Below are 72,089 nucleotides of genomic sequence, written 5' to 3' on the forward strand. Positions count from 1 at the left end.
AACTAGCAGATCTAAGTGAAAATTTGAAGAGCCGACTTTGGCAACACTCAGAAACTTACAAACAGTCCTGGCTACAGCAAATCTGTATCTTGGCTAGACTAGTTACAGGAAAGGTGGGAAATAAGCGCAAATGCAGGCTTTTAAACCAGAAAGTTGAATGAGATGGAAAAACAGCCCAAATGGCCAATAAACTACAAAGTATGGGCCAGAAACCACCCTTCTTGTGGTAGATAGGCTACGTAGTGCTTACCACTCTCACTAATAGCTAGAAGGCTTCCCTCCAACACAGAAAGGACTGGGGGCTCAGAAGCTTACCAACAGTCCTGGCTACAGAAAATCTGTATCTAGACTAGACTAGTTACTGGAAAGGCAGGAAACAAGCTTAACAATTTTTTTCAGAAAGCAGCTAAAACAGCATTAAAAACAATTCAAGTGCAGTGCAAGCTTGAGTGTGTAGCAGTATTAAAGCAAATACAGTTTAAATAAATGCAATTTATTCAAAATGTATTCTGAACTGAATTCAATTGTTGTTTACCACAGCACAAGGACAAAATGATTGACTTCAGCAATTGGCTAAGATTCTGGTGTCATTCTAAGGGGATCCAGTATCTGTCTGCCTGAGACAACATGGTTGACAGATCACGATGCTTTGCCAGAGATGGCCTGCACATGTCGCCCCTGGGATTCCGGATACTGGCTAAGGCTTTTGCCACCCATATAGTGCCTTTTTTAGGAAAGGTTCAAATGCTAAATTCACCACCGTAACAGGTAAAAGCAAGCAAACTCTGATGGTAATGCTACTCAATGCTAAAAGTCTAAACCTCAAAATGCACTCACTCGAGGCACTCCTTAAAATGGAGAACATCGATATCTGTGCAGTGACAGAGACCTGGTTCAAACCTCCAGAGAGCACCCCTGCATTACCAGGCTATAATTCATACTTCCCCTTTCGGCCACCTAACTTGGACCGAAACACTAAAGGCGGAGGCATGTCCATATTCATTAAGGATATCCACACCTCCAGGCTAGTTGCTCAACATAATGCGTCCGAGTGCAGCTAACACTGGGCAAGACTGCAATCCAGGTTGTAGCTTGTTACAGATCCCCCACCATGCCCCAGGATTCCCACTCTTCATTTCTTAAAATACTGGAAAATATTAAGGTACAACCCAATACCTTAATTATGGGCAATTTCAAATACCCGACCATCAGTTGGGAAAACTACTCATGTACCAACTCATTCACTCAACGTTTTCTGAAATTCATAAATTCCAATGCCTTGGATCAGCTTGCCCACACTCCCACCAGGGGCAGCAATATCCTGGACCTGGTCATTACCAATATGGGTAACTGGTGTTTCACACCAGAGGTCAACTCCTCGCTGGTCAGATCCGACCACAAGCTATTCACCTTAGACATCCATATCCCACCCCCACCCCCCATTAAGGAAACCACCATCAAAAACTACTCCAAAGCCAACTTCATGCTTCTTAAGGCGGAAGTGACAAACTTCATGACACCCATGCAGATGGAAAATAGAGGTACAACTGCTGAATCTTACACAAATGCACTGTATAAGCACATACACAAGTGCATGGCCGTGCCATCCCCAACAGAACCAAGACACTTTCTTCCAAAAAACGAAGCTATTCTGGTGGTCACCTGCCATAAGCAAACTGTATAACAGAAGGAAGAAGCTGTTGCAAAAAAGAGTAAAATCTCAAGATTGGAGGAACTCTCTGGTCAGCCTCAGCAAGAAGCTGAGATCCCTCATAAAATCCTCCAAAGCAAGTTATGAAAATAAAATTGCCACTGATTCCAAAGACAACCACAAAGCATTCTACAGCTATGTCAAGAATTTCAATGACAACACTCAGAACTGTTTTGAGCTACAGCACAATGGCACTAAATATACAGAACCAGTCGATATTGCCAACATCCTGGCAGATAGGTTCAGTGCTAACCTTATCCTCCACTCACACTCCAAAGGGCTCATCTTAATACGGGAATAATGCAAAGCCCCTGTAATCACAGATGAACAAGTAAAGACCACACCCTCCAAAGCCAAGAACACAGCATCCATGGGACCAGACAACATCCTAGGTTTCATACTGCATGAACTACAGAACAAACTGGTACCCCACCTAAGTACCATGTTCAATCATAGTCTCACTTCAGGCTATATGCCTACTGAATGGCACACAGCAACGGTTGTCCCACTCCACAAAGGGAATGCCACCACAGACCCCGGAAACTACTGCCCCATTAGCCTGATGAGCCTGGTCTGCAAGGCCATGGAATGTATCATCTTGGAGCTTATAAACAAAGACATAGATAACCTCCAAACCCTGGACCCCACTCAGTTTGGATTTGTAAAAGGTAGATCATGTCTATTAAACCTGACTGACTTCTTTGAAGCAGTTACTAGAGCCGTAGATGAGGGCAAGGTACTGCACACAGCCTATCGTGACCTCGCCAAGGGTTTTGATACCATCTCCCACTCTGGAATTATAGATAAACTCACTAAACTGGGCATACACCCCTATTCACAAGATGGGTGGCCAACTGGCTCACTGACAGAACCCACACAGTAAAAGTAGCTGACTCCAAGTCTGACTTTAGACCATTGACAAGTGGAGTACCACAGGTTTCAGTCCTGGGTCCTCTACTGTTCGGCATCTACGTCTCTGAAGTGCAGGCCAACACAGAAGGTGTTGGCTAACAAAGTTCACAGATGACTGCAAACTGGGAGCCATAATAGAATCACCTAATGATGTAGATGTTCTACAAAAGGCCCTCACAAAGACAGATGTTTAGTGTCAAAGTCATGGCTTCAAGCTCAATGCTAAGAAGTGCACTGTCATCCCCTTTGGGAAAAACTTGGTACCCATGAGCTACCACATAGGCGGTAGCTCACTAAACACTGAAAGTGTGATAAGAGACCTCGGGACATAGGTAGATTGTAGTCTCTCCTTTGATAACCACATCGCCACAGAAGTCAGGAAATTCTTCTACGTGGCACAACTCATCACAAAAGGGTTCTCCTCTAGAAAAAAGGAGGTCATTGTTTCTCTCTACTCATCCCTCATCAGACCCATTATAGAGTACAATGCCCCGTTTGGCATGTGTCTCACAAGACACCTACAACAATTGGAAAGGCCACAGAAATACCTCACTAAGAGGATTACTGGCCTCAAACAGATGCCGTATGCAGATTGTCTCAAAAAATTCCTGCTCTACTCTGTCGCATATCGCCTACTCAGAGGCGCTCTCTGCCTAACATGTTGGACATGCTACACTTAAAGAAATCCCAATCTCTCTGAACCACTCACTCCAGGGACCTAAACCCTGTCACCACACTAAACAGAACATGCTGGAGGGATAGATTCCTGTCCCAGAGGCTTCCCATACTCTGGAACAAACTACCCATTCATGTCAAGTAAAGCTCCTCATTGACCGTCTTTAAGAAAAATCTTGATGACTGTATGGGAAATAGAAAATTCACCCCGAGGATCACTTTTGCAGCACTGCTTGGCATGGGCACAGGAAAATTATTTTATTGGGTGGCAAAAGTCAGGGAACATTTTTGGCTAGGCTTATATAGGCCCCAGGGCCGATAGCCTAGTACCTAACTATGAACCTATTCAACTCTGAACAGTTAAAAAGTGCCAAAAAATATACTTATCAGCTAAGAAACACAGTCAGTACACAAGGAGATTGTTTTTTAGTAAAGTGCAAAGGGAGAAAGGAGGAGCAGAAGATAATTTAAGGTTAAGAACCTAAGTGAGTTGGCCTTCTCAAACGTTCTCTCTCTATTAGGTAGAATGAACACTAGACTGGAAGGAGTATCCCAAATCAAATTTACAGCAGGGGGGTGGGCAACTGCAAAGCCACCAACTATAACAACACTACAGGAATAGGGTGGGCGGGATGGAGAAAACCAGTTTCAGAACAGATCAGAAAACAGAGAACAATGGCAACAAATACAAATAATTCAGTCAAGCAAAAATTAAGACAGTGCAGAACTCTGAAAAGTTAAAGGGCCAAAAAATATACTTAGCAGCACTATATTTCCAGATTGTTTGAGAAGCACTCTTCAGTCAAAACACAAGGAGATTCTATATACATATTATATGTTTACATGATTTACCTTCATTTGGTCAACTAACACAAATGTCAACTTCCTGAAGGTAAACCACTCTACATCAAGACCAGAAATGTTGACTTCCTAGTACACATGCACTGAAGTTGATTCCTGGTGCACGCAAATATAAAGTCAAAAATAAAAAAAATATATATAAATAAAATAAACAACACTCTCACCTCCTGCTAATTATATATACACTAACTCCTAGACAGCACAAACCCTGAAGAAATGGAATATTTGCCTACCCGGAAATTGTCGATCTCGCACACCTGTCAACTATCTGTATAATCAACCAAATGTGGTCAGTTAAAAAGATGTTGAACAAACACCCAGTCGACCAAACAAATAGAACCTACATAGATCCCTCTCAGTTGATCAAGTTTTCAGAAACTCGAAATTCATATCGGCAAGATGATATGATTGAATTTCTGAAAACTCAAAGTTTTTATATGGAGATTGCAGTACAGTGAGGATCCGGACATTTACCATTTTCCTCAATGTAGTGCAATCTTAGAGTTGGTAAATATACTTTGCAGGGTGCGAAAAAAGATAGATTTTTGTGTTTTTTTTTTTTTAATGTTCAATCTCACCGATATGAAATTTGAGTTTCTGTAAACTCAATCAACTGACATAGATACACACACACACACACACACACACACACACACACACATATATATATATATATATATATATATATATATATATATATATATATATATATATATATATATATGGGTCTAGGTTACAACGTCGACAGATGAGAAGACCGACAGCGAAATCACCGACGCGAGAAGATTGACGGATGAAAACACTGACGCGGAGAACACCGAGATGGGGAAAGGATGTGTAAGTATGCGGTAGTGACGGACGTTAGGGTGCGAGTAAGGTAAGTGTGCGATGTTGGCGGTCTGTAGGGGTAGGGGTGGGTTAAGTGAGTTAGGGTTAGGGCGCGAGTTAGGTAAGGGTGCAGTAGTGAATGTTTTGGGTTAGCGGTTAAGTGAGTTAGGGTTAGGCGAGTTAGGTAAGTGCAGTAGTGAATGTTTTGGGTTGGGCGGTTAAGTGAGTTAGGTTAGGCGGGTTAGGTAAGGGTGCAGTAGTGAATTTGTTTGGGTTAGGCGGGTTAAGTGAGTTAGGGTCAGGGAGCGGGTTAGGTTAGTGTGCGATAGTGACGGACCTTAGGGTTAGGGTTTCGGTTAGGGTAGTGGATAGTTGTGTATGTAAGGTTTAGTGTTTGTTTGTTAGGATTTAGGTGTGCTTGTGTTGTGTGTGTGGTTTTTGGTCAGGGAATTTGTTTTGTTTATTGGTTGTTGTGATGATGTGTTGAGTGTGTGTGGTGTCGTGTTTGTGAGCTGTGAATGATGTGGTGTCGGTGATGTCGTTGTCGATGTTGTGTGCTGTCGGTGTTATAACCTAGAACCATATATATGTATGTATATATTGCAAATACAGTAAACCTATGTTGCTTTTATTACAAAGTGATAAGATGAAATTATACAGCATATGCTCTGTGTGTGTCCACTTGTTAGGTTATCCATTTTTGACTTAACCAGTTACCTGTCTGCTTACATTGTTGCCCCCCACTGTCCATAAGAATTTTGTTTCCCCTGAAATTACTTTGGAACAAGTCTTAGAATCCCTGTCAAAGGATAAAAATAATACTACCGTGAAACCAGATGGGTCTATATTATAACATCGAAGTTGCAGAAGTTCCGTAACTTCAAAAATGAAAAAAAAAATCAAAACTGCGCCCTCACACCCCCCGCTACTTAAATATACCAACTCCGAGACCACAATACATTTGCAGTAAACGGAAATCTCCCTGTACGGAGATTTCCATTTACACACTCGGGATTCTGAGCATTCGATATTCTCATGCCGACAATGTCAGATTCGACATTGCTGGCTTTTGAGAATATAATATAGACTCAATCAGACAATATACGAGGCTGCATTCTCATCAGTGCCAAGTATGCTCTATCCAAACCTCTACTTAAGCTATAAACCTCAAAATAACCAAATATTTTGTGATCAATGCTTGGAGAACAGCCAGTGTTTCATCTTTCTATAGACCTGGATAATTATAGACCCATTTGTCTCAACGACCTTATATTCAAAGTCATGGAACATATCATAGCAGAACTCATTTATGCAGACATAGGTGACCTAACTGATCTAGATCCCTATCAGTTTGGGTGTGTGAAGGGTAGGTCCTGTCTCCTGAACCTAGTAAGTTTCTTTGAAAAGGTTACAGGGGCTGTGGACATTTGTCATTCTCTGCACACTGCTTATCTTGACTTGGCCAAGGCTTATGGCACTATCTCCCCATGCTTGTATAATTGAAAAATAGTTCCTAGTTTGCAGTCATCAGCAAACTTAATCAACCACACTTTGGGTACAGAATAATTGTCTGCAGGATTGCAAATTGGTTATCAAATAGATCCCAGGTTGTGAAAGTTGCTATTTCCCTTTCTGAATGTAAAATTGTAACTGGCTGGGTGCCCAGGATTCAGTTCTATGACTTCTCCTGGGTGAATTGTGAGACCAAATTTGACATTAAAGAGAGGTCATTGTATAACACAACCCTATCCTGGTGGAAAATAAGGTAAGGTTGTCCCACTATGAGACCTTGCAGTTCAGAAACTCATTTTACAGATTTCAGAGCAATAAGCAAAACAGTCTTCCACGTTAAGAGCTTCAGATCAGCCTGAGTAGCTGGTTAGAAAGGTGGTAAGATTATTTTTTTCCACAACACAAAAGGATGAATTTGCTTGCATGGGGGTTTCATATGCAACACTCCTTCTATGAACTGTTTTACCCCATGAGAAGAAGAAGTAGTGGGATCGACTGGCAGACAAGCAGAGATGGACGATAAATGTACATTAATGGATGCATATGATAAACCATCCTGAAGTAGCTCATACAAATATTTCAAGGCCAGAAGGATGTTAAGCTCGAGGAATCCTCTGTTCCCACTTTGACACCACTTAGAAAACCTCATCCATTTATAAATGTAACATTTTCTAATAGCAAGTTTTATGGCCTCCTTTAACACCTGTTGCACATTCTCAAGAAACAAGTACCTAAACAGAAATAAGGCTGAATGTTCTGGGATGCCAGATGTCGTTTTTCCAACTGGGTTGTACCAGTCTTCCCTGAGACTGTGTGAGCAAACCCAGACTGTAAGAAAGTATGTGGTAATTGCCATTCGCCAATACCATTAGATGGGAGAACCAAGATTTCCTGGGCCAGTAGGGGATCACCATAAGAGAAAGTGTGGAAATGCATAAAGGAACATTCCTATCCAAGGGAACAAAACTGTGTATGTCTTACAAACATGTCTGCAAGGATGTCTGTAACAGAAGTTATCAGCTGTCTGTTTTGAAAAGAAGTAAAGAGATACTGTACTTTTCAGGCATTTCCCACATCTGGACTAGATACTGGAACAGCAGTACCTTGAGCCACCATTTGTGCAAGTCTGTCCAGGATCTGCTTAAACTGTCTGCCACAACATTTTGTTTTGATGGGATGCATGATGCTTAAAGAGTCAGATAATGCTCTAAAGCCAGCTTCCAGGCCATCACTGCCAATCAGCACAGAAGGTATGTCCTTGCACTTCTTGTTGTTGAGGTACCACATCACTATGGTGTTGTCCATAACCACAAGAACAGGATCCGGAGCCCATATGTGGTGAAGGACTTTCAAAGAGTGGATCGCCACTAACATTTCCTTGATATTGCTGTGCTGCAGTGTCCTGCACTTGCACCCCCATCAACACAGTTCCCCAAGAAAAGTCAGATGAATCTTGCTGGACAGATTGCCCAGAACAGGTGGGAGGAAAGGAAGTCCTGTATTGATACTCACATCTTCTCTGCACCACTGTAACTCTTGTCTGATGAAGGGCAGCACTAGCAAATGGAATTCTAGATAATGTAGGTGTTGAGTCTGATGATTTCATACATGCCACTGAATTTTCCTCATGTGGAGATAGGCCAGTGGTATCATGAGAATCATGGATACCATCAGTCCTGTAATTTTTATAAATTCTTTTGCTGAGTTAATGTTCCTCCTGGAGAATTCCTGGAACACTGTCTGGCAGGACAGGACCTTGTCTTTGGAAAGAAAGACCATTCTTTTGTCAGAGTCAATTAAGTACCCCAGGAATACGAGTCTTTGTGAGGATGTCAGACATATCTTCTGAAGGCTCAACTTGAAACCTAACTGGGAGAATAAGGTCAAGACCTTTTGCAGTGATGCCAAATACTTGGATAAAGACTGCACAAATCAGCAAGTTGTCTAAGTAAGGAAAAAATTAAACACTGACAGTCTGTCAGTGAACCAGTACTGGAGCAAGGCATTTGGCAAACACTCAAGGTGCAGTGGATATCCCAAAGGGTAATGCAGAGAACTGATATTGCAAACCAGAGACAATAAATCTCAGGTATCTCCTGAAATTAAGAGTACTGGGGATATGGTGATTTACTTCCATCAAGTCCAGAAGAGGAAGCACTGTCTGCAAGGTGAGCATCTTGAACATGGGGACTTTGACAAATGTATTCAGAAAGGAAAATGTTCCAACATTGGTTTCCACAACAGTTCTTTTTTAGAAGACCAAGAAAATTCTGAGGTAGAAACCTTTCATTCTCTGTGAAGGAGGGTCCAACTCTATGACTCCCAAGTTCAGCATGTGCCACATATATAAGAGAATAACAAAGTCTGGTCCAGTGGATGAGAGGGAACCCCCCTGAATGGAGGCAGATGTTCCTTCCACTGCCACCTATAACCTTTGCCGTGATGAGCATCCATTGAAGGAAACCATTGATGGCCAGGTCATCTTGTTGACAGCTAACTTTCAAGATGGGGCACACAGAGAGTAACTTTAGAAAGATGGGCGCCGAGCCTCACCATAGTCATCATTTGGAAGGGGGTTATCCTTCTTGGGAAAGAAACTCCTCTTGTTAGGTTTGGTTGAGTTCTCATCCTGACATTTCTTTTTGGTGCCTTGGTTTTTATTTGGCTGGGAATTCTTATAGATACATAGGCATATACTAGGCTAATGTCCACTGGGGCCTTTTTAAGTGAAGGCATGCATCCCAAAGCTCTGACAAGTTCTGGTACCCCTTATAAGTGTAAACAGAGGCTTAGGAGAAGAAACATTTTGAAGCAGGGGCCTGGGAGATGAAATATTTACAGGCTGCCTGTGCTCATTAGAGACATAGGTGCCAAACCAGGGATGACTTTCCTGTTCCTAATCCAGTTGCCTAAGTTACACTTGAATTGGGCTAAGGAGAAACTCTGCTTTACATGGATAGGGAGCCTTTCCCAGAGAAAGGGTAGACTCTGGGAATGATATATGTCTGTCCAGTAGGTCTAATTTATATCACAGGCAAGATTTAGGTGTTTAGAATGGGTAATTCTGGTGCTGTTTATTTTTTGGTTATGCCGGTGGTCCATTCGGGAGGGGTAGGACAATACCTTGTATGCAAGGCACAGATCTTCCTCAACAGCCTGTAGGAAACAGAATAAAGGAGTAAGGCTTTGAGGCAGTCTGCATAAGACATGTTACTTACGCCCTGTATTCTTTTAGAGAGGAATCTCTGCAGATGATCTAGTTGGTGGATGTGCCTTGTTGAGAACATGCTGAAAGGGGCATTGTACTCAGTGATAAGCTGGATGAATGGCAACTACAGTGGAATAATGACATCCTTGGACCTAGATGCCATACCATTGTTTATAAGTTGCACAACATACAATGATTTCCTCACTACTGTAGACACATGATGGTCAAAAGCTAGATTACTGTCAATGTGTGTCCCTAAGTCCCTGACTACTGGTTCAGCTATTAGGAGTGTGTTGTCAGCATGATAGTTACCAGGGTTGGATGACTTCTCAGAAATATTATCATACATTTCTTGGCATTTAGTTTTAGTCCATGGCTGTGACACAAGTTATTTGTCTGTGTCAGCCCTTCCTGGAAAACATAAGTGTTGGTTGGATATTTTACAGCTGCTCCTAACTTGCAGTCATCTGCAGATTTGAACAGCTAGAGGCCCTTGATGTTGCCCTTGACTTCAGAACAGTAGATGTAAAAAAAAAAGTTGTTCTAGGACAGATCCCTGAGGGACTCCACTTGTGCCTGGCTTATTTGTAGAGTTAGATTCCTCAATTCTAAATTCCTGAGTCCTGTTTGTGAGTCAGCTGGCTATCCAATAGGTGACATAAGGGTTTATACCTAACCTGTTGAGTTTGTCAACACAAGTGCATTGGCCAGGTCAGAGCCGACAGTGTGAACTGTTTTGCCCTCATCCTTTGTTTTGGTGACCTTCTGAAAGAAATCCACTAGAGTGAGTGAGCATGACCTGCCCTAGAAGAAAGAAACTGAGCTGGGTCCAGTGTCTGGGAGTTTTCTATGTCATTATAGATCATTTTTGTGATATGCCTTTCCATGGCTTTGCATATGATACTAGTGAGACTTATGGGTCTGTAGCTTCCAGGGTCTTTAGATGGACCTCTTTTGTGCAAAGGGATGATAGTTACTGTTCTCCATTCATGAGGCACAAAACCTGTTTGGAGGCTATGGTTAAATAGTGATCCCAGAGGTCCTGATAGATTATAGTTCATGCTATTTAGAAGGCATCCTGGGATATTGTCTGGGCCCATTGTTGCAGTGTTTTTGGCCTTAGAGGGAGCATTGAGGATCTATTCCCTAGTGATAGCAGGAGGGAGTTATATTTTATGGTATTTCCTGAGGGGAGGCTGATGGGTAGAGAGAGGTAAAGTTAGAGATGACTTCATCAGACAGTAGGTTTGTTATATCTTATGGCTTCTCTGTTTTTTAATTTCTCCAAAACTTTTGGGTTACTAATACCATGATGGGAATGGACCCCATACCCAATCAAAGTATAATTAAATTTCATGAAATTAGTATTGTTTCAGTCTGCGATGTTAGCCAAAAGTGATCATTGCAGAACCCGCAATTTGCCCAGAACTGACTCCTGCTATTCACATGCATCTGTAACATATCTAAATATGACTGTACATTCTTTTTTATGAGATGCATTGCTCCTACTACTGTTTAATGCCTTATACAAGCATTCTTTGGCACATCCAAGCCATGATAGTTGATTTGCTGTCTTGGAACAAGTACTTCTAACCCAAGTGGTGGACCATGGCAAACTTTAATTGAGTATAGGGAGCTAAAACAATAATTAAAATTAAATGCGGGTGAAAAAAAACCAAGTCTAAATGACAACTTTTCTATTAGCAGTGTCCTCAAGTTAAGGGCGGCTAAGTTGTTAATTTTTAAAAAAACTATCATGTAATGATAGCAACACTGCCATTTTTAAAGGATTTTTAAGGCTGATATATTTTTAGATCAGGTGTATTTTACATTACATTTATATTTATAAAGAGAAAACAGAATGTGGTGCAGGCAAATGGTTCCACCAGACAATAAAAGCCAATGTACTGAAAAATATAGTAGAACCAAACCACAGCCAGTATCCAGAAAAAAAAATCTTTTAATGGTGAGTGCTTCCGCGACAAGTTTTGCTGCTTCATCATACAACACAATATCTCTTTACTTTGGTATTTAAAATATATTCCAACCAATAAAAACTCCTATGTAGTTAACAATCAATTAAAATCATTAACAAGACAATTAAAATTTAAAAACATAGATACAAATTGTCATCTTACTAAGTTCTTTGCCTGTAAAACTGGCTTAATGGAAGCCTTATCATTGAGCCCCTTCCCCATTGTAGCTCTCATCCTGATTATCCTTTCTAATTCAGTCACTTCTGTCCTATTGGCAACATCCCCTCTCCTTTCATTATTTCTGACTGTTTCGATAACCATAAATGTAAATGTATGTGTACTATCATACTTAGCTACATGTTTAGCCAATGCATTATTATTATAATAATTGATTATTAGGATGAGAGCTACAATGGGGATGGTGCTCAATGAAAGGCTTCCCTAAAGCCAGTTTTACAAGCAAGGAACTTAGTAAGATGACAATTTGTATAGGTTCATAGGTTCATAGGTAGGTACTAGGCTATCGGCCCAAGGGCCTATGTAAGCCTAGCCAACAAGGTTCCATGGCTTACACCACCCAAGAAAGTTATTTTCCTGTGCCACTGTCGAGCAGAGACCCATCAGTATCTATTGTTTTACATTTTAATTGTCTTGTTAATGCTTTTAATTGATTGTTAATTACATAGGGGGTTTTATTGATTGGAATATATTGTAAATACCAAAGTAAAGAGATGTGTTGTATGATGAAGCAGCAAAATTTGTCGCGAAAGTGCTCACCATAAAAAGTTTCTTTTTTCTGGATACTGGCTGTGGTTTGGTTCTACTATATTTTTCAGTACGTTTATATTTATATTTATATCTTCATTTATATTTATATTAATATTTATATGTACATTTATATTTATATTTATAATTATATTTACATTTATATTTATATTTATATTTACATTTATATTTATATTTATATTTATAATTATATTTATATTAATATTTACATTTACTTTTCTTGATTAAAATCAATACTATGCTGAAGAATATTCATTATTTAAGCCATTAGGTTTTGACATGAACGTAATCTACAATGTCGCTGTTTTTTATCCATGTTTAGGGTATTAATTGCCATTAGGTGGTTCTAAATACACAGTTTAATAGGATTGTTATTTTAATTGCACAGTTCTTTTGACAAGACCAAAGTTACATGTTGTGGATATTTTCATATATTACAATTACTGTGAAATGATTTTATTTGGTTCTGATGAAGTCTGATTATTTTCAAGGATGAAACACTTAACTAGTTCTAGTTAATAAAATACAAGCAGTTTGTTTCACTTTGTGGCTTATTTCTCCATTTTATTTACTGTGTAAACTAGGCAGATTTGCTTTCATAGTTGTTACTCTGCCTTGCTGCTTGTATGGTTCATCCTCAGAGGAAACTGATTGGTCAGACTCTGACACTTCTCAAACCTCAGATTCCAGATCATTTTCAAAATCAGGATCCTTGGGTGGGTGAATGTTGGAATGACTGATGTCACTGATAACCCAGGTTTTCACCCCATAATCAACCATCTGAATAACAGGTCTAGCCATAGCTACCATCTCAGGTGAGGATACATTCAGAAACTGTTGCCCTGCAATGTGGTGGGACTTTTGTCTCTTTTTGTATTTACTACACTAGTGGGAGAATCCCTGGGGGAGACATATCAACACTGGCAACAGATTCTGCACCCCTTGCTTCCCCTGTACCTAAAGAGCTTGGTTCCCATACCTGAACTAGACAATGGTAAAGCCCCGGAAGACATGTCTGACCCATGTGTCTAACACCACACCAGGGGACCTGGACACAAAAGCAAGTGAGTGGTCAAATAGCCTGCTCAAGGCTACTGTGGAGTCACAAGCCATAGGCTGAGGCATATTTCTTAATTTACGTTTATATTTTTTTAGGTACGCAAGGATCCGATGGTTGGGGGGTAGTCACTGTATTTGAGTCCATCAAGTCAGGTCACAAAAAACTAGCCAGAGTAATACCAAATAATGGCTGCAGGGTCAGGCAGTGAAAACAGAACAAATCCTCCTATTGTGCCTCTAAATAGAAATCTGAAGACTACTTCTGAAGGGATACTATTCTGAACACTGACCTGCACTGCACTGAGTAAAATTACAGTAGTTTTTGTAACACAGTTCAAAGCATGCACTTCATGCACAAAAACACCCTTCCCCTAATTTGGAAAAAAAGGCTAGTTTCAGCCAAACTGACTACAAACAGCATAAAACAGACCTACATATAAAATAAAGCATACACTTCTGAGAAAATCTTGTCAGAAAAAAACACAAGGCAAAGAAAGGAACCTCACTAAATAAGCCTTAGTACAGAATTTCAGAAAACATACACAAATGACCATAAAACACATTTGAAGTACTAAACATCTCCAGAAATCAATTAGCATACAATGAACAGTATAAGCTCTGCAGGCAATGTAAAAAAAAAAAAAAAAAAAAAAACAAGAATATATAACATTTCCAGTCAGAAAAAAAGCAGTCAAAGCAGCAGAATACACTATTCAAGCACTGCTAGAAAAGGCAGAGGGAGGAAATAAACCCAAAAGGGTTTCTTATCTGACCTTGGCAGCTGAAGAAATTCAGAGTCTTCCAAGAGATCCTACTCTTACTATGACACTAGAAAACTGTGAGGTTGCTGTCTGTGGGTGTGTAAGACAATCTCTGTACTGTCAGTTGATTGGTCCTTCACACCCACAGATAGGCAGTGGGCAGGGCTATGAGCTTTAGTAGAATACCAGAGAAGGCTAGCAGGGAACTACTACCCAAATGCAAGTAAGGCACTGTGTTTGCTGAGCATCATCTTTGGATCCATGAACTTTGAAGCTATGTCTCCAAGGTAGGCAAGATAATCTCTCCAATTTCACTTCTGCATTTTGTGTCTTTAAGTCAACACATATTTTGACTTTGCCATTTTTTTAAATCACTTCCACACACACCAATCAGTAGGTTCACTGACCTTTTGTAACTCTGCTTTCAGTTTGTAGAGGATATGGAATGGTACTCTATTTGATGTAGGAAATAAATATGGGAGAGCACCTGACTTTAACCTTATTTTAACTGTCTTGCAATCAGTCCAACATTACAAAGAATATCCGCATTTACCTCATCAATCCTGGCAGCCAAAACCTGTACTAATGCCGATTAATAATAAATAATATAAATAATAATAATATAAAAAAGATAAACAATCTGCTGCTGATGTCAGCAGATTATTTATATATGTGCCTAACAGTACTTTCACACAAAATCATATTTACAGCCTTTCTACTTAGTGATGGCAAGGAAATTCTCTTTACATCTGAGTATTTCCCACCAGGGCTATGTATTTCCATTTCTGCTTTAAGACATTTTGTGATGCTTCTACTGGCACCATATGACATCACTGTAATATCTAGTCCAATCATTTCTACAGGTCTCTCACCCTAATACAGACTGACTCCTCCCACCTTCCTCCTCTGCCCTAGTTGTGCTAACAGATCTATTTCTCGCTGTTGTGGCATTAAGTGCAAACTGCCATAAGAATTCCTTATAGTCAATCCTGTTCTCCTATGCTCACCCCTTGAGCACCAAGTAATAACCTCCAAAATTAAAAAGTGAAACTATTTAAATGACGTGCTTTGTAATATGTCTAAAAAAGGCATTTATTATTTGTTATTGCAGTTTAAATTTAATGCCACCACTTATCCTGGACCCAGTGATAATACCTCCATAACAAGTGTTTTAAAACTCCATTCTGCAAAGCTTCAAATTCTGTTGTTGTGATTAAACAAACAACCTTTTTTATACCTTTTATATTTTTTAAGCCTACACTCATTAACTTATTTATTTATATTCATTCACAGAAATGTATTTATTTAGTTAATAGTTTAGTAATTTATTTAGCTAACGTTATAATTATTTTATTAAAATGTATACTTATTTTCTAAAACTCTAAAATATTCATGCATATTGTATTATATGCCATATTGTATGTAAATAGGCTGAGAATGACTAAGGTGTTTTTGAAAGTTTACTTAGTATTGAATGCATTTTAATATGTTAGCTGTTAACTTATCATTTGATTTTTTTCTGTATTTATTAATTTACTATTTTTGAGTAGGGTCCTTGTGAAATGTCCATCCTTTATTGTAGTATTTTTACTATAGGTCTGTCTTAAAATTAGTCCAGTGTTTCAACAACTTATTTTTAATTCATTTTAATGGTGGATTTTTGTACTGGTGGTAACATCTCCTGGTGTCTGAGCTATTTGTGGTGAAATGCTGTAATTAGTACAGTTTAGCCTGTGAACACCTGGCTACTAGCCAAATAGATTTGTGTAGTCTTTTTCCCTTACTCAAAATACAGATTCCTTTTAAAGGTATTAATGCAAAGATCCGTATTCTTGAAATAGATATGAAGGTCTGTAAAAGTGAATTAAAGATGATTGGATATACTGCTAAAAACAGAGAATGACAGGGAAACCACGCGACAATGACAGAAGCCCCAAAAACAGATCCATGGGATACACTTTTTGAATCTATATAATTTCTTCAGTAAAGAGAACTTAATTAGATGAGGTGGTGTTGGGGACTAGCTTGAGCATGTTATGGTGCAGTGCCCACTTCTTGGCCCAGGAAAAAGGGATAAAATGCAAGAGTTTCTAGCAGATCTCTTGTCAAAGATTTCTGGCAGTGCAGAAAGAACAAATCTCCACCCATAATCACTGACTGAGTGAAGACAAGACATATGAAGTAATGGAAAATATTAAAATATTTCTATACCCCAAAAATCTATAACAGATGTTAAGAAGATATTAATAATATGTGAAGGGATCTGGTGATATAATGAGAAGATATTATTAAATATGTGGGATCCACATCACTCTTTTTACCAGCCCCCTGACAAAAAGTGTTAAAGTAGAATTCTGATTTTGGAAGTAGCAGCAAAAGTGATATTTCAAAAGTAGTTGACAGCAGAATTTGGGCAGTTTGATGTGCGGATGGGGGGATGCTGATGGACAGGAAAAGGGGTACTTAGAAAATGATGAAAGATGGTAGGTATTGTCTCTGTTGCAACAATTAACATTGTCCAAGTTCACTGAACCTGACTACTTTCTTGGTCTCTATTTAGCACCCTTTGAAGTGATACAATAACTCTTGTCGTCTGTCTCTCTCTCTCTCGCTCTCTCTCAACAATAAGTTGTTTTGCCACACTTAACTTGATGTTATATTTCTAATGTTGCTGTATATTTGAGGGGAGGTGTAAAGAAGGAAACCTGATGAATACCAACAAGAATTCAAGCTATTGCCACCGACTCTAAGTTTAGGTCCTTTCTTAGACATGGTTAATGGGCACCATTTACTCTCTACATGAAGACAGGAAAAACCTACCTTGATGGCTGATCAGATGACAGGTAAAGTTAATAAGACTTCTTTTGCATTCATGGAGAATATTAGGGTCCAAGTTAACACTCTTTACTGGGCGACTTCAACTACCCCGCCATTAACTATGAAAACTACTCATGTACCAATACACTTGCCCAACATTTCGTGGAATTCATTAATTCCAATTACCTGGACCAGCTCATTCTTACCTCCACTAGAGGTAGCAACATCCTTGACCTGGTCATTACTAACATGGGTGACCGTTGCTCTACACTAATAGTCAACTCCTCTCTGGTTAGATCGGACCACAAACTAATCACCTTGGAAATCCACATCCCTACCACCCACCCACCCCCACAAAGGTAACTACCATGAAAAACTCTCAAAGCTAACTTTGCGCTCCTAAAAACAGAGGTGGCTAACTTCACGGCACCCATGCAAATGGAGAATAGTTGCATGACTGCCGAATCATACACCAATGCACTGTACAAACACATACACAAATTCATGGATCTCGCCATACCCAATAGAACCAGAACACTATCCACCATAAACAAACTCTACAACAGAAGGAGGAAATAAGGTGAAGTCCCAAGACTGGAAAAACTCCCTTATCAGCCTCAACAAAAAGTTGAGATCCCTCATCAAATCCTCTAAAGCTAGCTATGAAAACAGAATTGCAGCAGATAGTAAAGATGACCACAATGCCTTCTATAGTTATTTAAAGAATCTACACAGGAATACCCAGATTCGCTCTGAGCTACTGCACAATGGTACCTCCTGTACTGAGCCAACAGATATTGCCAATATACTAGCCGACAGATTCAGTGCCAACTTTACCCCCCCCCCCCCGAAAGGACCAATCACAATACCAGTAGATTGCCAGGTACCCAGTATTATTGCTGCACAGGTTAAAACAGCACTTTTCAAGGCCAAGAATACAGCTTCTATGGAGTCTGACAATATCCCTGGCTGTGGTCTACATGAACTACAGAGTGAGCTGGCACCTCACCTGTGTGCCCTGTTCAATCACAGCCTCACCTCAGGCTTTGTCTCTACCAGATGGAGCACTGCTACAGTCATCCCTCGCCACAAAGGAGGAGCAACTACAGACCCTGGGAACTATCGCCCCATTAGCCTGGTGAGTCTGATATGCAAAGCTACAGAACACATCATCATGGACTTAATAAACAAAGGTATAGGGAATCTCCAAACTCTGGATCCCACACAGTTTGATTTTATGAAGGGCAGATCATGCCTGCTCAACTTGGTTGACTTCTCTGAGTCAGTTACCAGAGCTGTAGATGAAGGCAAGGTGGTTCATACAGCCTACCTTGATCTGGTCAAGGCCTTTGATACCATTTCCCACTCAGGAATCATAGAAAACTCACTAGGGTAGGCATCAACCCGTATATCACTAGGTGGGTTGCAAACTGGCTCACAGATATAACCCACAGTGTGAAAGTAGCTTTCTCCAAGGCAGACTGCTGACTAGTCACGAGTGGAGTCTCACAGGGTTCGGTCCTGGGTCCTCCCCTGTTTGGTATCTACTTCTCTGAAATCCAGGGCAACACGAAAGGACTCTGGCTGACAAAGATCACAGACATTTGCAAGTTGGGGGCTATTATTAACTCCCCAAGTGATGTTGACATCCTACAGAATGGCCTTACTGAGACCAACGACTGGTGTCAGAACCATGGCCTTAAGCTCAATGCCAAAAAAATGTGTTGTCATCCTCTTTGGGAAAAACCTTGTTCACATGAATTACCACATCTATGGAAGTCCACTGAACACAGAAGGTGTTATAAGAGATCTGGGAGCACAGGTTGACAGCAGCCTCTCTTTTGATTACCACATTGCGACTGTGGTCAGAAAGTCCTTCCTTGTGGCACATCTAATTACTAAGGGTTTTGCATCCAGGAAGAAAGAGGTCATTGTCTCCCTCTACTCTTCCCTCATTAGGCCAATCATCAAGTACAATGCCCCATTTGGCATGTACCTCACTAGACATCTGCAACGACTGCAGAAGCTGCAAAAGTACTTGCAAAGAGGATCCTAGGCCTTAAACACTGGTCCTATATGGACAGACTCAAAAAACTCCAACTATTCTCTGTCTCACATCGCATACTTAGAGGCGATCTCTGCTTGACCTACAAAGCCTTGTCTGACTAAGCTCTGTTAGAAATGCTGCATCTAATGAAATCCCAATCCCTCCACACCACACACTCCAGAAACCTCAACATCATTGCCACAATCAACAGAACGTACTGGAGGGACAGGTTCATAACCCAGAGACTGCCCATGCTATGGAATAGACTTCCCATACATGCCAGAAGAGAGCACCTCACTGACCCTCTTCAAGAGAAATCTTGATGAGTGGATGGGGAATAGAAAACTCACCCCGGGGATAACTGCAGTGGCTCTACTCGACAGAGGCACTGGGAACTAAGGTCGGGTGGCATGACGCCAGGGTAATCCTATGGCTAGGCTTGAAAAGTCCACAGAGCCATTAGCCTAGTACACACCTATGAATCTATGAACCTATGTCACTAAAATTCAACAGTGATCAGCTACATAAAGGTCACACTGAACAATGCCTTTTTTCAGGGAAGTGATGTACCTACCTCATTGAAGAGATATACCCACTTGTGGCAAAGTCAGTTTAACTTTGATTCACTCCAACAAGCAAGTGCAAGAATCTGAGTAATTGTCGCTCATCACTCATGGCATAAGGTGAACTATTTATGAACCACCATTCATTCAGTATGTTAGTAATGTCTGCATTCTATACACAGTGATGCCCATGGTTCATGTTCAGACAAGAGTACCACAGATGAAATTTATCATAATCATCTGTTTAGAGTCCATTCTTTTTGTTAACTAATATTACTAGGCCAGATACGATATTCATATGAAGGTTCATAGGTTGGTAGTAGGCTATCGGCTCTAGGGCCTATACAAGGCTAGCCATAACAATTCCCTGGCAATTTCTTCCCACGCTATTTACTTCCCTGGACCCCTGTCTAGCAGGGCAACTGACGTGATCCCCGGGGTGAATTTCCTTTCTCCCATCCAATTGTCAAGGTTCCTTTTGAAGAGGGCCAAAGAGGCGCTCTGCTTGACATGTATGGGTAGTCTATTCCAGAGTCTGGGGAGTCTCTGGGTCAAGAACCTATGCCTCCAGCATGTTTTGTTTATTGTGATTACAAGGTTTAGATCCCTGGAGCGTTTGGCTCTGAGGGATTGGGATTTCTTTAAGTGTAGCATGTCCAACAGCTTTGGGTTTGACATGGCCTTGTATGTTAAGCAGAGATCACCTCTGAGTAGATGAGATGTGACAGAGTATAGCTGGAGTTTTTTAAGGCAGTCAGCATAGGGCATCTGCTTTAGGCCTGTAATTCCTTTAGTGAGGTATTTTTGTGGCCTTTCCAGTTGTTGCAGATGTCTTCAGAGGTACATACCAAATGGGGCATTGTATTCTATAATGAGTCTAATGAGGGATGAGTACAGTGGGACAATGACCTCCTTTTTTCTGGATGAAAAGCCCTTAGTGATGAGGTGTGCCTCATAGAAGGATTTCCTAACTGTTGTGGCGATGTGGTTATCGAAGGCGAGACCACTGTCCACCTGTGTCCCTAAGTCTCTTATCACACTTTCAGTATTTAGTGTACTGCCACCTATGTGGTAATTTATGAGTACATATTTTTTTCCAAAGGGGATAACTATACATTTCTTGGCACTGAGCTTGAGCCCATGGCTCTGGCATCAAACATCTGTTTCTGTAAGGCCCTTTTGTAGAGTATCCACATCATTTGGGGATTAAATAATGGCTCCCAGTTTGCAGTCATCTGCGAACTTTGTTAGCCAGAGTCCCTTGGTGTTGGCCTGTACTTCGGAGAAGTAGATGCCAAACAAGAGCGGTCCCAGGACTGAACCCTGAGGTAATCCACTTGTCACTTGTCTGGAGCTGGATTTGGAGTCGGCTACTTTACAGTGTGGGTTTTGTCAGTAAGCCAGTTGGCAACCCATCGAGTGACGTAGGGATTAATGCCCAGCTTAGTAAGTCTATCTATGATTCCAGAGTGGGGGGTGTTGTCAAAGACCTTGACGAGGTCCAGATAGGCTGTGTGGACCGCCTTACCCTCGTCCACGGCTCTGGAGACTGATTTAAAGAAGTCAGTCAGGTTCAGGAGACAAGATCGGCCCTTCGCAAACCCAAACTGGGTGGGGTCCAGTGTTTGAAGGTTGCCAATGTCTTTGTTTATAAGTTCCATGATAATACATTGCATGGCCTTGCAGATCAGGCTTTCCAGACTGATGGGGCTGTAGTTCCCAGGATCCAAGGTGGATCCCCCCTTGTGGAGTGGGATAACTGTAGCTGTGCACCACTCAGTGGGCACAAAGCCTGAGGTGAAACTATGATTAAACATGACACTTAGGTGAGGTGCCAGTTCATTTTGTAGTTCATGTAATACACAGCCCGGGATGTCATCTGGTCCCATGGATGCTGAGCATCTTCTGTGTGGAGACCTGTGTGAATGGGCGTACCTTCGTTGAAGGTTGTGCATCAGGGCCGGCAACTCGGCATGTAAAAATCTGCTGCCAATCATTAGCGGACCGGAGTTCCGCTGTGGCGACCTCTAACCGGGAAAAGCCAAAAGACACAACAACTCAGGCTCACTGTTTATATATGGATGCAGTGTTGAACTTTTTCTCCCAAGACATTTGCTGAAAAAGGGTTTTACCCAGTCAGATTTTCCCTGTAAACAAAGACATTTTTTTTTTAAAATAACCAAATAAATAAATAAACAGTACAGTATTTTATATTGGACAGATGTTTCTTTGGGAGAGTGATGGAAAAGAGGGAACATAAGCAACAACATTGCAAAGTTTAGAGTGACCACCCAAAATAATCTAGGAGACCAAGAGCCAATTCCACTGGCAGAGAGAGATAAGGCTTTGACTACAACCCAGCTAGTCCAAGTTTACTTGTTTTAATTTCTCCAAGTTTTTTGGTTTTCTAATGCCATGATGGGTATGGACACCATTTCTAAGTCAAAATATAATTAAAGTTCATGAAATTAGTATTGTTTCAATCTTTGATGTTAGCCAAAAGTGCTCTTCACAGCATCCGAAGTGTGCCAAGTAATTATTCCTTCTGCAATTCATATGGATTTACATGTATCAGTAACATATCTAAGTATGATTGTAAATTATTTTTTGTAAGACTGGTTGCTCCTACTACTACTTGAACTGTCTTCTTCCACATTGCCCTTGTTTCTGCCTGCAAATCCTGGAATTTTATGACTTTGTGTCTCTGTACATAAGACACTGTAATCACTTGGATTAGCAATTTCAATGATCAATGCTACTTTTGTCTTCTTTTAATTGACTGCTATATCTGGTTTTCTCGCATCTGTTTTTGAACTGTTGGTAATGGATGATCCCATGTGATGTAAACTTCAACATTTTCTATGATGCTTTGTGGCTCATGTTTCCAGTGTTTTCAGCTACTTCAATATTATAATGTTCGCACAATCTCCAGTGCAACAGTCTTGCCACATTATTATGCCTTTCAGTATTAAGTCCTGCCATTAGAATATCACAACCAGCAACAAGATGTGCGACTGCTTCCAAGTCTGTTTTACAAAACCTACATTTATCTGTTTCTCCCACATGTTCGACAGACTTTGTAAACCAAGGTGTACATAGTCCAGTGTCCTTAATCGCTAATGTTAACCTTTCTTCTTTTGGATTAAATTTGCTTCTCTTTAACCATTCCTGCATTTGATCCTGATCAACATGAGGTTGTTCCAAGAGTTTTCTATACTTACAGCTATATTTATGCATTTTCCACATTTCTTGCCTTCTTATCTTATCCTTCACCTTAAATGTCTGCTTTTATTTTTTTGGCACATTCAGTTGCTGCCTGATATTTATCTACTTCTAATTTGATTTCCATTCCTGCTTGATGCCAATGTGCTTCTGCTAAACTAAGCAAAGAAGTCATCTTAAACTTACTGTCGTCGTGTTTCAAAACTTTCACTACATTTGGGTCTTGTGAGGTCAGCAGACATGTATGCAGTCCCATGACTGCAGATCTATACATGTAACCAGTTTTGAAGAGGCCCATCCCTCCTTCAGAACAGGGAATATATAATCTTGCTATGCACTGATTTTTTTAAATCATTTGTTGAGCATGAAGCATCCTTCTTGTTTTCCTGTCCAACCTGTCCAATACCTTTTGGGGCCAGTCAATCACTCCAAAAACTGTAAATTAGAATAGGAAGAGTAAATTGGTTTATAGTCTGGACTTTGTTCCTAGATGTCAATACTATGTTTAATATTAATTTAAGTCTTCTAAAATATTCTACTAAGCTTTATTCACATTTGTTCATGTTATATTGCTTCATCAGTTCCCAAATATTTATACACTCCCTTTTGCTCAAGTTCTTTTATATCACATTCCTGTCCCAAACTGATGTTTTCTTGATGCTGCAGCTTTCCTGCTGTAAAGGTTGCTTTTGCACATTTATCAAGACCAAATGACAGCTTTATTTCATCTGAAATGTTTTGACCACTTGCAGTTCTGCTTTTAGTTCCTTATCTGATGAAATACACAGTTTTAAATAATCTACAAAAAGAAAATGAGAAGTCTTTACACCTGGTTGTTTTCTGTGAACCAAATTGTAGCCATGACCTTATCTGTTAAGTAGACAATTGAACAGGCTAAGAGCAAGAAAAAATAGCAGTGGTGACAGCGAGTCAAACTGGAATATCCCCTTTGAATTTTTATCCCAGGAATAATAATTTATTCTTCATCATGGCTTAACTGCAAAGTGGTTTGCCACTGTTTTATAGTTGCTGTAATGTAATCAATCAGTGTAGAGTGTATCTTATGCATTTTTAAGCACTCTTTTATCCATGAATGTGGGATACTGTCAAATGCCTTTTTATAGTCTATCCATGCCATACTTAGATTCTTCCCCTTTTTACAGTTTTCCATTATGACTTTGTTTAACAATGTTCCTTTGTTCCATATGACTTTCATTTATTACTCTTTTGCTTTATTGCCATGATTGAGTTTTCTTCTAAATGGCTATAAACTCTGTCAGCATCAATTCCATTGCATAGTTTATACATCATTGGAAAGCAAGCTATGGGTCTCTAGTTCTTAGGATAGCTTTCAGGTTTGCTCTTAAGTAGGAGTATTGTTTTTCCTATTGTTAACCAGGTTGGTGTCTGGTCAGGATGCACAAATAAATAGTTCTTATTCATGGGTAAATCTTCATGTAAAGATGTTAGTACTTTTAGCAAGAAGTTAGGTACTGCATCTCTGTCTGGTGTTTTCCAATTAGGAGTTTTTCTTAACTTTGTTTCAATTTATTTGGCTGTTACTTCATCCCATTTCATTATCTTTGTTATGTTCCATAGGATCTTCATAGATATGTCTCCAAAATATATCTATTTCTTCTATTTTTGATGGTGTTTCAATTCCTTTTGCCTTGTTTCCCAATTCTCTATAAAATGTTTTTGGCCATCATTAAAATGCTTAATTTGTACTTTTTCTTTATATTTATCTGCATATCTTATAAGGTTTGCATAGTGCACAATAGATCCTGATCTGTTCTGATACTGTGCATTGCTTTTATCATGTCTTTCTGAGTATTTTTGTTGATCTGTTCCTTCTTCTATAGTCTTTTAACAGTGACACTTCTTGTCTTAATTGCTTTATTGCTTTCCCTGTTCAGTACTTCCATGATAGCATTCAATTTCTCCCCTTCTTTTTCCTTACTACTCTGTGTTTTTGTGATAAGACTTTATCTGTTATTAATTTAGCTGCACAGTAAATAAACAAAAAAATGCCATACGGGGAAATCCAAACTGTTTTTAATAACTAATTCAAAAGTTTAAGTGCTTTTGTTCGTATCCATTGAACTTCTTCAGAAACTAATAAACATTAGAAAAATCCCCTTAAATGTCATTTAAAAATGGCGCAAAAAATTCTTAAAGCTGTTGTTGTCTTTTGGCTTTTCCCGGTAAGGGGTTGCCACAGCGGAACTCCGGTCCGCTAATGATTGGCAGTAGATTTTCATGAATGCCGAGGTGCCAGCTCGATGTTCAACCTTCAAGGAAGGCATGCCCATTTACGCATGTCTTTCAAACACCCACCCAACTGCGGGGAGGACATGCAGACTCCACACAGAAGGCACTCCCCACACTCCAGCCGAGAATCGAATGGGAGAACCTCTTGCTGTGAGGCAACAATGCTACCACTGCACCACCACGGAAGTAATATTCACTAAAAAAATACATGCACAGCCAGCACTTTAAAAACCACAAAAGTATTATACAATTTTACAGATGCATCTAAAATAAATTGCTATTAGTATATCACTTTTTAAAAATGTATACATAAAATTTACTCAATATATAAATTATGAAATACAAGCTGCTCTAACTTTTAATATTGGTTTCAAAGAGATCAAATCATTAATACCAGGGGCTTAGTGGCATCTAACAAAATTTGCCAAAAAAAAAATCTCTTTTTTCCAATAAAGTCTCCCATTTGCCACCCCTGGGTAGAAATTTCACCTTTTCAAGCACTGAAAAAGAAAATTTCTTAAAATCTCTATATATTAAACTATGACGAAAGATGGCCTTCCAATTTTGGGACTTTTTGATTGCATAAGTGTGTTGATAGATACGTGCCTTCAAGGCACCAATGGTCTTCCCAACATAAAAGGCCAGACAGGAGGAGCATAATGCAATATATACCATCCCCTTCATGTTGCAATCAAACCTGCCTTTACTAGTAATTAAACTGGGGAAAACATGTACCTGTAAACTGTTGCCCTCAAAAATAAACCTACATTATCTGGAGGAACCACATTTCTTCATTCCCCAGTTCCTCATAATTTTATCATGATTCCCCCCACTGCATTCAAAAATGCTCTTTAAATTCCAATTATTTTTGTAAACAAATCGAGGAGTGGTACCCAGCTTGGCACTAAGCCCTAAGCTGCCAAAAACTGTAATCCAATGGCTTGTTATTATAGTCTTGAGGGAATGAATGCTTCTACTATAAGGTAACACCAAAGCTTGAGAATACTCATTGCAATTGGCTGTTGACACAGAGGGTCCAGGATCGTGGTTAACAATAATATCAAAAGTGGATCTTAAGATAGGCTGACACCTAATGGGTCTGTTTTCACAGACATAACGGGATATATCTTCCACCATGAGTTGTGGATAACCCCCTCCATAAACATACCAGCTGGATTTCTTGCATGAATTGCACATCATCTGACACCAGTCAACTTGTTCTATTAAGCTGACCCTTCACCAAATTACACTTTTGCCAAACAGGATGTTGACTGTCAAAATGTAAATAAGAATTGGAGAAGGAAAATTCCAAAGCTCTTCTTCCAAAGCTGATAAACGTCACATATTGTCCCGAACAATAAGATTCATAAATTCAATTCCCATATGATCAAAGAATTCAAAAAGTTCCAAATGGAACACTGATCCATGGGTAACACAATTTGGGTATTTCTATATCCTTAACCCTTTCGGTACCCATTTGTTAGTTATACAATATCATAAAAAGGAAATATCCATCTGCAGGGATTTGAATTTAAACAAAGATTTTTCAAATAGCTTCATTTTATAGTCCAAAGTCAGTTCTTGATCAGAGAATTGTATTGGTTCCATAGAAATGGACCCAAATGATGTTTCATTGAAAAGAAATTTTGCCTCAAGACACCCCTGTATATCCAAGGAGTGCCTTAAGGATGGACTATGCACCTGTTGTCTGGTAGCATTCACTGATGTATTGTTATCTGTTAAATGAGAATTTCTGGAAACCTCATTGTTAGTAGAATGTCTTTGAGTGTTGATATTTACAGAGCTATTTTGTGTTAAAGCAGCTGTCAAGGACTGTATATTCTATTTATGTCTGTCCATTTCTATTAAATCAAGCAACTCTTCTCTTTGATTATTTTCTTCTAAACTGAAGGCACATTCTTTGTGCTCCATTTTCTGTGGGCATTCTATAGAAAGTTCCAGTGTCACATTCACTTCAGTTTCATCCTTTGTCATCCATTGCTGTTTAATATGTGAGCTCATTGGCCTATCACTCCACAACATTGACTATGTCAGAGTTGCCATAATTTCCTGTTCCTTCTCTTGCTGTGCAACTTCAACTGAACATTTGTACTGGTTTCCTATAAAAGGCTCCAAAATATCTTCATATGGCAACCGATCAGATGTTTCCCACTCCACTGGTTTCTCCTTAATTTGGGGATCAATTGTTCTATCCTGCTGTGATGTTATCTGAGTTAGATTTTCTACAACAATAAATCATTTACTTTGCAGATAATCCATAACCTCAGCTTCTATTTCCTTAACTTCTCCATTACTGATCCTCTTTTCTACTTTTCCTCTGTTTTATTATTTTTTGTATTGTAAAACTTTCCATGTGCAGATGCCTTTGCCTGTATTTCTCTTCAAATATCTTTGGAACTGCTTTTTTGTATTGATTAGTTTTACTTTCTCCTTTACATAAATATTGCACCACATTAAATCTCTTTTTCTTTCTCATGTTCAGATTTCTTCTTTAAATGTCTCCTGCTACTCCAGTTTCTGCTTACTTTGGGGACTTGTTGTTTCACCATGCTGGATGTAACCTGTGTTAGACTTTGTGCACTAAATCCTTCACTTCACAAGTATTCCATAACTTCATCTTCTTTTTTTTAACTTCTGCTTTACTAATCTTCTGTTCTATGCTCCCTCTTTGTGATCTTATTTTTTTATTGTAAATATTTTCATATCTGGATGCCTCTGCCTGTATTTCTCTTCAAATATCTCTGGGGCTGCCTTTTTGCCTTGATTAATTTAGCTTTATCCTTTGCAGAAATATTGCACCATATCAGATCTTTAATTCTTTCCCAAGTCCATATTTCTTTTTTATACCTTTCAAAAGTCTCTAGATTTTGTTCTCTACATTTTTGCACTTTCTCAGTCACATTTTTTTCAAATGGGCCAAGGTTTCTTGGTCTTTATAATGTTTTTCATAAATCTGTTGAATTAATGAACATCATTTTTATTTGAAGCTTCTGACAGCATTTCTTGTGGAGGTATTATTCTTTCCTCTAATTTCTCTCTTAATCTTTTTGTGCATTTTGTGTCTGAAAATGTTGGGCTCCTTGCATAATAGTAACAGTACGTAATTTATTTCTTATCTTCAGTGGTCCACTATATTGTCTTTATGGCTCTTTTTTGGACTACCAGTTTTTGTGATGTTTATGGATCGCTCCTTCCTTCTACAACATGGGGGCATCCTTCCCCTGGGCCTGGCAGTGACCCACTGTAGGAATGTTTTCATGTCTTGAGGATTAACGCTAAACAAGCTAAAACTGAACTCAAAATTAAAACAGAAACGATCCAGCAAAAACAAAATGATGCACGGACTGTTTATTTCACATAAGCGCTTTCGGTCGAGGTGATACCCCAACCTTCTTCAGACATACACAATTTCCACAACAATAATGCTTTCATTAAATATATCTCTCAATTAGATAATATTACTCAATTAAACAATAATTAAATCATTAATTCTGATTGCAATTGCGATTACAAGAAAGCAGCAATATTTCCCCAAGATAAGCCAACCACACAAATAATGCCAATATAAAAATACAAATATAAAAAGTTTATGTATATTGGTTAAATAAATATTACAACTATATGCTTTAACCATAAAAAATGTATGCAATACTCTAATGTTGTTCACCCACATTTTAAAACAAATATAAAACATTATATAAAACGTTTTTAATATAAAAAGATTTTTGTTGGTGTTAATTTCCCACAACCATATATAGTTAAATACTTTACCTGCATACTGGTGCTAAAAATTTATCATAGTCTAGCAACATAAAGCCAGGCCGACAAGCAGAAGAACTGTCACTAAAATTAACAAATCCACTAATTTTTGAAATTGTTTCAAATGAAATATTAAGTTATAAACCATTTTTTTGAAAAATACAAAATATTAAACCATCCTACGAAAAATGTCTGTAGGATTTTCAATTTATTTATTTGTTTATTTACAAGTACACTGTATAAAGATAACCCAAATATGACTATTGTCATCTATTTAATGCTTTAATTTTCAGTATGCTTTTTATTGATGCATATTCATTTAATCCTGGAGGAATATAAGCCGCAGTTCTGATTTGCCATAATAACTCTTGCTCCTCCAACCAAAGATGCCATGGACCCCCTCTGGTACTTATATTAATTTGTTGGATGACAGAAAATAGAAAAAAGTGATCAGGTTCATCACGTAAATGTCTGGTAAGAGCATTGTTTAAATCATTTCTACTAATAGCATAACAATGCTCGTATATTCTTTTCTTCAATGACCTTTCTGTCTTGCCTATGTAGAATGCGCAACATTTCACGCATTGTGCTACATAAATTACTCTCTTACTATCACAATTATACTTGCCATTAATGCTATAGGTTTTCCCTTTTATGCTTATTTTGTTACCTGGCATAATGTGCATGCATTGAGAGCACATACCACATTTAGACATGCCAAAATTAGCTGTTGTTGTTTTGGCACTAGACTTATCTACTAAGTTCTTTAAATTCACTCCTCTCCTATATACAAATTTAGGTTCGATACCTATTGCTTTCACTAACTCTGTATCTTCCAGAAAGATGTTCCATTTTTTGTTTATAATTCCCCTAATGTATTTAAAATCAATACAATAGGTGAAGATAAAGTTGATGTTGAAATCAGAAGATTGCCTAGATAGTGGCCCTGTTACATTTGACATTGTCCCTCCTCCCAAAAGTGGACGAAAATGACCAATGTCTCTTTTAATGACTACCTCCTCTCTGATTTCTTCAATTAAGGAGTTTGGGTAACCTCTCATGGAGAACTTAGTGCTTAAATTGTCACATTCAACAAAATCTTGTTTGTCTGATACCATCCTTGCAGCCCTCACAAATTGTCCCTTTACTACACTTTTCTTCTGATGAAAGGGATGGCAACTTGAAAAGTGTAGAAAGGAATTAGAATGCGTGGGCTTCCTGTATATTTCAGATCTGTACTTGTTATTGACAATGTCTTTTCTCAATTTGACATCCAAAAAGCACATATCGTACTCTCCAACTGAGTAAGTGAATTGTAAAAAACTTGTCATGTTTGAAAGGCTATCAATGAATTGAGGAATTACGTCAACTGGCCCTTTCCAAAAGAAACACATGTCATCTTGGTACCTGTTGTACCAAGTGACATATTGTTGGTAATAATTATTTTGAAATAAATATTGATGTTCCCAGTGTGCTAGGACAGAGTTTGCAAAACTACAACCACAAGGGGACCCCATTGCGATACCAGTCTTTTGGAGGTAGAATTGCCCTTTAAAAGTCAAAAAATTATTAAACAGAACCAATTCCAATAGAACTACTACAAGGTTCATCTCATCATTAGAGGCATTTTTCCTCAACATAAATTCCCTTGTCCACTCAATGCCTAGATTTTGAGGTATAACTGTGTACAAATCTTTGATATCGACTACTAAAAATACACAGTCTCTATCAAAGACCATTTTGTCAATGCCTTGTTAAAAGCTCCAGGAATCTTTGCAGATTTGTGGTTCTGTTTTTAGCAAGGGTTTAAGAATCCCATCCACTAGTTTGGCACACGAGTATGTAATAGACCCCCATCCATCTACAATTGGTCTAAATGGGGGGTTCTTTAAATCCTTGTGGATTTTTGGTGTGCCAAACAATGTCGGAATTTTTGGCGCCGGCATATTTAGATAGTGTAACCTATCACTATCCACGGTCCCTTCAATAAAAAGGTCATCTAAAATGCCTTTAATTTTCTTATAAGCCATGTGTATTTCATTTAGGCTAGATTGTACATAAGTACTAGAGTCTAAGTGTTCAAGCATTTTCCTATCGTACAAGTACTCATCCATAAATACTAAACCCCCTCCTTTGTCTGGAGACATTACCCTTATGTTACATTCATTAAGCAGAGAAATAAAAGCCAATTCATCTCGAGAGATGTTAGTTCTCATATTGTGAGAATTGCCTCTTTTTCCTGCCATTGACCTTAAGTCATTTTCACATATTTTCTCAAATATGTTCAAAGAGGGATGTAATGGGGGGTTAAAAACACTTGAGACTCTATAAGTGTTAAGAAGGGACGGTGTGTTGCCTAATCTAAATGCCAAATTTAGTTTACGAACATATAATTTCAGATCTACAATAGTATTAACTAGATTACATTTACTGTCAGGAACAAAAGTAAGTCCTCTAGAGAAAAAATCAATAAGCTTCTGTTCAACTGTTAATACAGTATAATTGTAGATGTTGAAATCTCCTTGCTGACTATTTAACACAACGGGACCACTGTCTTCTATGTTAATTATCTCCTCCGTTGGTTCCTCTTCGGTCTCCTCTGCGATCTCCCCCTCCGGTTGGATGTAGAATTGTTGTTGTTCCTGCTCGTGCCTGGATTTGGGGCTTCCGCTGGCATGTGAAAACCCTGATTGTTTCCATTTCCATTGTGGGCATATTGAACTTGGTTATGATTTCCCCCATTAGTATTACTATTATGATGGCTTTGATTCCTGATACGTTCACTCCTTCTAATTTGTGGTATCTCGAAATTGTCATCCTCATCTTGTAAGTTAGCCTGAGAACCAGAGTCAACCCCCTGATTCTCATTTAAGTTAGACGCATGTGTTTGTCCCAAAGGGGGAGGGGGGTAAGCCCTATTATTACTATAATCTTTAATGTCTCTGTCAATTTTTCTTTTCTTGTTAGCAACTAATTTATTAATGGTTGCATCAATGCTAGCCAAGATTCTTGCATAGTCATATTTGTATCTTAAAAACTCAGAGTGCCCCTGTAAAAAAGCTTCCAATGGTATTATCTCATCTTGCAATGTATTTAATTCCATATTGTAAAAATTAACAAGAGAGTTCAGGAATTCAATCCCTTGTTTATCAAATAAACTCAATAATTCTTGATAAAATACTGAATTATTGATTAGTCCTGCAGGGTAACGCCACTGGCGTAACCCTTTTGGAATTATTTTCAATTTAATACACTCCTGGAGATACGAGACTTCTAATTGAAGCTTTTTAAAACGAAATAATTTGTTATCAAACATGTTAAGTTTGTCAATAAAAGTAGACGAACTCACCATATTATTGTCCATATTCTCATCCCCATTGACGTTTGCATTATCTAGCGATGAAAAGAAATCCTTCTTGGCTAAAAAATTAGCCATGGACGGTATTGGTGAAGTTGCATTTATCCCCTGAAGTCTCGGATTTGTAATTATCCCGGTAGTGTTATTTGGTATGAAGTTAGCTCCATTAACATTAACTTCTGTTGAATTTGAAGTTTCTTGTACCCTGTTTGGCGTACTCACGCCTGACATCCGTTGGCCAGGCTGAATAGATCCTGTTGACGAGAGGGTCGGCGTGGCTATACTGTTGTTCCCACCAGGAACTATCTGCTGATTGCGATTGTTCCTGGCCACGCATTCTTGCACTTGTTGAGTTAAATTGTCCACTTTAGTTAAAAGAATATTTACCAAAGAGGTAAGATTCATTGGTGAGTCACTGATCGTGTTACCACCATCTTCGTCGTTCCGTATAACGGTTCTGTTTTGTCGTGCACTAGTAGCAGGTTCTTCATCTTGGGAAAACAACGGTTGTGACCCAGTCCTATGGTGCACACTATTCTGCTCACCGGTACCGTTTCCGCTCGACATGACAAACTGGATAAACGCTAAACAAGCTAAAACTGAACCCAAAATTAAAACAGAAATGATCCAGCAAAAACAAAATGATGCACGGACTGTTTATTTCACATAAGCGCTTTCGGTCCAGGTGATACCCCAACCTTCTTCAGACATACACAATTTCCACAACAATAATGCTTTCATTAAATATATCTCTCAATTAGATAATATTACTCAATTAAACAATAATTAAATCATTAATTCTGATTGCAATTGCGATTACAAGAAAGCAGCAATATTTCCCCAAGATAAGCCAACCACACAAATAATGCCAATATAAAAATACAAATATAAAAAGTTTATGTATATTGGTTAAATAAATATTACAACTATATGCTTTAACCATAAAAAATGTATGCAATACTCTAATGTTGTTCACCCACATTTTAAAACAAATATAAAACATTATATAAAACGTTTTTAATATAAAAAGATTTTTGTTGGTGTTAATTTCCCACAACCATATATAGTTAAATACTTTACCTGCATACTGGTGCTAAAAATTTATCATAGTCTAGCAACATAAAGCCAGGCCGACAAGCACAAGAACTGTCACTAAAATTAACAAATCCACTAATTTTTGAAATTGTTTCAAATGAAATATTAAGTTATAAACCCATGTCTTGAGGATTCTACACTGTGATTTTTTCCTGGCTTCATTGAACCTACCAGGATTAGACACTTTTTTATGCTGGGTCTTGTGCACCCAGCTTTCTTGTCAAAGTGAGTTATCTGATAGAGCTGGAAGGAGTGGAGTGAAGGGTCTTTGTATGTTCATCTGTCTCAGGGCACACACATAGCTCAAGTCTGCAAGATTTTCTTGGACTAGGAATGCAATTTGTGGGCTTATGTTACTTGTGAAAGTGAATGACAATCCATTGTTATGTCCATTGCATATTCTGCTATAGAATGCTTACAGATTATGTTTGGGTTGTTAGTGACTTAAGAGGAAAATCCCCACTGGCTACCTTAATGATGTATCCTCTAGTCTAGCTTTTACCCTAGCCACTATGGTGGAGAGCAACAAATTGGCGAAATGGCAAAATGCTTTTGATATGTCGTGGTTTTATGAAGGTATGCCATATTATGTCTAGCAGTTATACTAGAGTATTAAGCCTCTCAGCTGTTAATGGCTAGAATCCGCCACATAACACAAGCACTCGGGTCACTCCACAGCAAGTACAAATATGACACAGTCATTGTCCATGCTGGTGTGAACGACCTGAGACGTACCTCCCTGGACTGCATGAAAAGAGACATAGAGGAGCTCTCTGATTATGTAGCCCAGGCAGGTATGACCCTAACCCTGAGCAGTATCCTTCCTTCACCAAGAATGATGCCACAATATAGAGACAAGATGATCAGCTTTAACAATTGGCTTAATGTCTGGTGTCATTCAAAGGGGATCCAGTGTCTGTCTGCCTGGGATGACATGCTTGACAAGCCATGCTGCTTCGCAAGGGACGGCTTGCACCTGTCACCCTGGGATTCCGGATATTGGCTAAGGCTCTTGCCACCCCATAGTGCCTTGTTTAGGCAAGGCTCAAATTCTAAACCTACCACCCTAGAAAACAAAAATGGGAAGAAATTGAGGGTAATGCTGCTCAATGCCAGAAGTCTAAATCTCAAAATGCACGCACTCGAGGCCCTTCTCAGTATGGAGAACATCGATGTCTGTGCTGTAACTGAAACCTGGTTCAAGGCTCCTGAGAGCACCCCGGCACTATTAGGTTTTACCTCATATCATGCGTTCCGGCCCCAAAATCCGGACCACTCCACAAAAGGAGGGGGTGTATCCATATTCATAAAGGATACTCACACCTCCAGGTTGGTGGCAACGCATGAAGCTTGAAACCATCCAGGTGCAACTAACAATAGGCAAAACTGCTCTACAAATTGTAGCATGCTACAGGCCACCCTCTCAAACTCAGGAACCCCACACAGCCTTCCTGAAGACACTGGAGGGTATAAATGTATCTCCAAACACCATCATATTGGGTGACTTCAACTACCCGAATATAGACTGGGAACATTACTCAAGCCCTAACTTTCTAGCCCAACGGTTCCTGGAGTTCATAAATTCAAATGCCATGGAACAGCTAGTCACTGTTCCCACAAGAGGAGAAAATATACTAGATCTCATTGTCACAAACATGGGGACAAAATGCTCCACACCGAAGTATATCCCTCATTGGTGAGATCTGATCATAAACTAATCTCACTGGAAATCCACATCCCCCCACCCCAAACAAAAGACCATAGTGAAGAACTTCTCTAAAGCAAACTTCACACTACTCAAGACTGGTGTGGTATCCTTCAAGGCCCCTGAGTCAGAGGAAACCACAACCCAAGCTGCGGAAGCCCTTACAAATGCCTTCTATGAACACCTCCAGGACTGCATGGATCAGGCAATCCCAAATAAAACCAAGACTCTTTCCACAAAGGGCAAACGTCCAGTCTGGTGGACCCCAGCCATTAACAAACTTTACAATAAGAGGAGAAAGCTATTACATGATAGAACAAAATCCATAAAAGGGAAGTCACCCCTGATCATTATTAGTAAAAAATACGAGCACTCATAAAATCAACTAAGGCCAATTTTGAGAGAAAAATTGCCATGGATTCAAAGGACAATCATAAGGCCTTTTCAGCTATGTTAGGAACCTGGGTGGAAACTCACAGATATGCTCAGAATTAGTCCAAAATGATACAAAAATCACTGAACCCACAGACATTGCCAACATACTGGCAGACAGGTTCAGTGCAAACTTCACCCCTCTCCCCTAAAGGAGAGATAACTATCCCAGCCGAGTGTAGCCTCCCGGACATCTCAAATGCGCAGGTGAAAGCTGCTCTCTCTAAAGCTAAAAACACAGCATCAATGGGACCGGATGGTGTCCCCGGCTGTGTGCTACACGAGCTAAATGAGGAATTAAACCCGCACATAAGGCAGCTGTTTAATCTCAGCCTTACCACAGGATACGTGCCCAAGGAGTGGCGTCACGGCAACTGTGGTCCCACTCCACAAAGGTGGCCTCTATGGACCCTGGTAATTACCGCCCCGTGAGCTTAACAAGTCTAGTCTGCAAAGCTATGGAGAGGATCATAATGGAGCTCATAAACAAAGATATAGGGACTTGCAGACATTGGACCCGACCCAGTTTGGCTTTGTCAAGGGAAGATCATGCCTTTTGAACTTGGTCGACTTCTTGAAATAGTCACCAAGGCCATTGATGAGGGAAAGGCAGTCCATACAGCCTACCTTGACCTTGCAAAGGCTTTCGACACAATACCCCACTCGGGTATTGTAGAAAAACTTACCAGCTTAAATGTAAACCCATATGTCACAAGATGGGTTGCAAACTGGCTTAAGGACAGAACCCACAGGGTTAGAGTTGCTGGCGCTGTGTCAGACTCCAAGCCGGTCACAAGTGGTGTCCCACAGGGCTCGGTCCTTGGCCCCTATTGTTTGGCATCTACTTCTCAGAAGTACAGGCCAACATGGGAGGACTTTGGCTGACAAAGTTTGCAGATGACTGCAAACTGGGCCATAGTGGAAAGTGCATCGGACACGGATATCCTTCAGAAGGGACTCACGGAAACAGATAGCTGGTGCTAGAGCCATGGCCTGAAGTTAAACGCCAAAAATGTATAGTCATACCCTTCGGGAAAAACAAGGTAACCCCAAGCTACCATATAGTTGGCAATCCACTAAGCACAGAAGAGGTTATCAGGGACCTGGGGACCCAGGTTGACAGTGGCCTTTCTTTTGACACTCACATTGCTAAAGTGGTTAGAAAGACCTTCTACATTGCCCACCTGATCATGAAGGGATTCACATCCAGATCTAATGAGGTCATTGTTCCCCTGTACTCTTCACTTATCAGACCAATGATCGAGTACAATGCCCTATTCGGGATGTATCTCACCCGACATCTGCAGCAATTGGAGAGACCCCAAAAGTTCCTCACCAAAAGGATAAAGGGACTCCAAAATCTGTCATATGCTGCCAGATTGAAGAAACTCCAGCTCTATTCAGTCGCATACCGCCTGCTCAGAGGTGACATGTGCCTGACATACAAGGCCATGTCCAACCCGGAATTAATGGACATGCTCCACCTCAAAAATCCAAATCCACCAAAACCACTAGAGCAAGCGACTTAAACCTTAGCACGGATATAAATAGGACGTGCTGGAGGGATAGATTTATCACTCAGAGACTCCCTATGCTGTGGAATAAAATCCCGGTCCATGTGAGGCAGAGCACCTCGCTGACTCTGTTCAAGAGAAATCTAGACCTGTGGATGGGAGATCGTAGGTTTACCCCGGGAATCATCTCTGGGTCACTGCTGGACAGAGGCACAACAAACTAATGGGCACAGTATTTTTTCATATAAGGGGTGGCGTAAGCCACAATAATTTGGGCTAGGCTTATAAATGCCTTAGGGCAGATAGCCTAGTATAAACCTATGAACCTATGAACCTATGAACTGCTTCCTGCAATAAAGGGTAGAGTGTTTTATTCCTCCTACCTCCATTTGCCTACTAAGTGACTTTAAGCATTTAATCAAACAGCTTTTCTGGGTCATCCCTGAAAAGAGACACTGGTTAACAAATCTATTTACAAAAAAAAAAAAAAAAAATAATATATATATATATATATATATATATATATATATATATATATGGGTATACTTTAGTAGACCAAACTTTTACTTACCCAACATTGATGTTTCCCAGATGAAATCACCGCCAATTTCAGAATGGCGACATCTGGAACACTGACCTCGCATGCAAGGTAAGTAACCACTTGGCCATCTTGTTGAACTTTGCCCCTTAGCCCTCATTGTAGTGTGATCTCGGAGTTAGTATATTTAATTAGAGGGGTGGGAGGGGGGAAGACCACCAGATAGGGGGGTGTGGGCGGCAAAGCCCCCCCCCCACATCGGTGGGTTTAGTTTAGTTTTATTAATTGTTTTTGTTCGGGTTGGCCAAGCAGTGACTTACCTCACGTGCAGAGTCGGTGTTCCAGATGTCGGTCTTCTGTAGTTGTTGGTGCTTTTGTCTAGGGCAAGTGAGTGTCAGGTAAGTAAATGTTCACTCTATTGAAGTAAACCATATACATGTATACTTACAACTCCAAGGAATAACTCATTTTAGAAGACAATATATGCCCAAACTATGTGGGGGGGCTACACCCCCCACACACCCCCACACCCACCCTTACTATATATACTAACTCCAGAATCACACTACAATGGGCAAAAAGGCATATACCTTTCAACAAAATGAGTTTCAGTCAAATGCGTTTTCAGTGAAGTGAACTTTCAGTCAAGTACGCTCAGTCAAATGTCAAATGTCTTGTGAGGTACATCCCAAATGGGGTATTGCACTCTATAATAGGTCTAATGAGGGCTGAGTAGAGGGGGACAATGACCTCTTTCTTTCTGGATGAGAAACCTTCTGTGATGAGGTGTGCCACATAGAAGGACTTCCTGACCATCGTGGTTATGTGGTTATCAAAGGACAGACTACTGTATACCTGTGTCCCTAGGTCTCGTATCACATTTTCAGTATTGAGTGGACTACTGCCTATGTGGTAGTTCGTTGGCACATGTTTTTTCCCAAAGGAGATGACTATGCACTTTTTGACGGTGAGTTGAGGCCATGGCTTCGACACCAGGCATCTGTCTCAGTGAGGCCTTTTTGTAGAATGTCCACATCCTTAGAGGATTCAATAACAGCTCCCAGTTTGCAGTCATCAGCAAACTTTGTTAGCCATAAGCTCTCTGTATTGGCTTGGACTTCCGAGAAGTAGATCCCGAACTGGAGGGGATCCAGGACTGAACCCTGTGGTACTCCACTTGTCACTGGTCTGGAGATGGATTTGGAATTGGCTACTTTCATGGTGTGGTTTAGTCGGTGAGCCAGTTGGCCATCCACCATGTGACATAGTGGTTTATGCCCAGTTTTGTGAGTTTATCAATAATACCAGAGTGGGGGATGGTTTCAAAGGCTTTGGAGAGATCTAGGTAGGCTGTATGAACTGCCTTACCCTCGTCTACAGCTTTGGTGACTGCTTCAAAGAAGTCAATCAGGTTTAGGAGACATGATCTGCCTTTCACAAACCCAAACTGGGTGGGGTCCAGAGTTTGCAGGTTATCTATGTCTTTGTTTATAAGTTCCACAATGATATGTTCCATGGCCTTGCAGATCAGACTCATCAGGCTGATGGGTTGGTAGTTCCCGGGGTCCATGGTGGAGTCTCCTTTGTGTACCAGGATCACCGTTGCTGTGCGCCATTCAGTAGGCATAAAACCTGCAGTGAGGCTATGACTGAACATGGTACTTAGGTGGGGTGCCAGTTCATTTTATAGTTTGTGCAGAGCACAGCCTGGGACACTGTCAGGTCCCATGGATTCTGTATTTTTGGCTTTGGCAAGTGGCTTTTTACCTGTGTGGCCATCATTACAGGGACTTCGCATTCATCCAGTATAAAGATGGGGCCTTTTGGGGGTGAGAAGGGGTGAAATTTGCACTGAACCTATCTGCTAGGATGTTAGCGATATCAGCTGCTTCTATATGTTTAGTGCCATTGTGCTGTAGCTCTGAGCAGATATGAGTGTTGCCTTTTAGATTCTTGACATAGCTGTAGAATGCCTTATGGTTGTCTTTAGCATCAGTGGCAATTTTGTTTTCGTAACTAGCTTTGGAGGAGTTTATGAGGGATCTCAGTTTCTTACTAAGGCTGACAAAGGAGTTTTTCAAATCTTGGGAGTCTACTCTTTTTTGCAACAGTTTCTTCCTTCTGTTGTATAGCTTGTTGATGGCAGGGGACCACCAGATTGGCTTCTTTTTTTTTTGGAAGATAGCGTCTTGGTTCTATTTGGGATGGCATTTTCCATGCACTGGTGTATGTGTTCATAAAGTGCATTGATGTAGGATTCAGCAGTCATAGTACCACTGTCCATCTGCATGGGTGTGGTGAAGTTAGTCACTTCTGTCTTAAGAAGGAAGAAGTTGGGTTTGGAGAAGTTTTTTATGGTGGTTTTCTTAATAGGGGGTGAGGGCGGGATGTAGATATCTAGGGTGATTAGCTTATGGTCAGATCTGACCAACGAGGGGCTGACTTCTGGTGTGGAGCACTGATCACCCGTGTTGGTAATGACCATGTCTAGGATATTGCTGCCCCTGGTGGGGTCTGGATCAGTTGGTCCAAGGCAATGGAGTTTATGAATTCCAAAAAATGTTGTGCCAATGTGTTGGTACATGAGTAGTTTTCCCAGTTAATGGTGGGGTAGTTGAAGTCTCCCAGTATGAGGGTGTTGGGCTGTCCCTTAATATTTTCCAGTATGTTAAAAAAGTGGAGTGAGAGTCTTGGGACATGGTGGGGAATTTATAGCAAGCTACAACTTGGATTACAGTCTTGCCCAGTGTTAGTTGCACCTGGAGAATTTCATATGCCTTATGTTGGGCAATTAGCCTGAAGGTGTGGATATCCTTGGTGAATATGAACATGCCTCCACCTCTAGAGTTTCGGTCCAGGTTAGATGGCCGAAAGGTGTGGTATGAATTGTAGCCTGGTATTGCTGGGGTGCTCTCTGGAGCCTTGAACCAGGTCTCTGTCACTGCACGGATGTTGATGTTCTCCATTTTAAGGAGTGCCTCGAGTGAGTGCATTTTGAGGTTTAGACTTCTAGCACTGAGTAGAATTACCCTCAGAGTTTGTTTGCTTGTATCAGTTACGGTGGTAATTTTGTCATTTGAACCTTGCTTAAAAAAGGCACTAAGGGGATGGCAAGAGCCTTAGCCAGTATCCGATAACCCAGGGAAACGACAGGTGCAGGCCATCTCTGGCAAAGCATCGTGGCCTATCGATCATGTCATCCCAGGCTGACAGATACTGGATCCCCTTAGACTGACACCAGAAGTTAAGCCAATTGCTGAAGTCAATCATTTTGTCCTTGTACTGAGGTATCATTCTGGGTGATGGTAGGATGCTACTCAGAGCTAGGGTCATACCTGCCTTGGCTACAAGGACCAAGAGCTCCTCCATGTCTCTTTTCATGTAGTCCAGGGAGGTATATTTCAGGTCGTTCACCCCAACATGAACAATGACAGAGTCATATTTGTACTTGTCATGGAGTGACCTGAGCATGTGTGTTATGTGGCGGATCCTGGCACCCAATAGGCAGCTAACTGTAATCTTCTTTCTCACTACTTGCTGTCGAATGCTATACCAAAACCACACTCTACAGCCTCCACAACCTCTTACAACTATTTCTCTCACTTCAGACACTCTAAACCAAACTGCACTGTTTGAACCATTCTTTTTCCATGCACCCAAACTCTGGCAATCCCTCTCCATTAGCTAAAAGAAGCCTACTCTTTCTCCATTTTCAAACACAACACAAGACACCTCTATCAAAAATATGACTGCAAGTGCTTTGCCATTGGATGTATCACCTAACTCCCTCCTCACTTGCATCACTTCTACTTCGACCTGTTGTTCTCACCTGCTGTTTCACTTTCACTTTTACTACTAAAATGAATTTGCATTTGTTTTTCTACTCTGTTAATACTATTCAGATTTTGTTTCAAGTCCCAGTGGGATTCTCTATCTTCTGTATTTACTCCTTATCTGCAAATTGATTCTGTTTTATTCTTTTGTGAATTTCTTTACCTGTGCTGTACCTACAAATAGTCTATTGTGATTATTGTACTAACCCGGTAAATAAACTAAATAAACTAAATAAATATCTCAGTACCTAAAAATCACTGCTAATGTAATAGATTACCCTGTGTCTATCTTCATTAATATACCAATATCTAGAAACTGTGCTTACTACATTTGGAAAAAGTCTATATTATGCCACTGTACAAAGGTGGCCCATCCACAGAAATAAACAATTATAGCCGAGCCACAATATTATCATCTAAAATCCTTGAAAAACCCAGCACAGCTTCAGACCTCATTACAATGCCACTACCTCTCTCTTACACTTCACAAACACTGAAAACCCCCACAGAAATAACAGTAAAGTAATATCCACTGTCTTTCTAGTTCTATCTAAGGCATTTGACACAGTATCCCACCGACATCTTCTAAACAAGCTCCCTCCCATAGTTTGTCTCAAACCTGTCTTAAAAGGTTCCTCGGCTACCTATAAGACAGACAACAGGCTGCAAAATGGCAGCAAACACTCTCCTCCTTCTAAGAATTCTTATTCAGTCTACCTCAGGGCTCGGTACAATGCCCATTACTGTTCAATAAATAATAAATAATAAAGAAACTTCATACAGCTACACATCATTTCAAAGTAACACAGTTTGCAGATGATTCTACAGCTCCTTCAATTAGTGAACTCCAGAAAATTACCCAAGAATCTTTCTCTGCAGTAGAGTTTTGGCTAAAAAATCCAACTCACTTCTAAACCCCAATAAAACAAAATGTATGCTGTTTCCCCAAACAATATCTCACACAAAACTACTCAATTAACATAACTTCCTTAAACAACCCCCAAACTGATACAGTAACTCAGGTAAAATTAGTAGATGTCATAATTGACAATAGCCTCAAATATGACCAGCTTATCATGAAAGTAATTAAGAAATAATTGGACTGCATTTGCAGAGTTAAACAAAACCTCATAAACTCTTCTAAAAAAACACTCTGCAGAATCTACCTATTTTTATCACTACTACATGCTTCTCTAATCCTAACCAACATAAATACCACATACTTAGATATATTACCCTCTTATTACAATAAAATAAAAAAATGGAAATAAATCACTCTCATAGAGCACATCATTGTCAGGCCCTAAAAGTATAAATTGTCTGGAACTACCAGTTATCTGCTGTATATGCACCTTCTGGCTGCTCAGCAGATTATTTGCTCATCAGATAAGTGTCCAGCACTAAAAGGTACACTTCACCTACAAGGCCCAAACAGGGACCTCTGCTCTGGAGACAAACTCTTACTATCTATAAATCGATCATACAGATCTCCAGTTGACTCACTGTATTCACACCACATCTGTAAGAACTGGAACGGACTCTCAACAGAATTAAAATCAGGAAAAACTACCTCAGATTTAAAACAATGCTCAAACAACATCAAAATCAGGTATGGACATGCGCATGCCTTGCTCCACACTAAACATATGGTCTTTCTCTCCACACCCACTTTCCTTTGTTCTACTCTTTCTTTTTATGTCCTCCTCAAATTCATCTATTACCACCTTACCTATCTACTAACAACCTTAGACACTTCCTCATCTGCTTACCTTTTTCCTGTATCACCTACATTCTCAAATCCACCTCTTTCCCACCAGTGCCACTCCTCTCCCCCCATCACTATCCAATATTATGAACTGGCCACGTATCATTCTCCTCCTGAATATTTTATGTACCCGTTCTATCACACATCATGTTGCGTTGTGTATCATTATTATCCCACTAGCACTAGCACTTGTTTATCTATTACTAACACTACCAAAGCACTTTCACCAAGTGGACTGCCTACTATTTTAACTATTAAACTTCTAACAAACCTAACTTAAACTTATAACTGTATCAGCTCCTTCTCTTGAACTTCTACATATAATAGCTTAACACTGTATTAATTCATAAAATTGTGAAAACCTATACTAACCTTGAAATTCTATGTAAGGAATTTAGAAGCTTGTAACAACTTTTGTAAACCTGTATCAACATTGGAATTCTATGTAAAGCATTATACTAGAGCTTTTCTCTCAAACTCCATTGAAAAAGGACTCTTGTCCAGTTAGACTTTTCTGGTAAAAAAGACAACTAACCAAACTAACCAGCTAACTAAGTGGCTAACTAACAAACTAAAATGTATATGCAGCTCATTCAATAGAGTGCATGTGTTCAGTACAGCATATTTTTATTTGATGCCAGTAAGGGTAAACTGAAGTTCATTTTATAACTAACCCCCATGCATCAATTATGCAAAGCAAGTGCTCTTGATATTTAACACATAAGTGGCAGGTGGAATGGGAATATAAAAACATATATTTAATCTTCATTGCAGTATGTAACTCTGGAAGGTGTACAGCCTAACTGTTTTTTATTCAGATTTATTTGCTAGGCTTGATTCATAGTCCATAACACTGATGTGGTGTAGAGGTAATGCCACATACACAGACACCAACATGGTGCTAAATAGCCATGATTAAAAAATAGTCATAAAGGCCATGATTAGGCAGATAGCATTTCATGGATTAAGTGAGGTGTGAATGAAGCTATGTAAACAAAGGAGAACGGCGGTCCTAAGAACCCACAAGGAAATAATAACCTGTAATCTCATACCACATTATACTAAACTCATGAGAGCACAAATGAGAAATATAGCATGTAGCATAAACTTTCACCCATAACTGTCATGGCAAGCGAATGAGGTAGACTACCTACCTGGGATTTGGTGGAAGCCTCCAAGATGAAGTATTCATTCCCCACTCGCCAGCCTCAGACACAGCCTCAGCTGGGGGAGAGAGCAAGATACTCCCAGTCTACCTGCACTCAAGTGGACAATAGAGACCTACAGAAATCTAGTATTAGTGCACAGGACTCAGAGGTGAAATGACCGATATAAAGCAGGTAAGAACAACCAATATCACTATTCCTGCTGTGTCTGAAGTCTATGCAGCCTCCTGTGGTAGCTGGAAGCATTGTCTATATGGTGTACCTGGGACTGAAAAACAAAAGGGAAAAGCCAGCCATGACATAATACATATGCATATGGCACAATGCTAGCAATAGTGCAACAGTACAGTCCAACACATGTGCAAGCCAGCAAGCAGAAGCCTGAAATGATTCCCACAGCCTGGCACATTGCTACAACATCATGGCTATGTGCAATGCAGCAAAAAGCAACCAGGTTTCTGTTATGCAGGACGGTAGTCTAAAAGAAGTTTGGCAGCAACATACAAGGTTGTTAGTAGCGGTAAAATAGACACAACTAGACAAAACCATCAAGTGCAATGATACAGACACTTGAAATGGTGCCCATCATTTCCCGGTTTTATGACCCTGTGCCCAGGATGACAATACTATGGGCCGTAACAGAACAACCACCAGCAGTTCAAACAACTGGCATACAGTCACTGTGGCTAATGTGGAATAGCCTGGGATCTTTCAGATTGGATAAACAGAGACACCTCTGATGTAAATAGCAGAAAACTTTATAAAATGCAAAACTTTGGACAGCTGATGGAAATATTTACTTTACCGTTCTCGATGTCCTTGTCGAACCTTTGTCTCCCACTGACAAAGATTTTTAGGGTGACAGCAATGCAGGTTGTCATTAGTGCCTGCTTTACTGACCAGTACAAGGTATGTCAGTAGCTCTGGACAACAGAGCTACCAGGTCATAACAGGCATCAGCTATCCTGAGCAGAACTGCATAGGGCTCCAGTAGCCATTCCCTGAAGTGGTTCCAGTAGCCCTTCCCCTTTGTGGTTCTGCAGAAGACTGAGTATAATTGTACTATGCTTTGCTCATCATGCAGACAATCTCTGTGGGCACTAGCATCTCTGCAGATTTAATGTAAAGCAAAACGGCAGCATGAGTCATGCCTTTTGTGAAGTTCTGAATCATGGGTAGTGCACCTTATGTTGAAAACTGGTGCAGAAACAGCTTGCATGAATGTGTACAGCATGCCAGTGTAATGCAGCCAAAGGGAAATGCATCTTATGCTGCTCATGTTTACATGGAAAACGTCATCATCTTCGACAAGGTGTGAACTGCTAATTAGTAGCAGTGCAGGGAGACACTGCACTATTTTAGATGCTAAAATAATGCCTCAAAGAGACTTAATTCAGCAGCTGGGATTATATTTTGCCACTTGAGAAGCAGCACAGGAATTGGAGATAGCCCTAAGAGGTAGGCAGAAGTGATAAGACAGCATATGTCCAATGACACACACAAAAATGTCTTCCTTTTGAATGCAACCTGCATTTGAAAAGTTGCTTGAATGTTATTAGTTGGTAGGCATATCTATAGTGCAACATGCACTTACAACTGTAACTCATTATTGCATTAATGCATGCACGCATACAGACAGATGTACACACACACACACACACGCACACACATGCACACACATGCACACACACACACACACACACACACACACACACACACACACACACACACACACACACACACACACACACCTAACATTATGATGTCATACCACTAATTGGCCTCACCATCTAGGCACTATCTAGCATTTGGAACACCGACCTATATTTATTTATTTATTTTTTTTCTTTATTTATTTGACATTTGTTTACCGGGGTGGTCTGAGGGACTGGGGAGAAAAGCTCCACATACAGTACAATACAAATACAGTATAATCCAATACAATAAAAATTACATTAGAAATACTATACAAAAAATAAGTTGAAAGAACACACTGCTACAAAACATCTAGACAATTCTATACAGTTAAAACACTACAGACAATAATAGTCACTCTCACCACAGATGATGTAGACATTGCCCAAAAACGTAGTAGATAGGTAGTGCAATGTGTGACATTGACTGTAATAGTACAAGCAAAATAGAATGTTCGTTTGTTAGGAAAATAGCAGCCAGAAAGTTAGTAATGCAGATAGATAGTGAGAGAGAGAGAATTAAGTAGAATGTAAGCAATAAACCCTGAGCAGCAGCTTAAGGATATGGTATAGAAGCAGAGAAGGCATTAGAAGAGCCGTAGGATCTTGCAGTCTGTGAGGGATTGAAATATGACAGAAAGAGGAAGACCTGAGCATTAGACAGGCTTTATGCAGGAGCAGAGCCATGTATTTTTGAGATGATTTTATTTTTTAAAGATGCTTTGGAAATGGGTTAATGCAGGCATAGATCTGGTAGCTAGAGGTAGTGAATTCCAAAGTATAGATACAGAGTATGAATACAGAGAGTGACCAGGTTTTCTTGTGGGTTTTGAGATAGCTAAGAGATTTTTGACTTCTGATCGTAGGCCTTCTGTGTGGAGTTTGCATGTCCTCCTCGCGGTCGAGTGACATTAAAGACATGCAGGTAGGTGCGAGCGTGAATGGGCGTGTCTTTTTTGAAGGTTGGGCATCGAGCTGGAAACTCGGCACCGTAAATATCTACTGCCAATCATGAGCAGATCGGAGTTCCGCTGTGGTGACCCCTAACCGGGAAAAGTCGAAAGTCTTCGTAGGGATCGATTTGGTGTGTAAGGTGTGACTTGACTGGTTAGTGCAGGGCAGGCAGTAGGCTTGAAAATAAGGTTGTGTAAGGTGGATAGCTGAATAAAGGCAAGTTAATTGGGGAGTTCAAGCTAGTTTAATTCTAGGAGTGGTTTACAGTGGTGTGTGTGTGATATTTAGAATTTGTGGCAAACTTTGCAACTTTTTGTTGTAGCACTGTTCCAACTTGCTTAAGGTAGAATTTTGTAAGTTAGTTAAGATAGGGGCACCATGAAGAAAGGAGAGAAGTAAACATTTTTTTTGTAAGGGTAGTTTTGGTTGCTGCAGTAAACAAATGTTTGTTTCTATATAACAGTCCCAGTTTTTGATGAGTTTTCTTTATATTTTGCTGTATAGGGGGGTCAAATGAAAGTTTATTGTCAATGATAACACCTAGAAGTTTGGTTTCCTGCACTATTTCTATGGCAGTGTTGTCAGATGCAAGGATGCTGAAATGATCAGTGACCAGGGAGGTGTTTTTGGGATGAAAGAGTACTAGTTTTGTCTTCATTGGATTAAGAAAGAGTTGGGCACTTCTTAGCCAGGATTCAACTGCAGTAAAGGACTGTTGAGTTTTTGAAAGTAGTTCTGGTAGTGATTGAGCAGTGGAGATTATGGTGGAATCATCAGCATATTGAATCAGGGTCCCAGGGTGAGAGGCAGTGTGAAGGTTGTTTGTGAAATGTTGAAGAGTTGGGGTCCTAGGATGGAGCCTTGGGGGACTCCAGCAGGGTTGTGGAGTAAGGGTGAGAGTTCGTTGGACCATTTCACTGTTTGTTTACAATCCTTGAGGTAGCTCTGAAACCATTTTACTGTGTTATATGAGAAGCCTATGGAGACACTGTGGAAGGCCTTGGAGAGATCAAGGAATATTGAGGCTGTATAGCATCCTGCATCTCTGGCCTTGTTCACGGTATCTGTAAAAGATAATAGAGCTGTAGCTGTGCTGTGTCTTGGTTGGAAGCCATGTTGAGTTTTGGTTAAAAGGTTGTTTTGCAATAGATATTGCATTACCTGCTGATGGATACCTCTCTCGAGAATTTTGGATATGGGTGACAAGATAGATATAGAACGGAAATTGGATGGATCAACAGAGTTGCCTTCTTTGTGGATGGGGGTGATGTGAGAATGTTTCCATATGGTAGGTACTTATGATTCGGATAAAGACCTATTTATAAGGATACTGATTGGGTAGGCAGCCAGTTTGAGGTAGTATGGGGGGGAGATCATCAGCTGAGGTAGAGCAGGGTTTTAGTTTTTGTAGCAGTTTCTTAATGGTGTCAGTGGGTATGGGCTGAAATGAGAACTGGGTTTGTATGACATTTTTTGAGTAGGGGGGATGGTTATGACAAGGTTAGAAGTAGTTGATGGCCTGGGGTTGGTGTCCGGATAGGTTGAAGGGTGGGGGGGGTCCAGCATTAGAGGCGTTAGTTAATAAGTCCAAAATTGATTTTATGAAGTGTTTGTTAATGTTTTTGGCTATTCGTGATGGAGGGGTATCTGGTGATAGGGTGTGCTCTCCATTTCTTCGAGGGTTAAGTAGAGAAAATAAGGAGGGACAAAATTTACTGGGGTTGATTTTATGCTGGAGTTGATACTGGGAATAATATCACTTCTTATCTCTGTTGATTAGTTTCGTCACTTTGTTACGTCGTGTTGTGAAATTAACATGATTTTGTTCATTTTTGTTTTGTTTCAGGTTGACCAGGCCAGGTCCCTTTGCTTCATCAGGTGTTTACATTCCTTAGAGAGCCATGGTGCTGAGTTCTTTTTGATTCTTTTCATACGACTGGGAGCTGGTGTATTAAGTATGTGAAGGAAGGTGTTATTAAAGTATAGTACAGCATCATTAAGGGGTAGTTGTTTAAGGGGTGTCCAGTCTATTTCCTGTAGGAGATTGTTGAATTTATGCTGACAAAAATTAGTCGAGTTCCTAACTGATTTTATAGTACGTACTCTTAGTTGTTGGGAGTTTGTTTTAGGGAAATAAGCTGGTAGATGATCACTCAGGGAGTTAGACAGTGTAGCAGAAGAGGGGTAATTGGCAGGGTGGGATACAAGAATTCAGTCTAAGGTGGATTGGCAGGCAAGATCTTTTTTGTATCTTGTTGGTTCATTGATAAGCTGAGAAAAAACATACAGATTTATATTATTTGTGGGTGAGTCGGAAGCTATGGTTTGCCAATCTATATTTACATCTCCTACGATTATTGTTTCAAGGTTTATTATTTGGGATGTCCAGGATAAAATATTTTCCAACACTGGTATATTGTTACCTGGTCGGATATATATTACTATTATGCAAATTCTTTTTGATATATTAAGGTTCAAAAAGGAGATTAGTACCTCAGCATTGCAAGAGATGTGTATATTACTGGTGTAGGGTGTGATGTTGAGTGTAAAGGGATATAGAAGTGCTATACCTCCCCCCCTTTTTAGATCTATCTCATCTGGTTATTGCAAAGTTTGGGGGTATTATTTCTTTGTCTTTTACACCAGGGTGTAGCCATGTTTCTGTAAGGGCTAGTATGTCAGGTTTATTTTGATCAATCCAGGCATGCAATGGGGCTATTTTATTACATATACTTCTAAGGTTCAGCATAAGTATGTTTATAGTTTTGGGGTTACTCTTTAGTTAGGATTAGAAGGTGGGCTGGGGTTAGGATGTTTTCTCCACATTTGAGTAGGTAGGTAATGAGGAAGGAATACAATGTGAAGTGTTTTTTATCTCTAGGTGATGATACTGGTGTCAAGTGTTGTTTTTTAGGAGGTGAGAAGGCCTTGAGAGGAGATATGTGAGAAGCTGTGTTGTTTATTGGGATGATGGTTGCTGGAGGTTGTTTATGTGTATTGATGTGTGGGGGTAAGCAAGGATATAGCTGTAGCAATTGACAATTAAGAGTAAAGAAGCTGGGCAGGTTAGGAGAAGCATGTCAACTGTGATACTGGGTTTAACAATAGTAAAAGTTGTATTTGTGTTAGAATGTAATATCTGGTATAAACAGAAATGTTGTTATCTAGTGATATGTGTACAGCTGCAGGTAAGGTTGGAAATGTTTTGACTTCAGGGTGGGCTTTGACAATATGGTTAGGTGTTTTGCCCTGTGGTTTGTGATAAGGAGGGGTGGGGGAGAAGTGACTGGTCAGTAGTGCAATTATGGCACAATATTAGTTTATGTGTATAATAGAAGAGAAGATGGTAAGCCTGGATGTAAGACAGTCTGAGGCAGTGATAGTATTGTGATGGTAAAATAGAGTAAGATGCAAATAATTATAGTAGGGGGATGAGAATTCAAGCTGATGGATGTCAGGGGAAGCAAGATATGTTTGGTTAAATAAAAGTAGGTAAGGTGTGAATGAAATGTGGTGTGGACATGGTAGAGTTGTATATAACTGGATCAGAGGAATGAAAGGGAGGGGTTTGCTTGGGATATGAGTAGAGGTGCTGGGGGAGGATGGGATATGGAAGAAAGGCAGGGGATCAGAGTGAGCAGAGTGAATGGAGCAGGAGGAAACCTGCAGATGGTTTACCACCATAAACAATCAGTGAGGCAAGGGCAGCTTGTGCTATAGGACTGCAGGACTTCAGCCCCCCCCAGCTGTAGAAAAAAGAAACACAGCAAATTGCGAGTCCCAGAACTCCATGCATGTGGAACTCACTGATCTCCAGACTGCTGTGTCAGCATTCCAGATGAGGGGAAAGGCATCTCTGCCCTGCAGATGCCCAGAAGTCTATGTGGTGATGACCGCATAGAACAGAAGAACTCCAGACTGCATCATTTGCAGGCTGGAGCCTACTCTTGCTGGGAAACTAGCCGGGAGTACAGTTGAGCCTACTCTCACAGGGAAACCAGCCATTAGCTTGCACGGGACAGGACTGAGAATACTGCAGATGGACTTGGGGAACACTAAATGGAACTGAGGGAATTGAGAACACTCACTGAATTCAGGTACTGTGTGTGTGTGTGTGTGTGTGTGTGTGTGTGTGTGTGTGTGTGTGTGTGTGTGTGTGTGTGTGTGTGTGTGTGTGTGTGTGTGTGTGTGTGTGTGTGTCTGTATAAAATGCCCCAGTTGCTATATACTGGTGGCTAGAGAGAACTCAGGATACATGGTGGTGGGTAGAGAATAGTTCAGGCTTGAACCCTGTACCTTGGGTGGAGGTGGCAAGAGCCTGAATTCCCTACCCACCACCATTTGCAGATTTTTGCCTCATATTTGCTCTGTTCCTCATAAAATCTGTGGTTTCTATGTTTTTGTTTCCTTACACAGTCAGTGGTGCAGTGGTAGCATTGTTGCCTGACAACTATAGGTTATTTGGTTTGATTCTTGGCTGGGGTGCCTTCTGTGTGGAGTCTGCGTGTCCTGTGTGGGTATGCTCTGGTGTCCTCCCATCTTACAAAGACATGAGTCTGGAGTGATTCTCCCTGGGCTTCTGCTGAAAATTGGCTTTTGTTCCAAGTCAGACTTTCCTTGTTAACAAATGATAAATAAATAAATAAAAATGACAGGCATTTGAATTTCAGACTTTATGTTCTTCAGAAAGTACAGGGTAACACAAAACCTTTTATTCTAGCAATTTTCTAAGTTTATAAGATGAATATTTGAAATTTGTCCTTATTTTTGGGACTGTATTCCCCCATTATTGGCTTCATCCAGGATTTTTGTGCTAAGGTTGAGAGCTATGGTGAGAACTGAATTCACTGAATGTGTTTGGGGGCTGTATTCCCCCATTATTGGCTTTGTTCAGGTGTTTTGTGCTAAGAGGTTTATAGCTATGCTAAGAACTGAATTCACCAAATGGTAGCCATTTAAGTTTCAGTCTTTCTCTATTTCACAAGACAGCTGATTTGGCATAGTGGTATGTTGCTCTGACTGTTTTGCACAGGGTCCTGGATTCAAGACTTGGTGGTGAAATGTATGGTGGTAACACAGCATTTTATTCTAGCAACTTTCCAACATTATACAAGTAATGTTTAAAATGTGTCCCTGGTTTTAGGGCTTTTGTTCCCGCCCCAATAAATGTTGGCTTTTTCCAGATTTCTTGGGCTGCAAAGTTCAGAGATACAGCTGAGTGTCGAGTAGATTTTACAAGGAACTGAGAGCTGCAGGGAAACAAATGTTTAGGGCTACTTATGCTGAATCTGCTTGCCTTGTTAATAGCACAACAGGTAATGTACTTGCTTTTGATGCAGAAGGCTATGGGTTCTACTCCCACAGGAGGTAGATGCATTGCTGATACAGTTCTGTGTGGTAAAGGGGTGGATGCTGCAGTCCTTTTTGGTGAAGATACCTAGTAACTATGAACCTGTTATCAGTTTGCCATCCCTTCCCTATTGCAATATTACTAGCTTATCATTTGTTTAATATAAAATAGGCAATTTATTCCTCAAGGGCAACAGGCACTTTATTTGTAGATGAAACAATGAAATATAAAGTAAGTTGTTTGCTAGCAGCAACCTCTTCATTAGTTACAGATTTCTTTAATGTGGACTTATTTAGAAGACTTTTACTTCTTCAGAGATTGTGCATATTTACTAATACTGGTGGACTGTAGAAGTTTGAGTAGACTTTTATGATGGAAATGTTCTGAATTGGGCAGTTTTGTCATTATTGGTGCATGCATTTTGTTTCATTGTTTACTAGAAAAATGTTCAAAACAATACATTTAAAATGCCCTCTAACAACTGTACTGTGTTGTACAAGGAATATAATTTAATACAATCAGGAAGGTGTATCAAAGAGCACATGTATATTTTGTGTGCAAGGTGCTTATGATTTGAAAACAGCCCAAAATTAATCTTTATCTGCCACTGGCAAAATGTATTTTCTTTGAATGTGGGTTTTAATGCTGTTCATCGGTTCATAGGTAGGTACTAGGCTATCGGCCCGAGGGCCTACGTAAGTCTAGCCAACAAGGTTCCCTGGCTTACGCCACCCAAGAAAGTTATTTTCCTGTGCCACTGTCGAGCAGAGACACAGAAGTGATCCCCGGGGTGTATTTCCTATTTCCCATTCACTCATCAAGATTTTTCTTGAAGAGTGCTAATGAGAAACTTTGCTTGACATAGATGCGTAGCCTGTTCCAGAGTATGGGAAGTCTCTGGGACAGGAATCTATCCCTCCAGCATGTCCTGTTTATTGTGATGACAAGGTTTAGGTCCCTAGAGCGTGTAGCTCGGAGGGGATTTGGATTTCTTTAGGTGTAGCATGTCCAGTAGCTCTGGGTGTGACATAGCTTTATATGTTAGGCAGAGATCACCTCAGAGTAAGCCATGTGCTATGGAGTAAAGTTGGAGTGTAGAGCATCTGTTTGAGGCCAGTAATCCTCTTTGTGAGGTACTTCTGTGGCCTTTATAGCTGCTGCAGATGTCTTGTGAGGTACATTCCAAAAGGGGCATTGTACTCTATAATGGGTCTAATGAGTGTCGAGTAGAGGGGAACAATGACCTCTTTTTTCCTGGATGAGAACCCTTTTATGATGAGGTGTGCCATGTATGAAGGACTTCCTGACTACTGTGGCGATGTGACTATCAAAGGACAGACTACTCTCCACCTGGGTCCCAAGGTCTCTTATTACTCATTCAGTGTTAAGTAGACTGCTGTCTATGTAGTAGTTCATGGATACAGAGTTTTTACCAAAGGGGATGATAATGCACTTTTTGGCATTGAGCTTGAGGCTATGGCTCTGACACCAGGCATCTGTCTCAGCGAGGTCCTTCTGTAGGATTTCCACATCATTTGGGGACTCGACTATGGCTCCTAGTTTGCAGTCATCTGCGAACTTCATTAGCCAGAGGCCTTCTGTGTTAGCCTGTACTTCAGAGAAGTAGATACCAAACAGGACAGGTCCCAGGACTGAACCCTGTGGTGCTCCACTTGTCACTGGTTTGAGGTCAAATTTGGAATGTGCAACTTTTACAGTGTGGGTTCTGTCAGTGAGCCAGTTGGCAACGCATCTTGTGATGTAGGGATTTATACCTAGTTTAGTGAGTTTAGCTATAATTCCAGAATTGGGGATGCTGTTGAAAGCCTTGGCGAGGTCAAGAAAGGCTGTGTGAACCACCTTACCCTCATCTATGGCTTTGGTGACTGCCTCAAAGAAGTTGATCAGGTTCAAGAGGCATGATCTGCCTTTCACAAACTTGAACTGGGTGGGATCCAGAGATTGGAGGTTACCAATGTCTTTGTTTATGAATTCCATGATGATATGTTCCATGGCCTTGCAGACCAGACTTATCAGGCTAATAGGGCAATAGTTCCTGGGATCAGTAGTGGCTCCCCCTTTTTGGAGTTGGATAACTGTTGCTGTGCACCATTCACTGGGCACAAAGCCTGATGTGAGGCTATGATTGAACATGGCGCTTAGGTGGGGAGCCAGTTCATTCTGAAGTTCATGTAAAATGCAGCCTGGGATGTTGTCCGGTCCCATGAATGCTGTGTTTTTGGGTTTAGAGAATGCAGCTTTTACACACATAGTTGTGATTACAGGGACTCTGCATTCTTCCTGTACAGATATGGGCCCTTTAGGGGGTGAGGGAGGTAAAGTTAGCACTGAACCTATCTGCCAGGATGTTGGCAAAATCAGTTGACTCTGTAATTTCCATGCCGTTGTGCTGTAACTAAGAGCAGATCTGGGTGTTGCCATTGAGATTCTTGACATTGACATTCTGTTTCAATGAATGTGAGTTTCAAAGGCTGAGAAGTTTTAATGCTAAGTCTTTTTTCATTGTTAGACTGCTTTGCTTTGTTTAGTAGATATCTATTGGTGTTTGTGTTGTAAAATGCAAAATAAAACTTTCAAATGAAATCCAAATCATTGCAGAAGTAAAGCAGTATGCACATTACAGTGTTTATATTAAATGGGGTAAAATAACCAAGGAATGGGACATTGGAATGGCTGCAGGGGGGGGGGGGGGTGGCTGCAGGGGAGAGGCTCCATTCGACCATGATTTTGTGAGGGGGGAAGGGCAGCAAACTAAAGACAGTCCTGTCTGAACTATACCTTTCAACTGTCCAGATTTTTGCAGAATGAATAGGTTTTTGCTTCTTATTTTTGGTTTGTTCCTCATAAAATTTGTGGTTTTCTGGCAAATCATTTAGGAATGAAGTCACTAAATAATGATAGACATTGAGTTTCAGACATCATAAGCTTCAGAAAAATGCATGCTAAAGCAAGACCTGTTCTATCAACTGTCTTAAGATTATACAATGGCAATTTTTAGTACTGTTTGTATGTTCCCCCAATATATTTGGCCTTGTCCAGATTTCCTGCATTAAGAGGTTGAGGTACAAATAAATCACTTTATAGAATTAGGAATATCCAAATCTCTCAACTGTCCCCAATTTTGGCTCAAAATGTTGCTCTCCCCCTAATAATCTCTCCGCAAAATGGCAATTTTGGAAGAAAACGTGGAGGGTTTATAATTATAAATAACTGTAATGAACAGAGTTATAGATTACTTTTATTTCCGAAATGCATGCAGATTCTATTATTTTGTCAGCTGCTCAAGTTGACAGTACTAATATTAAAAAGGTGTCCCTTCTTTGACAGGTTCCCAACTGTATTGTGTGGCAACTTTATATTTTTGCATCACATTTTTGGTCCATTTTTCATAACATTGTGGTTTTCTAGCAAATTAGCGGTAAATCATTAAATATTAAAGTTAGAAAATAATGGAAGACATTTGAGTTTCAGATTTCATACCTTTCAGAAAATTCATACTAATGCAAGACCTACTACTATTCTATTATCTTTCTAAGTTTATAAGAGCAATATTTAAAAATTGTCCTTATTTTTGGGCTTGTGTCCCACTTCTGTGTATGGCTTTGTCCAGATTTTTTGCTCTGAGGTTGAGATGTATGAGTGTCAGAGCCATCACCTTCAGCCAGAGACATTTTAAATTGTGACATACTTGTTGCACCCCACTCCCCCATGTAGTGACTCTGGATGTGTCCAAGCAAGGCAAGGAGCAGTTATGCAATGTAAGTGTGCAGAGTATTCCCCCATCCAAAGTAGACACAAGTACAACAGTGGCATTTCATCTGTCCTTGATTTTGCAGAATGTTCTGGTTTTCTGTCATATTTTTATACTGTTGATTTATGCTTATTATTATTATTCAGAAAATGCATGCTGTCAGAGTGCCCTGTTGCTCTGTGTTTAAATAGCAATGCTTTAATAACCATCAGATAAGCTTGTTGGAGATTGTAAGATGCAAGTAAGCTTTAACAAGCATACTGTTAAAGAATTATAAACATTGAAAGCCTTTTTGTTGTTGCTATGCAGAGAATATTTACATAACTAGATAACGTATAAGCCTTAGGATTTGAAATGCATATGACAGTATTTGTAATAAAGGACAGGATTACAGTATTTTCAGAATCTTAATAGGGTTTCTAGCCTAGGAAGTAATAATAGTGTAAGGGCTAACTATGATGTTACTTCTTGTTTTAATACAAATAAAGGTGCAATTTCAGCAGGTCATGATGATAAAATGATGGATGATGTGGTTGGTGAAATTCAAGGTTGTAATAGTGTTTTTAATGCTGACACTCATAACAATGACAATATTAATGGTGAGTTATTGAGTGAAAGTGAACCAAACATTGGGTTTGATGTTTTAAGTGTTTTTAACACACATGTGAAAGATAATCTAAATATGCTAGACACAATGAATAATTCTTGTTCAATTCTGGCTGACATGGTGACAATCTTTGAGCCACATGTAGTAATGAATGACACCCAGGACTTTAAGGTCTATAACTTTTCCACAAAATACCTAGGTGTTGAACATGCCAATCTCCTAGCTAAGGGGTTTACTTACATAGCCAGTAGAAGGGGAAAGCTAGCTGAAACACTAATTGAGTTAATGTGTTTCACTTGTAAGCTTAATTTGAAGGTATGGTTTAATGATAGTGAAGCTTATGGTGACACACAGGTGGAAAGGCTAAAGAAACCAAGTATATTTAATCCCCCCATGAACAACCAGGTTAAAATATATGAGAAAGTTTGTGAGAAGGAGATTATGTGTAATATAAACAAAATGATTATAAAAAATATGTCTATAACCTTTCCAATGAAGAGGAAACTTTGTTAAAGTATTTAGTTGAAGACCTGAAAACCCGTATTATGAAGCCTGATAAAGGAAGTGGTGTGGTCATTATGGATAGGAGTGACTACCTAAATGGTATGAATGTTATATTAGCAGACGGTACATATGAGGAAGTCTCCCTTAATGAAATATACATATCATATAAGAAAATTGACTTAGAGTTAGAAGATATATTGTATCAAGGGCAAATTAGGGAAGACGAATTTGGCTATATGATTAATAAACATCCAATGATATCCAATATATTTGTCATTCCCAAAATTCATAAAGGACTCAACAACCCCAAATTTAGACCTATAGTGGATGGGAAAAGATCAAAAACCTATTTTATTAGTACATTTTTGGATTTCCATCTTTAAGAAGGAATTCTCATATATTACAAAGGACTCTTGGCAATTTTTGGAAGGGTTGGATAAAATAAAATTAATGGTGACATTATTTTGGTCACCACAGATGTTTGTAACTTATTTTCCATGATTCCTCACCAAAAAGGGTGCGATTGGTTTGAAAAACAGTTAGTAAAAACTGGTATTTTTGATCAGGATAAAATAAACAAGTTTGTCACATTAATGGAGGTTGTATTAAAAAATAATTTCATATACTCCGAAGGACAATATTATAAACAGCTTACAGGGGTTGCAATAGAGGCGGCATGTACCCCAATTTTTGCGAACTATGTTATGTCCTATTGGAAACAGGTACATATAATGGATGGGCCTTTTTATAGTAAAATTCAATATTATACCTGCTTTTTGGATGATTTTTTTGTTATATGGAAAGGCACTGAAGCTGAACATAAGCTTTTTCTTGAATATGTGAATGAAACAGAAGTATTTTTGTAATTTACTTATAATTATAGTGACACATATATTGCATATCTTGATGTGGAATTGACTTACAATAAAGTTGACAGAACATTAAAGTCAGCCATCTATAGGAAGCCTCCTTTTTCCAGTTCCTATTTGGAATTTAACAGTTGGCACCCTGCCCATCATAAAAAATCTATTGTCAAAGGACAGATGGTGCGGGCTGCCAGAATGGTTACAATTGACAGTGAATTTATGGATGAATTGTCCTTTACTAAACAGTTATTTCTTAAGAAAGGGTATCCTTCAGATTTATTAAACAAAATACAACAGAAAATTATATTTAAATGGAGTACAGGATTTTATCAATCTCTGTTAGCAGGTGGGAAAGGGTTAAAAGTTAGTATGCAGTGTAAGGAAGGTAGTAATTTGAACAATTATTCGACTAGTTTCATTACTACCTTCAATTTGGACACCCCTGATGTTGTTGGAACTGTTCTACATAATTGGGAAATTCTGAAGAGTGATAACAACATTGGGAAAAAGTGTGGGAGCAACACCCAAGGTGGTATACAAAAAGGACCGATCATTTAAGAAAGTTCTGGAGACTGCTGCCCTTACTAGTAATAGGTACCAACATAGAATTAAGGGCAATTTTAAATGTAATATGTGTACTTGTTGCCCGTATATTTTGGAAACAACTGAACGGTATAGATTAAATAACACAACTATATTCATTGATGGACATTTTAATTGCTGTAGTCAAAATGTAGTATATTGACTACGTGCCAATCTTGTCCTATTTTTTATGTAGGGAAAATGTGTAGACAGTTTAAAAATAGAATAGCTGAACATCTGTTGGACATCAGATATGACAAGCTAACTAATGCTTTAAGCAGACAAATCAATATACATAAGGATTACAATTTTAAATTTTTGGTTATTCAACAGCTTGCTAAAGATTCTCAGGGTAGAATCATAGATATTCATTTAGATATATGTGAACTCAAATGGCAATTGCGGTTGAACGCAACTGAGTATCCAGGAATTAACAAAACTACTGCAATCACATGTGTTTTAAAACTAAACATTTTAGGTTAAAGTTTTTAGTGTTGTTTGTATACATATAAATATATATGTCTTTTTAATTTAGTATGTTGCTTTAATAGTTAATTGATGTTTAATTAATTAATTAATTAATTAATTAATTAAATTATCAATTAATGATTTGGTTTGTTATATAAAGACTGGGTGGGTTATGTTTCATTGTTCTGAGCAAGTCCCTATTGGTGGGAAGAAAGTGTTAAATCTTTGTGAATAAAGAATTGTATCCTGCAGTTGCTGTGTCGTGCTATACTTGTGTGGTTCTACATTTTCAGAAGCTCATTACATTTGTTGGAGACTTGCAGTTATCTTTGCAGGCTTTAACCGTAAACTAAACAGAATGCCAATCTATCATGCATGGTCCATAACTTGTGCAGTAATCCTTTAAGCAATTTATCTTGAGCTTGTTTCTTGTTTGCTGTTCATTTTTTACTTTGGTCATGTCTTTCCCATGAAACAAGTACATAGTTGTTGTCAGGCAGTAGGTCTTTTTTAGATAAGAAACATTTTTACAAGTGGGGGTATCACAGAGATTGCTACTTTCAGCATGTTATTTGGTAATTTTATAAAGCTGAATATACATTATCATTAGAACTGCAGTGCAAGGAGAAGTGGTTTGAGTTGAATACTGCTTGTTTTTTTATACTTGATTTTGACTGGCATTCCAGTAATGTATTTAAAAAGTAATTTATTTTTTCATGCCTCAAAACCTTTGTGTTTCCATCTACATATTAAGTAAGCTGTCATGTAGCCAATGCATTGAAATATTTTTTTCTTCTACACTTCATTCTCTCTCTTGATTGGACTCTCATAATGGCGGTTTGGCACCCAGGGCAACATATTTAATTAAAGTTCTAGTTGTTGTGGTTTTGAGCACAGCTCCACCCCTTTCTAGTTGGCCACACCTCTTCCAATTGGCCCCACCCATTCAGCTGTCTCCTTCAGCCCCTCTTTAATTTGAAGTCAGCAGCCGCCACTGCAGTGAGTTAAAATCTTCCTGAATACAAAGGCAAAGTGACTGAACTCAAAAAAACTCGACCTGAGTCACAGCATCTAATTTTATAGTTATGAGCTTTTCAATGTCTTTTTCAAGGATCTATTACACTGATAAGAGTAAAATATGCTGAAGTGTTAATGTAGCTTCACCTTCAGTAGTAAAAGGCCTATGAGTAAGTGGGTATGGGGGTAGGGATATCTTTCCAGCAGATTCAACACTACAAACAGAACACACTAGTGCATGACTTAACAAATTAAATTATTAGCCTGAGTCTATGAATTTGTCTTGCATACATTTAACTCAGTGTATTTTTCCTTGGGAAATTTTGCAACTGCAAGTGAATTTCAGCTGTGCAAGTTCTTTAGGTAGAGGGTTGTTTCACTGGGAGAAAGAAAGAGAGAGAGAGAGAGAGAGCAAGTTAATAAGTATTTCTTGATGGTTGAACTAGTTAGGTACAGTACTATTTGTCTATACTCATCCACCTTAAGTAATGTTTGGCAATCAAGAGTAGTGCACTATATTTCAGAGTTGTGCATTTCAGCTTTCTAACCTTTAAACAGGACAATAAAAAAGCTTACTAGAGATATTTTTATATAGGTATGCAAGTTTATGATTACTAAGAACAAAAATGGTGGCTTCCACAGTATAGAGGGAGAGAAAGAAAGAATAAGCTAACGAGATATGTGTTTGCATCCAAATATGGGGTTATTGAAATGTAGGTTTACAGATGTTAGACAGACAGGTAGCACACCTATCTGTTAGAACCCACTCTTTGCTATGCAATATACAGTCTGTACCTCTACTATTTAAGCACTTAGAAAAAGGCAGCCAGCTAGAGTGTGTAGCATATATGAAAAAAATTAGCAGCCTTAGTCAATGACAAAACTCTTTACAAATAGAAACTCTCATGGATTAATAATTGCCTACAATATCCAATACCTGTGTTGGTCATGCAAACATCAAATCAGGTATCACAACAGAAGCCTTCAGTAGGAGGGACAGAAATATATATATTCATAATATAAGCATATGCACTGAAGATTAGCAGGGAGAAAACAAAATTAGCCAGATGGCAACAGACTTACTTTATGTAACTGCAATACAAAAAAAATTGATTGTTTTACAGTAGGATTCAGTAAAACTAACAGCCAGTAGACACTTGTTTATATAATTGCTACACTTTAACAGCAGAAAAACAACATTTAGTTGCTATTACCTGTTGCATTCAGACTCTTGTTCAAGCACACTTAGCAGGGGATGGTAGCCCACTAATACGGAACAGCAACACCCATCCCCAATTTAGGCAGTCCTGTCCTTTGTAACATCAGCCTTTAACAATACCAGTTTGTAGTTTATAACATCAGCCTGTAACAATACCAGTCGATTGCCAGGCACCCAATATTACTGCTGCACAGGTTAAAACAGCACTTCCAAAGCCAAGAATACAGCTTCTATGGGACCTGACAATATCCCTGGCTGTGTTCTACATGAACTACAGAGTGAACTGGTACCTCACTTATGTGCCCTGTTCAATTACAGCCTCACCCCAGGCTTTGTCCCTACCAAATGGCATACTGCTACAGTCATCCGTCTCCACAAAGGAAGAGTGACTACAGACCCTGGGAACTATCGCCCCATTAGCCTGACGAGTCTGATATGCATAGCTATGGAACGCATCATCATGGACCTAATAAACAAGGATATAGGGGATCTCCAAACTCTGGATCCCACACAGTTTGGTTTTGTGAAGGGTAGATCATGTCTGCTCAACTTGGTCAACTTCTCTGAGTCAGTCACCAGAGCTATGGATGAAGGCAAGGTGGTTCATACAGCCTAGCTTGATCTGGCCAAGGCCTTTGATACTATTCCCCACTCAGGAATCATAGAAAAACTCACACCAAAAGTCACTGATGCAGGTACCTGGATGCCTAACTACCTTGCATGTGTCATGGAGACCATCTAGATACATACCCAGACAACAGGATGCATAATGTCACCATGTGTGCACCCACACAACATTGCATGCAGTAACCATCTCCTCTGACTTTCATAGGTGCATCAAGCTTCCTGCCAAGGGGAATAATGGCAATAGGCAAGTGTTCCTATTAGGAACTGGGACTGAAACTGCCTGTAGAATGCCTACCATTGGACCCTGAATATAAAGAGTGTTTATATTGATAAAGAACACCATTTATATTATGAACCCTTGTTGAGAATAAGATAAAAAAGACAGTGGTCAGATCCCTGCCAGGGTCTGAGAATAATGCAGACATGAACATTGAGTCACTGTCCCAAGGACACATTGATACCATCCATTTCACTCCTGGGTGGTAATGCACCCACTGGCCAGGATAATACTTTTTTCCTCTCCCACAAAAGCAACACAAACACTGCAGAGTGTGGCATACTGACTACCCATGCTGGGCAGACCTGCACCATCCACCACCAGTTTCATAATCCCAACTTATGGTGGCCCAGCAGGACCTGACAAGTACAATGCAGCTGACATTCAGATGTCATTCAGATGCCTACTGTAAGATAGGCTACAAATCAACACACAATGTCCCATCTAGTCCTTGACATATGTGCCAGTCTTGGTCTCAAGTGACAGATGTGCAGGGTTGGAATCCAGGCACAATCTGCTGTTAGACACGTGGCTATGGAAATATTTGGTGCATGGCGTTTGAGAAACACTAGAGTCCAGGTTTGATGATATGATTAGCCTTGTGCTCTCCATTGTTAGACACCTGATGCATGAGTTGTTCATTGCAAGATACATAGTCTGTACCTAGTGCTTCTACTGAAGTGTTCATCCCCATGGTGATGATGTAGTCAGCCATGACACAGACCCATGCAGGGAAGCCCACATTATGTGTGACCACCATGCAGATCCTGTTCCTCCATTTCCAGCATGTCTGCATCAAGGGTTTCCTCTGGGTCTATGTGGCTATAGATAAATGCTTTATGGTCCCATAGTGCCTCTGGCATAGCCTCAGTTGTAGTAATCCATCTGTATGGCCCAATTGTGGATTCCACAATACTGAGGAGTACATGTTTAACACAGGCATCACCCCCCCAAATTATAGCTTTATCTGCCTATAATGATGTGTGGTTCCCCACTGTAATGTATTGTGCACTGTCAGGTATCCATGTATCCCTAGGTATCTGTGCAAATGATAATGGCAGTGACCTATGACACTCCCTGTGGTATACATGGAGATGTCTGCTGTACAATGTGTCTCAGCCATGCACTGCCTAGTATAGCTATTAGATAACACTTCACACATCATATTATTCTGTGTGACACCACGCTGATACTATGTACATTTCAGGGCCTATAGATTTGGAATAAGACATATTTTACTTTACCTGCTCTGCCATGTTCTGTGCACAATACTGTATGGGGGGGTCTAGTTCAGCTGCAGAAGGTGGTCTACTTGCATCTGTGTTGCTGCCGTGGATTATGAGGTCATAACTGTGGTCCTGTTGCTGCTGCAGTATTCATTTCCATTCCCTTTCTCATGTTTGCCTTATTTCACCAGATAATTCCTTTAATTCATTCTAACCACAGTTGATGATTATTGTCTATTTATACAGATAGTAATGCAAATTTATATTTCTGTAGTATAAAATTAATATTTTCACGTTGACTTCAGAGTAATATTTTATTTTTAGAGGTAACAATTAGCTTCCTTATATCTTTTCTTCATCTTATAAGGAATCAGTATCATCAAAATTAACATATACAAATCCAGATTTACAAATACAGTAACTGATATCATTAACTACAGCAAGCCAGTCTAAATGACAGTAATTACATTCTTTTAACATTAAACATATTTTCTAAAATATAACAAAAATGAGAATGATTAAATCAGCCAGTTTGATAGATAACTACTAAACTTGGTGTTAAATTATTAAAAAAAAAAAAACAATTCTAGTGTGTTATACTAGATAAAATAAATGGATGTAAGCCAAAGGTTTATGGATATTTTGAAAACATTTAAAGCAGTAGATTTAACAAAAAGTGTTTAAACATCTTTTTTCTCACCTTTTTCTTTTCTTATTTTCCCCTTTTCTTCCCTAATGGTAAGTGATTATAGGACATTATTTCCTTAGTACTTAATTTGGCTTAATAGATCCCATTTAATAAAGCGACATTGACTTTGAGTTGTCTCTAATACATGAACATATGATAATGGGATAACTTATTACTTTATCAGCACAGTCACTTACACGTATGAATGTGCCTGTACATTGGAAGTGTTTAGTAGAAATGTATAAACTTCAACCAATCATTTGTTTCCACAACATATTGTTTTACTATTTCACTTCCCTGAAATAAACTGTATCATTTTAAAACATTACGAATGAAGTTACAGCAAATTATTCTATTTAACTGTGTGCAAACAACAGTCTGTAATATATAACAATTGGCTACTTTAAACTGCTATTATCTCAATAAGTTATCTTCCCTTGAAACCTTAAACTAAGCATAATAACGTTTACAACTTATTCTCCCAATTCCTTTCCTTCTTTTATTTTTTCTGTCTCTTTTTTTTCAGTTAAGCAGCTTTTGTGAATCAGCTTGCTTACATTTATATGGGCCTATGTGTCATTTAAATTAAAGAAAGGTAACAAATTGCAGTTTTCCCTTCAGCAAATATTTTCAAAAATACTCCATCTCAACTATTTAGAAGTTAAGATTCATTCATCTAATCTGACATAAGCACTCCAAATTTTTATCTCTTTAAAAGACATCTTTTAAAGTTTTTTCATTCTAGAGGTCATAATTTCCCAGAAAAAACACATAAAAGGCAAGAAACAGCATACAACCGAAGTCTGTAAAAAGAGTTAACATACAAACAATCATATAAAAAAAACAACAATACTGTTGCAGTGCATTATGAAGTGAGTGAAGAAAACTGAGATAGCTGTAAAAGGGCTAACAAAGAGAAATGCTCCTTCATCATTACAATTCATTTCATCTTTACCCTTAAATATAAATTTATAATAGGAGCCAATGCATGGAAGGCACATTGTTCCTTATTGCTAGAGATGCTGCAGTGATAAATAAAACAGTATCACTAAGTTGCACTTTGATACATTTAAAGGGCTATAATCCATACAGATTATTACAACTGTTTAAAAATGAGCTATCTTAGCTCTAACTATGTATAGATGTGGGTATGCAGCAATACACACGCGCATGCACACACACACACACACACACACACACACACACACACACACACACACACACACACACACACACACACACACACCATATCAAATATTCAGTTCTTTGTAGTAAGCCAGTGCTATAGCTTCAATGTATGAATCACTTCCCCAGTTGCAGTAAAATACAAAGTCAGTTGCAGGAGAAATCTGAACAGCTTTGATCCTAACTAAACCATCTCGCCCTCCCATCAACTCAATTGGATATGATTATCAAAAATAAAAGTTCTAAAGATACTAAGGAGTGTACAGCTTAGAAAACAATTAAAATGCTTTTCTGTGGTATGCTGTGCATTTTCCCACTCCTGTAAACAAATGCAGCTGCTACACCTTACAAAACAGTATTTGTGCAAGTGCTTTAGAAGATATTACTTCATCGTAACTATTACATTTATCATTCTCCTAGGTGTAACCTCTGTATCAGGGGTCAAAACATAACAGATACACTGTGTCATCACCACTCACTAGATAGACTGCATGCTTTAAATAATATAGCTGAATGTAGATGCAAGACAGCATGCTTTAAAAGAACTACTAGGGTCTAACTAAAATATGGAAAACCTTTTGTAAAACATGGAAGAAACTTAGGTTTGTAGAGTTATACTTACATCTTTTCTGCTGTTAAACTGGAAGTCAGATGCCCTAACATCCTTGCAGACAGCTATATTCATGGATTTCTAGAAGATGGAAATTAAACTCTAAATAATTTAAATGTTAGGCTTCAGAAAGGATTACTGCCATGCAGAAGCCTTAAATCAGGTTTTTGCATCATGGTAAGCTTTTTCAGTTTAGAGATTGCTGTCTTGCTATGGCCACTGCCACTGGCCATAGCAAGACAGTGGCCTTGCTGGGATAGCCCCATGCTATTGTGGTAGACCAGGTTTGTGGCTATTGTTACTTAGGCAAGTGCTGTCCCCAGAAAATGAAGATAGCTCTAGGTTAACGTGTTAAAGCAATTCTCATTCTGTTGAGCAACTTTTTTCTCTAGTAGTAAAAAGTGAACTCTGTCTTTTGAAGACTTTCAGTGATTTACTCCAATGGGAGTAGTCATGGCTCATACTGCAACTCCAGGTAAGTATAGTGGAGCTGTGAGGGTGTCTGAGTGTTTCTGCATGTGTGTGTGTGTGTGTGTGTGTGTGTGTGTGTGTGTGTGTGTGTGTGTGTGTGTGTGTGTGTGTGTGTGTGTGTGTGTGCGTGTGCGTGTGTTGTGTGTGTGTGTGTGTGTGTGTGTGTGTGTGTGTGTGTGTGCATGTGTGTGTGTGTGTGTGTGCGTGTGTACGTGTGTTTGTGTGTTTGTGTGTGCGTGCATGCGTGTGCATGCGTGTGCATGTGTGTGTGTGTGTGTGTGTGTGTGTGTGTGTGTGCGCGTGTGTGAGTGTGTGTGTGTGTGTGCATGTGTGCGTGTGTGCGTGCGCGTGTGCTGGCGTGCGCGTGTCTTGGCGTGCATGTGTGTGTGTGTGTGTGTGTGTGTGTGTGTGTGTGTGTGTGTTTATGTTACTATGATACATGAGCTGGTCAGAACAGCACTATTCAGTCAGATCTGACTGTGCATTGTTTATTTCAGACACATGGTAATGAACAATTAATGAGATGTGTCTCTGTGTGTCTTCATCTCTGCATCACAGATTCTCTCCTTTGCGCTAACTGAACAGCTGTGTTGGCCAATTAGTGAGGGCAGACAGAGTCTCTTTGAATCCCAGATAAAGTTTCTTCTGGAACTTAGGTTGAGCCCGGCATCACTGATTTCATTCCTTTAACATTACCTTGTGTAAAATATTACGCATGAAACCAAAGAAAGCATGACATTTATATATTACAGATAATATACATTTCTTTCTAAAGATCATCCTACCTTTAATTAATAATAAAAGTGAGAAGACGCAAGCAATAACATACATTCATAAACTTATTAAAACATCCTTCCATATTCTTTTCTTTTTCTTTAAAAAGAATAAAAGTAACACCCTGGCATATACAAAAATATTTTCCTGGATTCCCTTATTCATATCACACAGTATATATATAAACCTCACAAAGAATATCTCTAGAAAGATAAATGGCTAGCTTGAATACATTTTTAAGAGCCTTCACTTAACAATAAAGAAATCTGCCACATTTCTATATTAACGTAACTAGCTTTTATAGTTTCATTTATAGACTTGTTCAGTTACTCCTGTTTTAGTAAATCAGTGTTTGACCTTTATGCCTCAATAACTTTTTCCAACTATGTTTTACAGATAATATCTTTTTAAGGCTGAGTTGTTCCTGAATATTACTTCACAACTGGAAACTGAATTATTACTTTGAAGAAAAAAAATGCCTTTTCAAGTGTAATGAATATCTTGGCTTCATTTGAAAGAAATATTTTAAGTTTTGCTGGATGAAGGATACACCACATGAAAATTCCATTGAACGTATTCACAACGGCTACCAGTCTTTTCTTTTCTCATGGTTTTAGAAGAAATGTCGTTATCAAACCTGATAATATTTTTGCCCATTTTAACAGGAGAATTTGGCTAGGCAATTCTCAGAATCAATTTATTATCAAAATAAAAAAGAAACCCAACAATTATTGGTCTAATGGAGAGCCCTCTGCAGTAGAAGGCTTTATTGACAATTTTTGTGCTCTCTCTTTTTTCAAGTAAAATCCTTCAAGGACATTTAATACCTCACATAACTATGACGATAAAAGAGTTTATCAAATACTATCTTCCATTTTTCTTACATTCCATAAATCCCCAAGTTGCTCTTCCTTTCTCTGTTTTTCAACTAATTCAATTTGTCCATTATCTAAGTATGCCGTTTTACTAGAAAGTCAGTGTGTGGCTCTCCTCTGCCTTCAGTCTGTCATTATTATCAGAAAATGAAGTCTCTGAGTCCTTTTTTCTCAATAACCTCATGTGAAATCACAAGTTTTAATAGCTAATTTTATTTATAGCAATTATAATGTACTGAGTCTATTTTTACATGAAACAGGTCCATTTCAAGGATAGTTTTTGAACAGAAGTAACAATTTCTGAAGATTATTTATTATTGAGAGGTATTAGTGCAGTTCATTTCTTTAGATGATTGATTTGGACTTTTTCAGTAAAATTTAAGTTTTATCATAATGCTATAAGCTCCAAAATCTGAAGAAACATCAGCAGTGGTATTTCTTTTGGAAAAATGGTGACACTTTAGTTGAAGAAGTCTAGATAGTTGAAGGAGTGTACATGAATTTTCATGTCAGAAACCAGATTTCTTTGCAGAGCACACCTCTCAACCTCTCAATGCAAGAAATCTGGACAAAGCCATAAATAATGAGGAGATAAAGGCCTAAAATAGAGACAGGCTTTAAATATTGTACCTTAAACACATCATTTGTCTGGGACAGTCACATAGCCAGGGGCATGACAGCTTCAGTGAAGTCATGAAAAGGAGACAACATAAGGTACTCAAAGACATCATAATTACCGATCTTTTATGTAAATGAAAACTTGTTGCCGCTGTTTTGTTTTGTGAAGAAAAGAGAGAAAAGGAAAATATATAAACAAAAACCAAGGCAAAAAAAAAAAAAGAAGACATTGAATGCTATCCTTATCTGTATGGTCAGCAGCTCCAGTTAGGGTTGAACGGTGCGCAGTGGCAGTTTCCCCATATACTCATACCAACTTGATTATGGCACATTGACAGTTGCAGGGTCCACACCAAGAAGTGAGGGTGATTTTTGGCACCCATCTCTCATTAGAGGGTATATTGTTTTACCTTGAAAGCCTATTCCATTTATACCCCATAACAGGCATTCAACAGTCATTGTCTTCTCCCTGTTTCTCCCACTCAGAAGGCTCTGGATTCTAAGCATCCTTTGACTGTTTATGAATAATCAATATCTGCAATCAATGAAGGAGTCATGACCTCAGGTGCATTGCAAGAATCAATTCTTTATTCCATTTGATTTTTGCAATGCATCACAGACTTATCAACCATAGTATCTCAGCATAAAACATTAGTTTATACTAATAATCTTCTCCTACTAAAAGCATGCAATAGCAGCACAAAATTAAAATGCTTCTTAAAAACAAAACTTGTATATAGTCTTTTTTGGGGGGATTCACTGAGATCCTCATGACTTATTTTTTCTTGCCAAGGGTCCCACTGATTGATGGAGTAAAGCTGTTGACTGTGGATGTATTGAATTATATCATGGATCTGATAGAACTGCTCTATAGAGGTTGTCTCTATGATAGTGTATACTCAGAATTAGTAGATATAAGTATCAGTGGGTGTGACAGATGCAAGTACCTGCATTGGGTCTGTGTGTGAAGGACCTTAGCCCCTTCAAAAAAGATTATTTTGTAACTTGTCCACTTTGTTGGTTATGCTGATAGTGAGTCAAAATGTGATATCTCAGAACACTGGCATGTTAACGGTGTGGTCTTTTTAACTTAACAAGCTAGTGCCCAGTGGATTAATTGTTGGAATATGAGGCCAGATCCTGCAATTTACATAGCTTTGTAACTGCTCCCATGCTGGTCATCATTGTAAACCCTTGTATTGTTAACATAATGATCTTTCATACACAAGAACAAATGAATAATTTTCCCATTCTTTTAGTACAGTCCTATAAACATTTTTAATCCAGCTGGACCAATATTTCTCCTTTTTACTGAATGAAGAAGCCGCAGTAAAGATCTTCATTGTTAGGTACACATTGCAAATTTGTCCACCATCGGACTGCAGATTCATACAAAGCCATTATTAAAAATATTGTCCCTCCCAGTTAGCTGCTTATTTTTTTCTGGTTAAATGCATGCTAGGTGAAGACACACACACACACACACACACACACACACACACACACACACACACACACACACATAGGATTGTAGGATCATAAGATCATAAGAAGTTACTAGGCTATTGGCCTAGCCAAGAATTTAGCCCATGTTCCAACAAATCAGCACCCTATGCCACTGTCCAGCAGGGACACAGATGGAATCCCAGGGGTGTATTTTCTGTTCCCCATCTAGTTATCCAGTTTGAGCTTAAAAAGGTTTAATGAGGTACTCTGCTTTACGTGGAGAGGGAGTCTATTCCACAAAAGGGGGAGTCTTTGGGACACAAATCTCTCCTGCCAACAAGTCTTATTAATGTCACAGACAAGGTTGAGGTTGTGCGTGTGGATTACTTGAGTAGAGCTTGACTTGCAGATATGCAGCAGTCCCATCAGGGCAGGGTCTGAGATTGCTCTGTATGCCAGACAGAGGTCACCTCTGAGGAGTCTGTAGGAGACTGAGTAGAGGGGCAGGGATTTTAACCTGTCAGTGTAGAGTAGATGTTTGAGGCCCTGGATTCTCTGGGTGAGGAACCTCTGTGGTCTCTCCAGCTGATGCATGTGCTTTGTGAGGTACATGCTGAAAGGGGAATTGTACTCAATAATGGGTCTTATAAGGGAAGCATACAGGAATGTTATGACCACCTTGTCCCTGGATGAGATACCTTTACTAATGAGGTGGGCCATATAGAAAGCTTTCCATACAATGGAGGCAATATGGTGGTCAAAAGTCAATTTGCTATCAACCTAGGTGCCCAAGTCCCTCACGACTAATTGCATGCTTAGTGCCTTATTATCAATGCAACAATTTGTGGGGATGTCACTCTCCCCAAAAGGGATGATGATGCATTTTTTTGCATTCAGTTTGAGGCCATGTTTATGGCACCATTCATTGTTTGGGTAAGACCCTCTTGTAGGATGTCCACATTACTATGGGAATTGATGACAGCACCCAGCTTGTAGTCATCTTTAAACTTGGCCATCCATAGCCCACTAGATTTGGCCTACACCTCTGAGAAGTATATCCCAAACAGCAGAGGCCCCAAGACCGATCCCTGGGGTACACCGCTTATTACAGGTCTACTACTTGAGGTGGCTTCCTCTATTTTGACTAGGTGGGTTCTATCAGTGAACCAGTTTGCTACCCATCTGGTAACATATGGATTGATGCCTAGTTGAGAGAGTTTATTTATTACACCTGAGTGGGGAATAGTATCGAAGGCCTTGGCCCGGTCAAGGTAGGTGGTTTGCACTGTCTTCTCCTCATCTATGGCCTTGGTGACTGTCTAAAAGAAGTCGACCAAATGTAACAGGCATGACCTCCCCTTGACAAAACCAAACTCTGTAGGCTCAAGTACCTAGAGGTTGCCAATGTCTTTGTTAATGAGGTCCATGATAATCCGCTCCATGGGCTTGCAGATCAGGCTAGTTAGGCTGATGGGTCTATAGTTTCCTGGATTGGTTGGTGCACCATATTTATGCAAAGGGATGACAGTAGCTGTCCTCCACTCAGCTGGGATGAAGCTGGTACTCAGGCTTTGGTTGAATAGGGTGCCTAATGGTGCTGCAAGTTGCTGCCTAAGTTCATGTAGCATGCAGCCTGGGATATTATTGGGTCCCGTGGAGGATGTATTCTTTGCCTTTGAGACGGCAGTGATGACTTGCTCCCCAGAGATAAGGGGAGGAGGGCAGGTACTGTGGATGTCCTGTTTTACTGATGGGGGAACAGAGGAGTGAAGTTTTCACTGAACCTGTCTGCCAGCAGGTTGGCTGTATCTACAAGGTTTGTGTATGTAGTGTCCTTGACCACCAGTTCTGAGTAGATCTGGGT

This window comes from Protopterus annectens, chromosome 1.part2 (genome assembly GCF_019279795.1).
Source record: "Protopterus annectens isolate FY-2018-M chromosome 1.part2, PAN1.0, whole genome shotgun sequence".
NCBI classification, from domain to species: Eukaryota; Metazoa; Chordata; order Ceratodontiformes; family Protopteridae; genus Protopterus; species Protopterus annectens.